This window comes from Diadema antillarum, unplaced genomic scaffold (genome assembly GCF_040938485.1).
Source record: "Diadema antillarum isolate AM-2024a unplaced genomic scaffold, OU_Dant_1.0 seq00002063_RagTag, whole genome shotgun sequence".
In the NCBI taxonomy this organism is placed as follows: Eukaryota; Metazoa; Echinodermata; class Echinoidea; order Diadematoida; family Diadematidae; genus Diadema; species Diadema antillarum.
In genome coordinates this window covers 24,598-96,686 of record NW_027272710.1, presented here as the reverse complement: position 1 = coordinate 96,686, position 72,089 = coordinate 24,598, and the positions used below count along the sequence as shown (strand labels likewise).

Sequence of the window (72,089 nt, the reverse complement as noted above, 5' to 3'; positions counted from 1 at the left end):
CGCACTGTCCACGAAAATACAGGGGAAGAAAATGAATAGGCAAAGAAAAATTACAAATGATAATGCTCTCACACAACTTTAATCAAAGAATTTACTAGCTCTTACATGCTTAAGTCTGAAGACGCAGTTAAATACAAATCAATAGTTATGTTTCGAATTGCATATTGGTCTGTCATCCACCAAATTCAAACAACAATCTAACCAACGGAAAAAAAAAAAACGAAAGAGAAACAAGCAACGAACGTATGAAATATCATTCTCCGAATAAAATGATGTATCAGATTTACAACTTAAAAAACAAAAGAAAAGAAAGTGAATCGAAAGGAGAAGTCTCACTTTTGTATACGGCAACTTTTCCAATTCCTCCGCATCTCTCGTTTGCGTACCCCGAGCAGGGATGCTGGCACCCCGAATCCCAGTGCTGACCGTAGCGCGCGTATTGCGAACCTGCGCGTCCGCAATAGCACTCCTCCCCGTATTCCAAGCCGGCGTAGGAGTACCCCCTCTCTCGGCAGTAGTTGAGACACACCACGACGGACATGTTGGTGCTGCTGATGTAGACAGCGTCGGGCAAGGCACGTGCATACGTCTGGTCTCCATAGCAACCAAGATAGCCGAGTTCTACGTCAAATGATGGAAATGATAAGCCTACAAACTCTGGTTGCAATACATATAAATACACATTCAAATCCAAAGCAAAGGACCTTTAACAAAAGACGTTAGATATTCCTTGGAGGTGACGGTATAGAGACCACTCTCATACCTCACCGTGCTTATATAAAAGGTTATAAAATCAAGGATAAATTGTTTTTCATATGAATAACATTTGAATATAACTTACCACTTCATCAAAGTTTATACACTGTGAAAAAAACACATTATGATGATTCGATCAAACCTTTTTGTAAAAAAAAAAAAAAAAAAAAATCAATCATTTCACTTTGCAACATTCGTTCGGACGCTACAATTTTGGCAGGGCTTGTTATGTTAAGTCTATAAAAAATGGTATCAAGGCAAACAAGTAGGTTAAAAAAACATTCAAAAGTTGACTTGCCGGAAATTACAACCAAAAACAACAAACAAACAAACAAATAAACAAACAAACAAACAAACAAACAAACGCCGTCATTTCTGACACATTCCTGATATTTGAAAGTGTGGGAAAACTGCTTCAAATTGAGACCTGCTGGTTAAAGCACATTCTGACCACAGTTATAGATCACTGCACTATATTACGCCAGTGGGTGTGTCACTTTTTTTTTTAACCATACGCTTATCAATTTTCGGCATAGAAAATTTGCTAATTGTCTGATTAGTTCCCTTTTTACCTTGTTATAACGCTTTTATATATGCCAGCATAATCAACCAGTCAGCATGTTGCTATTCCTTCTATCCTATTCTTTGTTCTAGATACATCGAGCTCCTATCATGTGGGACCAAGGTATATTTTGTTACTTTTCCTTTCAAATCAGGTCGGTAGAAATTGAAGAATGAAACGAGTTAACTCCATTTTTTTTTTTTTGGGGGGGGGGGGGTCAATTTTGAGAAATTCTGGATTTAACCTTGCTAGAAAATAATACGAAAATATGGGATATCTTTAGTTACAACACCAAGTCAAAAGAATATTTATTGTTATACAACAAGTGAGGGATCATCGGAAAGGTTTTTTTTTTTTTTTTTTTTGCTCTATCTGATACTGGACTTACTATAACATGTGTTCTTCATAAAGGCACATGACGTATTGTGTGAGCAAATTCTTGAATGATAAACTGTTTAAACCTGCCTTCCTTCAAATAGAAAGCAATGTTATGTGAAATCAAACCCGTAAGCGCATTCTTTTTTTTTTCAATGAACACTGCAAACACGTAGCAAATAAAAACATACAAAATAAGAGAGACAAAGAGAGAGATTAGATAAAATTCATATACGAGATGAGCCATTTCAACCACGGAAGCGCAAGCAAGCCTGCCGGAACACACCTGCTGGGATGCAAATAGCGCGGGAACTAGGAAATGACAACATTATGACGTCACAGTTAAAGGTAAATCCGCTTCATACGCGAGGGTAATCGCTGGTAATGGTTTTTTGGGCCCCGTAATGACAACAGTGGGTATGTATAACAGTACAATGCGTAAATTCGCATTGTTTGAACAGACACACATATACACACACAATGGCACTTTAAGATCGTGGATAATGTAATTATGGTCCGTAATGTGATTATACCTGATGTGTTCTACACGCGTCAATATTTAGCACACAGACAAAACGTGTCGGGCACTGTAACCCACGAGAGGTTAAGGGGCTGATCTACAAGTCATTTTGCGTTTCTCATCTTTATGTCGCAGCAGATGATGTCATGCTTCCGTTTCTGTCTGATGAGATAATTGGGAGCAAATTTGTATCTCTTTTCTTGGTTTCGCAGTTTTCTCTTATTTTAAGGCACACATTGCGAGCCTTCAAGAGTTAGCATGGACCTGGGTATATCAGAATGTAAGCCCCTTGAATTACAGATTGCGTATGCGGGCGTTGTATGTGTCTGAAATGAAATTGGTCTCAAGAAATTAATCGTAGAGCAAGAGCAATGGTAGCTGTCTAATTACTCATGCATTTCAATCTCGTATAATTATTGTACGTATAACCCTGCATCACACAACAGACAAAAAAATCGCCAGTCATGGATTTTTAGTTAAGAGTAGATTGTGAAAGAGCAGTCTTTATGCTTTAAAATGATGTATAAATTGATTAAAATGGACTCTCTTAAAGGGAAGATACAGTATTGGTGGAGATGAGAATTGGGCTTTTAACTCTTTGCGAGATACCAAGAAAACACTAATGATATAGTACAGAGCATAGCACTTTAAGAGGAATTCAAAGTTTATTTGATGAAAATCGTGTTTGGAATGGCTGAAACATCCAAAAACAAAGTAACACAAAGTGATCGTAATAAAGCGTGGGTCCCACACTTTATTAGAATCGCTCTTTTTGGATATCTCAGCCATTTCAAAACCAATTTTCATCAAATAAACGTTGAATTCCTCATAAAATAACATGCTCTTTAATATTTCACAAGAGGTTTCTCATTACTTCACAGAAAAAAGTTAGAAACCTGAAATTAGGTCTCAACCAAAACTGCACGATCCCTTTAACCTATCCAAATATTAGGAAGAAAGCACATATTCCGGAAAAGTGTGAACTGATCTGAAGTACAGTGTACATTTAATCTTTACCACGTCGGGCTAACAGTGACAATGCGATGAATGGGACAAAACACAGGATGTAAAACACCGGAGCAACAACAATGAATGCATTATCTGATTAAACTGGAATTGAGCATCTTCTATTAACACATTCTGTCCATAGTTAATGCCAACTTCAAAAGCAGCAGCACCATCCTTTCTATAGTTATCAGAGCCTGGTTTCTCAGAAATGAAAAAGGGACTCAATAAGCCACACCTAATCACAATATTATACAAAAATGTGTGAAAAAAACCCTGCTAAAATCACAATTCCTGTTCGCCTTGCGACCCCAAACTTAAGCATATTCTTATGTAGAAGAAGACCTCTTTCAGAAAACATGAAAAAACTCAAGATTGATCAGGTTGACCCATTTCACTTTTTTTTTCAGTCTTAACAGAAAATCAGTGCATGCGACTTGTTGTTGGTTTTGTAATGCACGGTCACATATATGTAAAGAGACATGGGTAATAAGAGTGTTCACGTTCACAAATATTGCGGGTTGACTCGTTACACCTAACGGCGGAAGGAGCTCATTCTTATATCTGATATCACCAGAATAACTAGAATGCAAATATTTTCTTGCAGGCGTTCACTTGGACCTGAGACTCAACAACCCCAAGAATGAAGTAACTTGAGTGATGGACGCGAAAATGCATAATACAGAGAAAAAGTTCAATCTGCTTTGGACACACTCATGATACTTAACAACCTTTGTCAGGGAACACTGCAGTGAAACTCGGAAATCATCTTTCCCGTTCTTACATGTTTTCCTTTTTTTCTCCCTTTTAGCTTACAAGTTTGTCTAAATTGTTACTTGTGGATCATGCGTTTCACCTGAAATTAAGGGGGGGGGGGTAGGTTACATTGTTCACTTCTATGAAGTGAAGGCATATTAGTCCTCAATTTGGACCAGGCAGTAATTGCATACAATCAAGCTTGCAACATTATGAATTCATCTATATGTCGCAATGGAACAGAGGCAGATCTTTTCCCCTTCCACGTCTTTCTTCTTTCTTTTTTTTTTCTTCATCTTCTTTTGAACATTAAGCGTTGTTCCTTCCTGATTGCAACACAAGTGACAATTAATTGCCGTTTCGAATTCTCTGCTTTCAATGATATTAGGCAAACCGATAGGCACTATCTATCTAGGAAGCGGAAGGTTCTGATCTCTATGGATTAAGAATTTCGAAAGGTTCCGTAAGAAGGCCGATGGATAGGGGGGGGGGGGGGGCTTCTTATACATTGTATCCTCTATAGGAAGATTCATGATCAAAATATAGTTCATACGCTATGCCTGGCTATGTGGTCATTCGCTTGAAATCTTAAGCCCATTAATTCTTGCGATTATAATTTTGGAGATTCAGTGTACGTGCATAATTAGAAGTTAATTATGGTCTTCTACCCTCATCGCGTAAACTGGAATGAGGCCCTTGCAAGCCCGGTTAATCAAATATGTTTCGGTATTCCTCGGTAAATGACTGCAAAATCAGGATTAAAAATAAATCACAAAACCGATTAAAGTCACTATTGACATTCTGATATCACAAGGAAAACACAAGCAAAAAATATCCAAGCCCATTTAAGGAAAGAGAGTGGAAAAAAGAAAGAAAATACCATTGCGTGAAACACTTATCTCAATCATTCTTAAACCAAGAAAAATGTTAAAATACCCTTACGGTTTTTTTTTTTCTCGTACACACGAACCTTCGGAATTCCGATTTTTTTTTTTACATTTCTTTTTCGGATTAACGAACCTTCGGAATAACGAGCTGTAACTCTTCAGATAGGCACATTATTGTCATAATTCAACAACCAAAAAGAAAACAGAATAAACTAATTCGTTGATGACGAATTGTCGTGATCACTTCTCGTTAAATGTTTGAAAATCTGATGCAAACTCCCTTTCATGATAATATAGGACTGTTCTAAAAGCCCATGATGATTTCGAGTGTAGTAAACGTTCTTGTTTTAAACTAGTAAAGAAAGCAAGACACAAAGCCAAATCCGGTGATGACGAATTGATGGTTTCCTTATACAGTCTACATCTCCGAAGCTTCTTTCCGAGTATATACCTTCTGTTCTAAACTCGTCAGGCGCATAATCCTCGAAAGATTTGGTATGGGGCTTCGTTGATTCCTTTCAATGCATTAATTTCCCTTCAAATACCCTTCCTCAGACGTGGAAGAGGAACGGAATTAACCATGTGATTGTGCAACCATCCTGTTTATGTACACATGAGGCCACAGTTTAGCAGTAATGTTAGTATGATAAAATGTGCGCCTGCGTATATATCTTCCGCTCTCTGTAGGAATGTTGAACGGCAGACTTATTTCTTTGTGGATATCATTTCATTCCTAAATATTTTCATCAAAAAAAAGAATACATTACCAGCGATGTTGGTGATGGTTTTTTTTCAATGAAAACAAAATCCAATATTTTAATACTTTCTTAACAATGGTTTCATTCCTACAAACCCCCTCATGACATGATTGCTCTAACTCTGTTCATTATGATTAACTTTTCACGTTTATAAACACTCACAAAGCAACCGATTCGCGCAGAGCATTTTTGGTGCAAGTACCGCCGTACATTGAGAGGAATTCTGTCTTCTCTCTGAATATCTCTCTCCACCTGCCCCCCCCCCCCACACACACACACCTTTCTCTTATACAACCTCAAAAGCCACAGGAAGGTAAACTCATCACCAAAAAGGAAAAGGAGAGGAGGAAAAATCGTGGAACATTACTTCTTGACTTCGGTATCTGTAACAGAAGGGTTGGAATATCATCGTCATCTTCCGTCCTCTTGTAAATTTTCCCCAAATATGTTGTAACGAGCGATATTCGGGGAATACACGGAAATATGATGATTTCATGTATTCCCATCCTTATCTTATCACCTTGACGGCAAGAAAGAGTTATACTGTTCTCGCCATAATTTTCGAAGTTTATTTTTGATAATGAATCTTAATTTCGCCATTTGAGGATTCTTTTTGCTCTAAATATAGCTATGATGAATATTTCTTATACTGATCCTTTGCGGTTTGTCATTCTCAGGAAGTATTTTACCCTTCATTCTACTAGTCTTCCACACCATCTCACATCGATTCAAACTGATGAAATGGGTCTCACTTCCAAGTCTCCTCTGTAGGAAGAACATTATTCGAAATTAGCTTTTACACCCTGTTGGAAAGAGCACAAGATCCACACTGTGAAACACAATGTGAAACACAATGTGAAACACACTGTGAAACACAGTGTGAAAACACAGTGTGAAATCTCATCACACTGCTAAATTCTAGCGTTTTAACATCGTGAACATGATAATCATTATGAATCACCAATTCACAGTGTAAAACAGAACATCACTATATAAACTGTGTGTGAAAAAAACAACAAGAAACAAACAAACAAACAAACAAACAAACAAACAAACAAAATACAACACAGTGTGAAATTAAATTCGAGCGTTTGCACATAGCGGACTGTGTGAACACATTGTGAACACACTGTGAAACGCTGTGTTCTTCCAGTAGGGGATTTAACAACAAAATGTTCGGAGGACTTTTCAAGAGTTTAATTACTCCGATATGTGTGTTGTATACAGAAGAAATCATCATCATTATTGTCATTCTTATTGTCATTACTTGCATCTTAGCTGACTCCTGCCTGATTGCTTCCTTTATTTTGTAATTACATGTATGTCTGTTCTCCTTATTGTATATGTCACTGTATACGACTTGGAAGAGGCCGATAAATTGTACTTGTCGGTTTGTTCAAGTGAGCCTGACAAAGATTGTTATACAACAGTCAAATTTAAGAGAGCTGACAATGGTTTCCTTTCGATAAAATGAGCGACCGGATGTTAAACCCTTTGTGTATACGCTCTTTGTGTTTGTTTGTTTGTTTGTTTGTTTTCGCATGTGTGTGTGTGTGTGTGTGTGTGTGTGTGTGTGTGAGGGATAGAAAGATAAAAAAGGAAGCCTCGATCCCCCCTCACACACACACAATCTGCAAGAACCGTAGTTCCAAATAATAGTACTACTACTACTACTACTACTAATGATAATAATGAAAATAATAATAATAATAATAATGATAACAATAATAACGATAATAATAATGATGATGACGATGATGATAATAATAATGATAATTAAAATAATAACAATAATAATAATAACAATAATATTAATAATAATAATAATATTAATAATAATAGGCTACATTAATATTAACCATCTTACCTTGACAGACAGCCCCTGCAGTGTATCCTTCCCGGCACACAAGCGACGTCGATCTCGAGCACGCATTCAAGCTTGGCTCGGCTGCGAAGTCAAAGACGTACGAGTTGACACGTTATTCAGCATAGCAGATAGACGCTGCCCTCCCATTAAACTATGACACGTGCTATAAGACGCATTAATTCGTGACAGTGTGTAAACCTAGGCAAAGGGATTAGCAATCTATGTGTCATGTAAAACGGGAAAGCAGGCATCTTCTTCGAGAATTTAATGAAACTTCATCGGCCCTTCTCTACATCATCCCCATATAGAATAAAAAAAAAACAACAACAATAGACATGCGCATAAACTACAACACTTTGAGATGAGAGTAAAGAAGTGATATTACCCCTTGATAATGCAACATCTCTTTAGCATGAAAAGTGTATACAGTCTATGTAAAATGATAGTCACGAAATGTCTTTATCACATTATTTTGATGTTTACATAATCTTGCACGTATTTCTTAAAAGTAAAACAAAAAAAGAGACACTGTATGTAACACTGTATACAGAACTGACTGATCAAAACCGGATTAAATCAGACATTTAATGTCAGAGAATGCGTAACGCATGTGGCCTTAAAGTCGTTGTTGAAGCTTTAACAAGTTTTTAGATCAAGTGAAATTTCACCAAATCTCAGGTAACATTAGGTAATGACAGCAAAATACAGCGACACCAATAATGACTAATTAGTGTGAATAATCACCTGAATTTCTAAACTCTGTGTTTAATCCCAAATCTCGACAGTATCCAGCAAAGGGAGGCTTTGCTATATCGGGTACTAATAGCCACACATTTCATGACCAGAAACATTTGCTTTGTGTGTCTGTGGTCTTGCATCTAATAGCACTCGACAGGTAGGACCTGCGGTCGCACACTCTTAGTAGCAATATATTGATTGTTTTGACAAGCTCTGTAATCCGCGATGTTCCTCCTCTCTCGTAAGGGAAACAGTAATATCTCAGAGGCGTTATGAATAATTCGCCTTTCCACCCCCTTTATCTTAGTACAATATCCCAAAATCTAAATGTTATTGACTGTATTTCCACGCAATTAGAAAACAAACACACACACACACACTAAACAAAACAAAACAAAATCCCAAAACTGCGCCTTATACTTTCCACTTGAGAATGATACCAAGGACTGTAACCATGAGGTGCTGATTCAGTTCCTTTAATTTCCGGATATGGGCCTACATTCTTCCTCATAAGGCGATTTCTTCTCAAAATTGTCCAAATTGAACACATAATGATGAACACCGAAATCAAGACGGAATATATTTCAGCGGTTATGATACCGCGTACCCTGTGGGGGGCGCGTGGGTGTAATGGATAGAATGGTTCTGCATTCTTGCACATGAGATCGAATCCTTCCTGAGGTGTACACTAGTGTTTCCTCTGAAGATGTTTTACACCTAACGCCACCCCCAATCCGATGATAAATAACCAATACTCGACAGTGCTCGGTTTTAATACCTTATCGGTAATTTCACACAGTGACCATGTTGACTTAAAGTCGATAAAGTAAATTCAGCCAGTTATTATGGCAGACGCTTTTGCAAAATCGAACATAACAAAGGAAAGTTATGGCATGTAAGGGCTTTCAAAGATTTTATACTATTTATTTTTTGTTATCTATCTATTTCATTTTTTTTAAGAGTGATGAAAAATCAGGCATGCAAATTAACAGAGCTGATGATGCTTTCAACTTACAGCTCTAACATTGATTATTTTCCCCCCACAAAACATACAAAATCATGTTTTTCGATTCCTTTCTCCTTCGTGTCATTATTGGTACAAAATTGCTACATAAATCAACATTTGATGCTCATTTGCTGATGAGGGTTGCTATCAATATCACTGTTATGCCAAAACATGTCAAATTATCAAAAATATATCCCTTTTTGTAACTACCAGGTATAAAGTCCGATCGCGATGAACCTCCAACATTCTATTCATTCAATTTAGCAATCTTTATCATAACCACCATAAACATGGCGGGAAATTTACTTAGACGTCGTGGTCTTCTACGAAGCGTATAAAACTTTAGGGTTTTAAATTCTGCAGTATATACCATATGTATATAGGCTCTGTGTCTGGAAATGTCTACATGGACGCAATTAAGTGCAATTAATTTGCAGCAGTGTATACGCTTTTGATTGCCGCATAACATGCTAGAGGACACAGCATAAATCCGTTGTGCTAAGATAAGCTACTTACCGCCCCTGCAGAAGAGCAGTGTCCTTGATATTGGTCCCGTGCCCCGCCCGAACTCCGATCTCTTGAGCGCCGCGTGGGCTCCGGGGAATCCCAGCTGACGGCACGTGACGATGACGTCAATAATGTCCCAGTAAGTGCCGCAAACTGTCGACCAATCAGAAGAGCCGTTGTGCCGGATCTCCACGCGGCCTTCGTTGGGCGTCGAGCCATTGACCAATCGCACGTCTGCAGAGACATTTCACATCATAAAGTCATGAAGAAACATTTCACACGATTGTTGTTTTCACTTTAGATAACAATACTTCAACTGTCCTTGTCATATAACATCAACAATGGACAAACAAAATCAGGAAAGATATTATTCTACGAAAAGTCAAGGACACAAGTGCTAAAAATGAAAACGAAAGAAAAAGCGCAACAACATAACATGAAAACTCCTCACTGGAAATATCATTCCCAAATGAGATACCCTTCTAGGTCATTTCACTATAACAACAAACACGACATCATTGAATTTGCCAATGATGTGAACGTGCATTACCGATTATTTTGTCGTACACAAAAGTTTGTAAGGGACAAAGGAGGATTTGTTCTTAAACGGACAGTTGATATCATTTCAAGTCAATGCAAATCAAATTCAGTTTCCTATATCACAGATTCTTTGAAATACAACAATTACTACAAATTGATGTAGTGCCAAATACATAAACATACACTTGACAGCTGAATAGAAAAATTAGCAAGTGCATAGATAATCTATATTAATTGAGTTGCTCAAAATCATCGTGTTATTGGAAAAGAGAGGCCCCTGCGTAAAAAGACAACATCGTAGAGATGTGGGCCACTTTAGGGCCGTACAAAAGCAAAGAGGTAAAGTAACGGACGCATGATACGGCACCCACCCACACACACGCACACACACACGCTCAGGAACATGGGGGCACAAGCGATAGAGAAGATAAAGACGTAGACAGGATAAAATAGCAAGAGACATCGGGCAAGGTGTTGTGAAGGGGCTGAAACGCAGTTCAAGAGAGAAGGAGGGACTATTGGAGAGGAAGCAGAGGTCCGCAGCACATATCCAGAACATTATTACCAAGACACAATCCACTGGCATGGGCACAGTAACGCCAAAACAACAACAACAACAACATCAACAACAACAACAACAGCAGAAAATAAATTAATAAGCTAATTAAAAACTAGATACATTGTTGTTGTTGTTTTATAGAAAGAAAGAAAAGAGAGAAAAATGGGGCCCTATACAAATAATTTTACCCAGACAGCACTTAACATAAAACAGACATTATAAATCTTAGAAAAATATAAACATGATTATTGAATATATAGGGCCTATGTAGCAAGTCTCCACGAGGGAGCTCATATCGTCTCCACGAGGGTTATTGTCTCCACAAAGGAGCTCATCAAGTCTCCACGGGGGAGCTCATATTGTCTCCACAAAGGAGCTAAATAGGTCTCGACGAGGGAGCTCATAATATGATATTTATGAATACCTCAAATTCTTTAGTTAAACAAACTCAAATTACTATACAATACACGCGCGCGTGTACCGCACATTAACTCACCCATGTGCTCATATACTGAAACACTTACACAGTAGATACATGTATACAGTAATTTACACACAAGATACATGTATACAGTAATTCATATACTATCGTTACACTTACCTGGAAATCATTTAGGTATGTAGCTGCGTGTTTGAGTATGGACTTGGCCGGGAAAGTACATAGGTCGAGATGTGGCACATTAGTAAAGTCTTTAATAATTCTAATTAACCCTCTGTGTGCAACATTTACTTCCTCTCTCTCTCTCTCTCTCTCTCTCTCTCTCTTTATGTGTGTGTGTGTGTGTGTGTGTGTGTGTGTGTGTGTGTGTGTGTGTGTGTGTGTGTGTTTGTGAATTTCGTGCATATTTGACTGCCGCTGAAGGGGTTAAATCTATCCACTCTATTGGCATTTTTCGTCGCTGTCTTTTCGTCACAGTGATCATAATGGAATCGTCACTAAACATGCTAAATGTGCTATACCATATTGCAAATGTTATCATGATTATATTTACCAACAATCATATCTATGTCTAGTTCTTCTTCTCCTTCTTCTTCTTTATATATTTTAGTCGTGTATGCTCATAATGCCGACAAACAAACAAATACCCATAATACAAATTAATGTGTATATTTCTACAATTGGAAACTACATTTGTACAGTTTCTTTTTTTCTGTTTCTGCCTCCCCCCTCTTTTCTCCTACGCGTACAAGTAATATTATAATGATGTATCTGCATGTCTCTGTAAGCGTGAACATATTTCAGGGAGTTTGCTTAGATCGCATCCCCCCCCCCCCCCCCCCCCGAAGAACATCAAAGAGAAGTGTATTGCCGAGGAATTACCGGTGAAGAATTCATAATTTTCGTGTGTCATCACTGATGACAGGCACCAACATCCGCTTTCCAGCAGTTTCTATGGCAACTGATCCATTACGTTTCCAGAGTGATAAAAGCAGAAGGTCAGTGCATCCCAGACAACTTCCTCCTATTGAAACTCACGAGGGAATTAAAAAAAAACCAACTCAAAACAAACAGCAACAGCAAAAACCGGGAAATTTATGTTAATTATCTGGTGAAATTTCTGCACATAAATTTGCCACGCGTCAACAATGTGTCAGAAAGGGGGAACATCTCGGGCCAGAATGAAAATAACCCGCGTGTGCCATTTTTAGCGTTTCCTTGGGACAACAACATTGCCGATAGCTTGTCTTGACACCTCTGCATGATTATTGTATACCGAGAGATACGGGGAGAAGAATAAGCTGAAGACTGGTGTCTCGTTACTGACCCACAGGGGTTAGCTAGCTAGCTGCCATGGCTATTTCAAACACCCCTATCAGTCGTCTCTGAAGGACGGGTGAAGGGAGGGACGCTAATCCGTCTCTTCCGTGAAGATATGATTGGACAGAGATGAACTTAACACCTTACATTGGGCCTGAGACACAGTGAAAGAATAATGGCTGGAGGTTACTATTTCTCTTTCTTATTTTTTTTTTATTTCCTTCTAGGTAATTTACATGTTTGTGTGTTGTTGTTGTTGTTTTTTACTTTTCCTGGTGCTTTTTTATTTTTCGTTCTTTTTGGTCAATTCATTGTACACAGTAATTGTCTTTCCCCCTATTTTCTACTTCATTTGTCTCCTTCATTGTTTTATCCTTCAAGTGGTGACTTTTGCAAGATTGATGAAATGAAAATCGTATCATCATCGTCCCCCTCCATATATATTTATGTTGAATAAATGAATAAACAAATACAGTATATATTATACACATAACTTTACGGACTGCTTTTGCAACGGAACCCCTTCTGGTACATCCGGCCAATAGCCGCTATAATTAATTGCATCGCTTTCAGCGAGGCCTTGGAAATAGGGCAACACCACTAGTCCAGTCACAAATGAATGTAGTTGTAACCCTCTTGACTCAACTGTATTTTAGTCCTAACTCTGGACGCGCTCCAAAATATAATCGTTTTCACATTATTGAACAGAATCCTTGGATCAACATTACAGGCGAGGTGAGTCACACAGTGTAAGCAGAGGTATTTTGATAACAATTAACACACGCAAAAAGGCTACATGCTGAAACTTTGACAAGCCCCATCCATAGGCGTCTATATTTCGTAGTCAAATTATAAACCAAAAACATTCCATCACAGTATGTCCATGGCTAACTACGGACAAACAATGAAAACAGCGTCCAGGGGTAATTATAATAGAGTCTGTCAGGGTGGTGGAAGGGGGAAGGGGAGGGGGATTTTTGGAACTATTTTTGTTTGTTATTAGGGCTGGTCGAATTTGAGATCACAACTTGACTCCCATATTTCTGTCCTCGAGATGCCCAACACTTTGAAATAAGCAACTTCTTGTTCAGACAAAACATGGCCACTCTCTTATTTTTGTTTTGAAATGATGAATGATTTAACTATAACTTAGATTTATCCTTCCTGTTTCGGACAAAGGTTAAGATTACCCATACCAAGAACTGAACAATTGAGGCAATTGTTTAGAAATAGATACGCCACAGAGTAGAATGACCTTCCTATGGAGATAAAGTCGTTCCCTATCAGTGTTGATCTATTCAAATGTAAAATAGGTATACTGTTAGGTCACTGACTACTGATTAAAAGTCTTTGGTCAATGAGAAATAGTTCTTTCATTTCAATTGTTACAGCTAATTTAAGCTATGAGTTGCTATAGTATCCTCCGTCTTTTCCCCTCGTTTCTTTTCTTTTCGTTTTGAATTTTGCGAATACCCATTGTAATATGCGATTATTCTTTCATTCTGTATACTAAATTCATTATTTCATGAACACGGTATGGACCCTATGGGAGACCTGCGATGTCACGTTGGCATCGCTAAATGTGGGCAATCCATCTTTCGTCTTTTATATGGAAAATACAATAAATAAATCAATCAATCAATCAACCAATCAATAACACTATGATTATTTTATCAATAATAGTCAATTGCTTGTAGAATTCTTCATGCTAAAGATGACACTACAATCATTTTTTTTTTGGTTCATCTTTTAAACTAAAAAAAAAAAATGATTTACTTACTGAAATCAAGCTTCAACAGCACGTCTTAACGCAGTCACTGTTGTTGCCGCTACTCTCCGTAAAGTGAAGTTGCATGTTCGATCTATATTGACTCTTTTCACATCCCTGGTAATGTACTGAATGTGAACAGCCTTAAACTGTAAACGGTTAAAGTCTGAACGTCAGAGCATGGCGTTTCTGTTGTAGCTCCATGGTCCGAGTAAGACAGGAAAACTAAATGTTAATAACGATGATGTTAATAATAATAATAACAATAATAGTAACAATAATAATAATTTCAGTAGTAGTATTAGTGCAGTAGTAGTAGTAGTAGCAGTAGTAATAATAGTAGTAGTATTGTAGTAGTAGTGGTAATAATAATAATAATAATGATACTAATATTGATAATAATAATAATAACATTAATAATAATACGCTTAGATAACGCATTTTCCGTAAACGTACATGTTCAAATGCGCTTTATTAGTGGATTATTAACATTAATGAAACAAGTGAGTTTTAAGATGTGTTTTAAAGGTGATGAGAGATTGCTGGTTGCGGAGGGTAAAGTTCAGTAAGTTTAAATGCGCATTCCATAGGTGTCGTTTTGCCCAGAAGTTATATAGTTTAAAGCAGTTTAGTCAGTGCATGTATATTACGGCCTTTGTGATAAAGCATAGGGGAGCTTACCATCTTCCCTATCGTGATTACTAAGCAGTGCTATTGCAAGGCACACACGAGCATTGCAAAATGCAAGACAGTACCGTCAATATTTCTATGGAGGATTAATGTATCTTGCGAACTAGACTGGCAGGCATTCTAATCAAGCTTTTCTTACAAAATTAGAAGAAGAATAAAACCAAGAGAAAATGACTTACAGTTCTTTTTCAGTGATTATTGAGAGGTAATTGAAAAATGCACCGAACGGATGTGGTATATTGCATTTGGAAACTAAGGAGGATTATTACGAGCTCGCCTTTGATTAGCTCGCCCTTTAAATTGCCCCGACACTTGTCGTGCTTGGCTCTTGATCTCACCTTTGAGGCAGGGGAGCTGGTGCTGGGAAGGGTTCCTGTCAAAAGACTCAAAAGATACCGTTAGCTACTACCGTGGCAGGCAGGGAGTTAGTCATCTCCGAGCCGTCCACTGTCTCCCGCCTTGCATCCCGCTCTAATCCCTGGCGAAGGCAGGTCAGCCGGTGAATCATGAGGAACAATACTATCATGTAGAGCTCTTTAAAGGGATGATCGTTGCCTTCTTCCTTTCTAGGCTGAATATTTTAGAGATTATTATCAGCATTACCTCTTTAAAGTTAGATGACAGATATTTTGAAGAAAATTGGTTTGAATACACGTAGCCTACATCATAGGACTCCTTGTCCAAAGCGGGAAGTTAAAATCACATCCGATTCGTAAGCCTTTGTGACTGTTGTCTCAAAACTTTAATACCTCTCGCACCGAATGAGTTAACCTGACGTGCTCTCCTATGAAGATTGCCACTTGCATGCCTTAGGAAATAGTTTTGTAGAATTTCCTGAAAAGTTCAGCATATGAAATGATTATTCTGGTAGGATGCTATGTGCAGGACAACAAACGTTGAGTTTAACTATAACCAGTGGGGTTTAACCAATATTGTACTATAGGATTTGGTTTGAGGTTGCACTCTATATGCGTCGTTTTGATATCAACTGTTGCGAAGGATAGTAAGATTAATTGCCCATTGTGAATCCACTGTAATATACTGAAGAAACTCCCAATTGAGTTAATCTGCATTTTTCTTTTCTCTTTTTTTTTTTTCGCTGAGGGCCCAGGTCCTGATTTAGACTTGAAGTTTGGAGATTTAATGGCAAAGGTAAAAAGGGCATGGCAGCGCACGTCGGCTGCTAAATAATCGACATCCTGCGGCGCTTAACAATTATATAATGCGGTTATATCAAGAGAGAACAGTGTATGACTGACATCGAGGATCGCGAACATGGTTCCCGCGTCTCTATTGGCTTTAACAATGAATTTAATATCTCTTCTATGGTAAACGCTCCCTTTTTTTGATGAAGAAATATAGGATGATGGTAAGGAAGGAAGACAAAGATTCAAGGTTCCAAAATCCGTACTGCGCGTCTATGGAAGGGGTAAGAAAAACTGCAGAGAACAGGTGGGGGAAGTGCAAATAAATATTGCATGTTTGTGGGCGTGTCTTTTTTTTTCAGTACTTTTGATAGGTAGAGCTCGAAATACCAACGCTGTGGTGCACAAGAAAGGAGGTGTTTGTGCTACACACCGTCCAACGACATCTTGAAAAATGGTTAATTAGAGTTGTAGCTCCATGGGCACATCATGTGTACAGTGGTACTCTAATGCAGCACGTACGTCAGTTGCTCGAGTTGAGTGGCTGCGACATTGTTTTTGACAACGCTGGTACCTTGTTTCATTTATTGCGCCTCACCGAGTTTCCTCTTTTTGGAACTATCTTTTTCCGGTGGACTTAAATCGAGAACTTGTCGCTGAAAAGGCGTTGACCTTGACGCCCTGGATATATTAACAATCCGGGCAAGGAACACAGAGGACAAAAACGGCTGCCATGTGTGACGTAACCTTTTGTCCCCATTTAACAATGTACAGATTTGCAGACTTCAATGATCTTCAGTCTTTTGATAGCTTCTCAGGACCGAGTTTTATTCACTCAATTTGACCGTGCATATTCTCTATTGTTACGCAGTTCATAAACAGTAAACGATCAACTTCACTCACATAATAACATATTATGTTATAGGAGTATGCCTCCATCCCATTTGGGGTTCTTCTGTGGTAGCTCACTTGCAACGTGAGTAGAAGAACATGGGCATGTTTCTTCTACATACACGAAGCAAATAATGCTTATCCTCGCCCCGGCTTTCAATAGTTGCACATGATTTGAATGACATTGACAAGCATGGGAAGTGTATTGCGACAAACAGAAAAATCGCCAATTTTACGACATGCACCGCAAGGCCAATTATCTTCAACAACGTCTCCACCTGTCTGTTCGTCTGCCAGGCTGCGTGCTGAACGTTAAGAAAGTGACCTACAGCTGTATTAATGGGCCGATGTATGTATGGGTCCTACAGAGTAGCAGTTAAAGAAATGATATAATTTCTGTTGAGATAGGGATTCAGATTTCAATCTTTTTGAGAGATAATTGGAAGCCACCTAAATAAGATATTAAAGAACATTAATAATTCTGAGAGGAATTTAAAATTTGTTTGATGAAAATCGGGTTTGAAATTAAAAAACAAACAAACAAACAAACAAACAAACAAACAAACAAACAAACCAAAGTAAAACAAAGTGGTCACATTTATACAAAGTGCAAGGGTCCCATTATCAGGACTTCTTTGCCTTTAGGGTATCTCAGCCATTTCAAAACCAATTTATATAAAGTAAACTGTGAATTCCTCTTGTTATAGGATATGGTCTTTCATATTCCGTAAGAGATTTCTCATTATTTCACAAGAAGTGTTGGAAATATGAATTAAAACCCATCTCAACCAGAAGTATAGCATCCCTTTAAAGTCTCTAAAGCATCTAACAACATTCTAACTCCATACGTGCAAGTGCAAGTGTGCCTCACAAATTTGCTGAATGCTGAATATCACGACCCTTCAAGTTCAGTGACTGTTGGAATACTGCTTCACATTTATGCATAATAGATTTTCCTTCTTTTCTTCTTCTTCTTCTTTCAATTAAGTACAGGCCACCTTGTGGTGTATCAGCGTACTGTGTAACTAGGGGACATAGATATTCCTCCACTAGATATTGAACACGAGCATGATACCGAATAGAAGCATGGCATAGAGATAGCAGATAGGTCCAATTGTGATTGTTCGTGTGAAGAACGGAAATGGGTTACGTTGCAGAATTCCCTGGCTTCGTTTCAAAACAGAACCTATACGCGACACTGATGGACTGTCCGTGTAATATACATAGATGTCAACACACATACTATGCACCTGTACATGCCAAGTCGATCCTAAACTGGACATCACTACTCTCTCTCACATCCTCTATCCTCCATCCCAACATCAACATTAACCAATTTGGGATATCATAGCACGGTGACAGCCTAGACTTTGTTCATTATTCAGTATAGGCTGGGGTAATTAAGCGGAGGGTAAAAGTGTATAATGCCTACGTTACAGTACTCACCAATGGCCTCGGCCAGAACTGATAATACACTGAGTATTCCAATCTGAAACAGCATCCCGGGAATTCGTGTAATGTGCACCAACAGTTGCATAGACAAAGAGAACCAGGAAACCAAACCATAGGCAAAGAAATTTAACGAGTTGCGCATGGAAATCGCCAACTTAGCGTAACATATCCATTCCAAAGCTGTTACAGATCACACTTATCGCATCACTCCACCGTCCTCACGTGCACGGGGCTGTGACGAGCGGGTGAGAGTGAGTCCCCGCAGCCCGGGTATTAGGGGGATAGTCGACACCGCCGAACCCCCTAAACAGAATCGCCACCTCCAAACAAACCTATCTCATAATCTCCACATTATGAATATAGCATGCACGCGGGTCGCTCTCATGTGGCCTGCTCAAGAGGGGAGAGAGAGGGAGAAGGAGCACTGCGAGAGAAAGCAATTATTATGGAAGACACACTCACGCTATTTTGGCCGAAATATCGCCTATGTTAGCCCGTTTAATGCCCTGCGATTTTTGTTATCGCTTATCTGAAGTTAGCACCGGTGCATTTCCGTAACAAGTCGTCCTTCGTCAAGGTCTGAAAAAAGGGTCGAGGTTTCAGCACTTTTGAACTTCTCTAATACGAGGACATGCTGGGGCGGGGGGGGGGGGAGAATAATACACTTGATTATGAGAAGCGGTCCATACTGTTTTTTTTTTTTTGCCTATTATTGATGTGTGGCTTTGAAAAAAAATGCTTGATGTCCAGTCTATTTTCCCTTTTCTTATCTTTTTTTCTTTTTTTTTTGCTTTCGCGGAAGGGGTGCTCTTGCATATCAAATACGAATACGACAATCAATCGTACTAGGTACTGAGTGTATATATATATATATATATATATATATATATATATATATGTGACCGTGCACCTCAAAACAAACAAAAAGTCGCCGTGCTGGCTGTGCGATGAATGGGACAAAAAACAGGAAGTAAACCACCAGAGTAAAAACAATGAAGGGATTATCAGATTAAACCTAAATTAAGCATGCCTCATTAACACATTCTGTCCATAATCAATGCCAACTTTCAAAGCAGTAGCCTTATCCTTTCAAAAGTTATTAGAGTTGAAAGTGAAGAGTTTTGACAAGGTTTTTCAGAAATGAAAAAGGGATTCTAAAGACACACCTAATCACACTATTTAACAAAAAATGTTCGAGATAAACTGCTAAAAAACACACTTTCCTGCCCGCTTTATGATACCAAATTTTAGCATAAAGTAAAAGAAGACCCGCTCTTTCAGAAAATATAAAAAAGTCAAGTTCGGCTAGGTTGACCCATTTCACTTATTTTCAGTCATCACGCAAAATCTGTGTGTGCGACTTTATGTTCGTTTTGAGGTGCACGGTCACATATATATAAATCTTCCGTCAGTTTGGATTTTCTCTTATGCTTTTCATATTCTTGCCTTAACATATATTAATCCCGAAAATTAACAAAAATAGATCAATGCAAAAATGGATAGACATACATGTATAAATCAACAGACAGATGAATAAAATAATGAAACACAACAATAATGATTGCATTGTATTCTGATTATTTGAATAGAGACAGAAGTGTGTATACATTTTCAAACGCACGCTTAAACACATTGTAACACACATGTTCCACAAATTGCCTTTGAGGTGTGTGCTTGTGTGTGTGTGTGTGTGGTTGTATGAATTGTAGAGTTGTAGTGTTGGTATGATCACTAAAATGATTTTAATCTTTTCAGTTTCAGTGCCACGTGGCAATGATCAAACAATGGTAAGTCATGGATTCTGTAATTTACAATCAATGTTCTAAATACTACAATACATTTACCGAAATAAAAGAAACATATTCTGGTATGTTTTAATATTCATATGCAAACTGAAGACTACAATCGATTCATAATTACTTGCTCTCTCAAAGAAGTGGAATTTTGGTCGTGCGCTTTAGATTAAGATATGCTCCACGGAGGCTTTGATAAAGGTCTTAAGTTGTTAAGGAAATAATTTTGAACCTGAAGAACATCGATATTAACTTGATGAAGTTCACTGTAGATTTGATAGTAGAATTAGATATATGTAAAATAATGTCATTTTTGTTGTTTTTAGTAGAAAAAAAAAACCCTCCTTCCTATTCAAGCTATGTTCATGAAGATGGTCTTCTGCATTAAATTTATAGTAAGTTTTGTAAACTTTAATCTTGAGTGTTCCATATCTCATTGTAAATTCTACATGGCATAGCTTTTATCTTTTATTTTTAACGTATTTTCATAAATAAAGAATAAATATGTGCGACATTGTGTATTAATTTTGTATACAATAATTCTGAGATTTTTTCATTTTTTTTAGATTCTTTGTCAGTGTATCGGCAATGAAATGCAGAAATATAACTAAACTGAACTGGACTGTGTGGAGACCCTCCTTCCGTATTGTTCTTTGTGCTTTGTTTTGATAATCAGCTCCAGTGATATATCTCTTCGAAAGAGACCAACCATGATAGAATCGGATTGCGTGCCTATTTCAGATACACTAGAATTTGCATTATGCTGACACATCAGGGGATATTTCGTTTGTTTCCCTCAAATGAATTTTGTTATCCAAATGGCCATGAATCAATCAAACCATGCAAGGTCTACAGACCCACGGCTCCGTATTATCATTTTGATTGTTGTCAGTTAATGCTATGAAATGCATTATTTCTGATCTAATATTACATTTCTAGCAAGTGCCTCGAGCATCACAGCTATAGGCCTATGATGTGAAATTTCAAAGAAATAGTGGCAAAACAATTGTGTCCTAAAATTTCACATACATACGTAGACGCATACAGACATTCATCCATTCCTCGAAAACCGACGTATTATAACAGCAAACAGCATGATTTTTGATTATCACTTTTGGATTCGTGGTAAACCTACAATGAATAAGAAGTGTAAATAAGCAAACAATAAAAGTAGACTTATATTGGGGGCGGTGACTACTAGCTTGATTTGGGGACGTGTTTTGTTCTCAGTTATATCTTTCACTTTCGGTTTGTGTTGCCGATAGCAGACTAAATCGTTTATGAGCTGTTTTGTTGGAAATACAGTAGACCGTCTATATCAAAAGCAATGACATTCTGCAACACTGTAAACCCCCGATGTTCTTGAGGTTACAGTTTTACAAGTACTGAGAAGAAGAATCTTAACATTGAATTGATTTGATTAGTTAAAGAGCTTTTACAATATTATTCTTAATTGTCATATCCATAATATTCGTAAATTTTTCAGACACTCACGTACCCACGAATGAGCGAAATCCACATGCACGTGTTGCAATTAACAATTCTAAATGGGTAAATTGGATAATTACATTGCATTGATTCTGTATTTACTATCCATCATAAAACAACTGATCCCTGTCCCGATGGTATTTGAATGGTGATCACTGGAACTTTGTCAGCCGATACTTCCTGTAAGTGGCTTTAACAGCAATGAATTCATCAAAGAGCGTTCCATGTGTTTCTATGTCGAATATTATTATTATCATTATTTTGTTTGTCAAGTTGTTATCATTGTTCGCATTCCAACTCCCCTCATTTCTTTTTCTCTCATTTTTTTAACAAATTCAGATCAAAATGATGTTAATTATAAGACTTCATCAAGATATTTGAACGTACGTGGATAGCCATTCCATGTCTCTCTAGTACGGTCTTCCTCATCGAAAAACCAGCCTGAAAGGCTTTATGCCCTACACAATGATTATCTGTAAAGATCAGAGTTTTGAAAATATAGAAGCGAAAATAAATTGGTTTGGTTTATTTCTGTATTTTCAGTAAAGAACAAGCCCAACACAAATAATCTTTTCCAAGATATAAAGTGCAGCAAGTGCAATGACTGAAATGATAAAACATTACACAAATAAGCAATTGTATTGTGCAATAACTTATACGAATCATATTTATACATAGTAGGTATTTTTTCCAGTAAATAAGAGAGATAATAATTGAACGCAGAAGACCGCCATCCTGAGCGGTTTAGCTGGAAATGGATAGGACTTCATAATGCTGGTAGCCTGATAAAAGCCCACAGCTTTTCGGGCAAAAATGTCTTCGCATTTTTATTATCAGATTATCACGGTAATATCTATATACGTATATTTACAAAGATTACCATCGGTGAACATACAGATAGCAGTCTACGAACGAAGCGTAATCGGTTTCACCACTATTCTTATCACCAGAACCACTGTTTTCATTTCTATCAATATCAGGTAGGCACATTAGAACGTAGACCTTTGCAGAGAACTATCAAATCCTGGAATTCTATTTGTGGTACACCTGGTTGCCGGGAGCGGAAAGGGCATATATGCCTCTTCAGGAGGAAGGCGCGAACACGGTCGAGCGGATATTGGTTTAATTGGCTCCCCGTCACAACATAATCGATCTGATCTTGGCTGTCGACGGGTTAAGACATTGGTATGACGTTGCAAGCTGACCCGACCCGAAACTCCCATATCGCATGAAGGTCGTATTGGATTTAAAGAGTGATTAACGCTAAGGATTTATTGATACGAGCAGTGACGAACGTTGAACTCTACAGTATGTGGATGACGGTCAACAGGTGGACAAGATGAAACAAAACAACAAAAACTAGACAATAGAAAGCAGAAAACGAGGAAATATAAGTATTATTTTTTGGGGGTGTATATATTTAGAAATCATTTCTGAAATGTTGAAGAGCATACCATACATTTTAAGAGGAATTCAAAGTTTAATTTATGATAATGGATTTCTAAATGGCTGAAATAAAAAAAAAAAGCAGAACAAAGCAATCATGATAAAAGGTGAGTCCCACCTTTCACTAGGATCGCTTTGTTCTGGATATCTCAAGTATTTCAAAAACAAATTGCGTAAAATACACTCTTAATTCTTCTTAGAATTATAATTATCTGAAAGAGCATATTACTGAAAATGTTCCATCCCTTTAAAGGTAGCGTACATTACACATGCGGGGTCAGAAAAGTGCGCGCAAACTTCAAGAAGAACACACAACACACACTCAGACACAGACAAACAGCCAGACAGACAGACAGACACAGACACACAGACACATAGAAACTTTACATAACCGAAGACGCAAATCATTTTGTTTTGTTTTTTTCCCAAATTTATTCTACTGGTAAGGTTTTTGTCTACAAAGCTTCAATTTGATATTACATAATATTTCATGATTTGTTTGCTTTTTTTTTTTGGTAATTTCTCATGAATAAATAGAAAGTAAAATTTGAATCATGTGTTACTCTTTGTATAATGGAATTACATTGCAGTGAATCATTGAATCATAGTTAACAGTGTTTGCAAATTTATACATCAAGTATACCTGTCGCAGTCGTGTGCATAGTGCAGAGTTTATAGGACGGCCGATGGTCGTATTTAGATAAAGACATTATGCTTAATAGAAATAAGCACATAAAATATGTGTATATATACACTTTATACAAAATAATCGCGGATATATAAATATAACAATAATATTATGCAATATGAATATCAGAAAATGATACAGAAACAACGGACAATATCCTTAAATTTGCCACATAGTGGTTACATTATCAGCTAGGGCACACTTGACGTGGATTAGTACACTCAACAACGAGTGATATTAATAGGTTTCATTTATACAGCAGCTTGTATCTCTTACGAGAGAAATAAAAAAAAGCTGCACTTCCATTTTCTTTACGTATATTCCAGGAAAAATAAAATAAACTGTCTACATGACAAGGCATCCTAGAAAGAAATGTTAACATTGTACAACGTACATGAACACTGATGAATAGTGAATACAAAGAAGACAGAATAAATGTGACCGTGCACCTCAAAACGAACATAAAGTCGAACACACTGATTTTGCGTGAGGACTGAAAATAAGTGAAATGCGTCAACCTAGCCGAACTTAACTTTTTTATATTTTCTGAAAGAGCGGGTCTCCTTTTACATTATGCTAAAATTTGGTATCATAAAACGGGCAGGAAAGTGTGTTTTTTAGCAGTTTATCTCAAACATTTTTGGTAGAATAGTGTGATTAGGTGTGTCTTTAGAATCCTTTTTTCATTTCTGAAAAACCTTGTCCACACTCTTCACTTTCAACTCTAATAACTTTTGAAAGGATGGTGCTACTGCTTTGAAAGTTGGCATTAATTATGGACAGAATGTGTTAATAAGGCATGCTTAATTTCAATTTAATCTGATAATCCCTTCATTGTTGTTACTCTGGTGGTTTACTTCCTGTTTTTTTGTCCCATTCATCGCACAGCCAGCACAGTTTGGTAAAGATTAAGCGCTTGAATAGACACTGTACTTCAGAGCCTCTTTTCTCAGTTCACACTTTTCCTGAGTTTGTGCTTTCTTTCCAATATTTAGATAGGTTAGGAGAGTCCATTTGATTTGAGTTATACATCATTCTAAAGCTTAAAGTCTGCTCTTTCAGAATATGGTCTTAACTAAAAATTCATAGCTGGCGACTTTTTGTTTGTTTTGACGTGCAGGGTCACAAATAATGATTACAAATAAGATGCCTCCAAGTCGCATAAAATCATGATAACTGGAAAAGAAAATCCAGGAATATTTTCAAATAATATAATAAACACATGAACTAAAAATGAGAATGGCAACTTCTCATTTTCTGTATTTTTTGCTTTATCAAACTTTTGTTTTTATATATAATTGTATGGGTTGTCAAGATTCATACAAACATCAAAACCATATTCATATAACGTGTAAAAACAAAGGAGAAAAACGTTTTTTCCCTTCTATTGCATTTTCTCCTTATGAATCCATGCTATAATCCACCTTCATATTCTACATCGAAGACGTGCTATGATGCTTATTTGTTTTATAACAATTGAGTACTATAAAATGGACACAACAAAACACGTGTAAATCCCCCAGAGGCAACAAAACACGTGTAAATCCCTCAGAGGAAACAAAAGCATAAACGAACAGTGAAAAAAATGAAACTGCCTCATATAATCCTTGAATCGATAACTACGAGCCACAATGGTTCGAAGAAAAATGCACTCCCAAAATTGTTTAAATGATTTAGAATGTGTATTCAAACCTGAAAAAAAAAATTCGAATCTTATAAGAATGATAGCATCATTACATGTAAAGCGTTATATTCTTCGATACTTTTTTTTATCCGATGTCAGCTGCAGTATAAGAGCATCGTTACAATATTATATCTTTATGATATATCATATCACCACTGTACAGTAGACACAAATTTTTGAAATTAGCACTAATGTTTATACTTTTTTTTCATTTGCCATAAAGTGGCTAACAAACATGAGAACGAAAATACTTGTCCCAATTCATCACACAAATATATATCAAAATTCTTTCCACTACTACTCCATTCCACTGAACTGCGATAAGATATTGCCACCCTCTCTCTCTCTCTCTCTCTCTCTCTCTTGACACGTGTATTTCAGGAAAAAAAAAAACTTTTAGCAGAATACTTCAGTCACCTTTCAAAGTTATTTCAAATATTGCACATTGTATTATCGTTTCATATGCTTTGAAATTCTAAGTCAATCAGGCAGGCACAGGCAAAAAAAAATCATATTCCTTGAAATGTTAAATCAATAATGCAGGTAATGGCAAGATAAACTTACAACGGACAGAGAAAAATGTTTTTCTAGAATCGCCTCATGCGCATACAGGCACATGACACGGGGACTTGAAGGGTCATCTGCTCGTACCGGAAGTGGCCATCCACACACTGGGTCTTCTGCAGGACTTTCATGTTGTACATCACAGGTTGACATCGAAGGTTAGGATCCACTTCGTGTGTGTAAGGATCCAGACATGCCGAACATTGGCACTGGGCCATAGTGATCGCCGTCGGGATACGGTCGGCATCAAAGCATTCCACGTAGGTCCACGGACACGAGCCGTCTTGGTTCGTGATCTCCGGACTTCCAGGGTTTGGTTGCGCTCCTACGGGGCAGTTCTGCGGGCTGGAGACGCCATCAAACGGACAGCTTGACTTATCGGCGAAGCCCATGTCACTGGTTGAGAGGTTGAAACTCTGTACAGCAAATGCCGGGGCCTTGGGGTAGAAGAGATTGGCGTTCATCTTCCTGCGGTGTGAATCTGCAGCGTCCAGGGGTAGACACGTCTGAGCGACAGTCTTGACTTGTGAAGAGTTGACTATTTGCAAGATCGTAGCCACCAGGGCGACTTTGATACATAGACCCTTTAAACAGAAAAAAAGACAATAAGCTCCAGTAAATTTCAAGATTTAAATTCACAATAGGGGGCCTAATGGTTCATATTTACTCCGTCACAGTACACAACAAAAGATTTGCATTGAACAAAACACTCTCGTTAACAGTATATCAAACGACAACTTACTTAGCAACAGTTGGAAAGATTAATTTTAGAGCATGACACTTAATGAAAGTTGAAAATGGAATAATATATAACATATACTAATATATGTATGTATTTATGTATATGTATATGTATATATATATATATATATATATATATATATATACCAATACATACATAGTGTATTATATACAAATAGTATGTACATAAGATTATATAATATATATAGGCCTATATAATGTATTTACATAGTGTACGTGCTGGTAATAAAGTTTGATATGAAAATAAAGTACACTATTTTCTCGAAGTGCGAAGCTTTTAACCTACACACCTATATATAAATCAATCAACTGATGATTAAAATCCACAAGGAATAATTGAATTGTAAAAAGACAACAAATTTGCCTCATCCTTAAGATTTTTGTTTTGTTTTAAAATTACGATTTGAATTCGTATACTTACTTTCATATTGTAGAGTGGTGACATCCAAGTATATCGTCAAGATGTGAAAATGTATCCTGTACGCGGTTTTGCCCCTTTTCCTTAAGCTATGATTTTCAACAGATAACGATGGAACTCTACTCTGATGACGATGGTACTCGTTAGGTAGTATATATACCATAATTTACCGGATGTGTCACCACTGTCAAACCAAGGACAGCCTGGGAAAATCAGACATCTAAACAATCAATCAATTGTGTTAGATCACGAGCTGAAATTTCTGTTTGTTTATCGTTTGCTTTTGGTCAATGGTATCCAGTACTCACTCAGAGAGATTCATGGACTGCTGTGTTCCAAAGTTCGTCGGATTCCAAAGTAGCGTTTCTAAAATTATCTGATTAAGGGTTTCCCCGTACGTTCGACCATTAGTGTGTTCCCATGTGTTCTCATGCTGCACTAGATGCGTAAGACGGAGTATCGGGACAAGCCCAAGTACCGAACAAACAACAAAATGTATCCTGTTATGCTAGCAGCTCAATGGATTATAAGAGAGATACTTATGGACGAATTTAGGAAGTTGTCATCAATCACTTGAACATCTCCTTTAGTATTATTGCGGCCTTGGAAAGAAATAGTCGAATGAAAATATGAAATGTGACCGTGCATCACAAAACCAACAAAAAGTCGCACGCACTTATTTTGTGTTAGGACTGAAAACAGGTGAAATGTGTCAACCTAGCTAATCTTGAAGTTTGCATATATTATATCATGAAAGAGCAAGTCTTCTTCTACATTTTATAAAAATTCGGGATCATAAAACGAACTGGAAATTGTGCTTTTTAGCAATTTTTTCTCGAACATTTTTTTTTTGGTAGAATAGTGTGATTACGTGTTTCCCATAGAGTCCTCTTTTCATTTCGTTAAAACCCTGACCATACTCTTCGCTCTCAATTCCAATAACTTTAGCAAGAATCATGCTACTGCTTTAAAAGTCGGCAATAATCATCTACATAATGTGAAAAGGGTCACAAAAGTGACCCTGCATACAAAACCGAGAAAAAAGTCGCCAAACATGTTTTTTTTTAAAATAATAAGAGCAGATTGTAAAAGAACAGACTTTAAGCTTTAAAATGATGTATAACTCGATTCAAATGGGCTCTTCCAACCTATCGAAATGTTGGAAAGAAAGCACACACTCTGGAAAAGTGTGAACTGATAAAAGAGGCTCTGAAGTACGGGGTCTATTCAGGTGCTTAAAGGCATCGTATAATTTTGGTTGAGACCTAAGTTCAGGTTTCTGACACTTTTTGGTGAGATAATGAGAAACCTTTTATGAAGTATGAAAGAGCATGTAATTCCATGAGGAATTCAACGTTTATTTGATGAAAATTGGTTTTGAAATGGCTGAGATATCCAAAACAGAGTGATTCAATAAAGTGTGGAACCCACTTTTCATTACGATCGCTTTGTTTTACTTTGTTTTTGGATGTTTCAGCCATTCCAAACCTGATTTTCATCAAACAAACTTTGAATTCCTCTTAAAATGGTATGCTCTGTACTATTTCATAAGTGTTTTCTTGGTATCACACAAAAAGTTCAAAGCCCAATTCTCATCTCCACCAATAATGGGACAAAAGACACAATGTAAACCACCAGAGCAACAACAATGAAGGAATTATCAGATTAAGGAGAAATTGAGCATGCTGTATTAACACATTCTGTCCATGATTAATACCAACTTTAAAAGCAGTAGCACTATCCTGTCAAAAATTACTAGAGTTGAAAGTGATTATAATATAATATAGCCCCCTTTTACATTTCTTGAAAATCCTTTGAGCACCTTTCACTTTCAAATAATGACAGAATAATCATAAAAAACATACTTAATCTCACTACTTTTACAAAAAAGGTTCTAGAAAAACTGCTGAAGACACACTTTCCCATTCATTTTATGATCCCCAAATCAAGAATGATAGAGAAGAAGGATAGCTCTTTCAGAAAATATGAAAACCCCAAGATTGACTTCGTTGACACGTTTCACGGTGTTTTTTTTTTTTTTTTTTTTTGAGTCCTCACGTAAAATCAAGGGATGCGACTTTTTGTTGGTTTTGTGATGCACGGTCACAAATTATATGTGAAAAACCATGAAAATCTTTAAATCAAGTTTTGGTGGCCCGAAATAAAAGCCATGAAAGCAATCCAGTTTGAATTTTGGTTGCCGATCGGGCCACCAAAATAGAAGTTTCATGACCCGACACCAAATTTTAGTGGTACCGGGCCACCGAGCCAACCCTAAATATGAAACCCAGTGTAGATTACATAAAAATGAAAGGAACAGTACACTGCAAACGCAATCCTTTCCAAATTTCAGTTTTATGAGATCTTGATTGGCAGTGTGTTTTCCATGTTCAGGCCTCTATTTGAATTTGTCCCTCTTTTTTCTAATGCTGATTTTTATTCAATCTGAAGACATTACTAAGTTGAAATTTTCTCTGTAAAAGTGACAGTGGGACATAATTATAAAAGAGTCAGCAACCGGAAGTATATACATGCCACTATCATTATGATGACATACAGTAAAGAAGCAGCTCACCTGGACACTTGTGAGATCTTTCATAATACCCTATGCAGTCACAACTAGATATGCCAAATGTTTGGCGAACTGTTTCCTCCGATAAAAAAAGTAAATATGAAAAAAAAACATGTATATCCATCAACGCAAACTTAACACAATCAGACAAATTTCCAGATGACTTATGATTAATTTTGACCGTCAATATGTTCGTATTACTCGGTTGCCTTTTCCACTATTAGCTTTCGTCTTTTTCCGTTTCTTTTTTTTTTTTTCATTTCTATTTTCAGCACCACAGCAGCTGCATGAAACACTTCTCTTCTGTAAGAGTTGAACAATTTGTGGTTTATTGATAAGTATAATTAGAAGTTCCATAATACATGTATATAATAAAATCGAGCTTACCCTTATTTGGCATCGTTGTGCGTGATATTTTCATAATGTGTCACGAGAGTTTAGTGACTCTCGTGTATTTTTATAGCACTTCTTCATGTGCAAGCTGCCATTAAAACAATGCTGCATTCTTATTCAAATGTCATCTTTACTTCGCAGTGGCAATCTAACTAATCAAAGATAATACCACAGTTGAGATCTTTGCTCTCCTTTATGAACAATGAACTGACCTCTTCTTTATAAAGACATTCATGTACCACAATGATCTAGATGTGTCTTGCGGAGGGTCAGACCAGATAAAATCAGCGGAAAACGGTACGATACGAACTGTTAAATCTCTCTGTTTTCCTCCAACACAAATCTAGAGTAACACAAGGAAGATACATCGCCTGCCTGGGATTGATTCTTATCCAATCAATAAAATATTGTCGTTATCGTGATTAATATCACAACCCGAAAGGGAAAAACGATTACATGGATAACATGGAATAACTGCACGTTTACAGTATAGGACGAGTAACGACGTCAATTTTGCACTGTCGTTGAGAATTCAGTCACATCCTGAAAAACAGAAATCACATTGGACTTCTCGCAAAGGCACAATTGTCATGAGAAATAGGGGGTCCACCTAATTATTTTACAATGATTAACATAGTTATGCAAATGTGTTTATCTGCACATTTTTCTGCCCAATTGTTAAAACATTTGGTAATGATATAGGTCGAGGGTGAAGGTAAAAAGGGATTCCCCCAAACGGGTTCTAACAACAACAACAACAACAACAACAATTGTGAAGAAAGGAAATGATATTTCGTGAAAAATCCAGTGAAATAAACAACAACGAAAACAAAACGGTAGAGAGATAGATACTCTTCTCTTAAATAGCCTATTATCCTCGCATTCACAAGGCTAGCTAAACAAGGGAGGCGCGCTGCTGGAAGGAAATGCCCTCTTGGACCAGAATAGTAGTTTCATATTTGAATAGGCGTGCACTCCGTGGCATAAACCCGGCGTGCGCCTGCAAACAAACTATAACGCTGAGGAAGACACGGCACGGCTCCGGGTAGCGGGGCAAGGAAGTGGAAAGCATGAAGACACGTTCCGAATTTGCAAACATGACGTAATATAGGTCCGGCAAGTCGAGGGTTTATATAGCTGCGATCAATTCGATGGGTCCTATCAACCACCATCCCTTCACAGCCAACATCAAACCCCAAGTGCTCTTTCGTCTAGCCACCTTCGGAAACAGACACTCAGCATTTCTGATTCCCAACCGGTCTTGAAGCACAGAACACGGTGACGATCGAATACAAGCAGGACATCATACGAAACGTCAATATGAATGTAAGTAATGTGAAGCTCGTCTTTGAGAAAGTAGGTTTACCTATTGAGAAGATTATCATGAGCGATCACATGATGAATAATACAACCAGTTTCATTCAGTGAAGCAACGAATATGTCTGTGGGCCTTTGAGATTTTAAAACCATTTTTTTTTCATAAGAATTAGAATGATATGTCTACAAGCATGATATAGAGTCAGCCATCGGAAACTGCTATTCCAAGGTGAAATAAAAGTATTTATTTGTTCCTCTTTTGTTTTGAATACAGAGCGCATATCTTATAGCATCATTAATTGCGACAATCTTCGGAGCTGTCATGTCTTCGCCGATCCCGAGCACCTCTCAGGCATGTCTCCCCACGGACGCTGCTGACGTCCACCGTCGAGAAGTGAGTGCGGAATTATTCTATCCTAACTCTGCGGCATTCGCCGTACAGAGTTTCAACCTGTCTGCCAGTGACATGGGCCTGCCCGATACGTCAAGCTGTCCGTTTAGTGGCGACTCCAGCCCGCAGGCCTGCCCTGTAGGAGAGAAACCAAACGCTGGAAGTCAGGAGAACCAAGACGCCTCGTGTCCATGGACCTACGTGGAATGCTTCGATGCTGACCGTATTCCAATGGCGATCACTATGGCCCAATGTCAGTGTTCGGCATGTCTGGATCCTTACACACACGAAGTGGATCCCAACCTTCGATGTCAACCTGTGATGTACAACATGAAAGTCCTTCAGAAGACTCAGTGTGTGGATGGCCACTTCCGGTACGAGCAGAGGACTCTTCAAGTCCCCGTGTCATGTGCCTGTATGAGACGAGCATAAGAGGCCAGCTGTTGGTGAAATATCCATGTCTTGAGTTCTTGCTCCAATGTATTCAGTATTGACTATTCAAATATTTTTAATGTATTCTTATAAGATGTGCTAAACTTCAGTATTGCCGTACACCTTGTCCTTATGAAAGATACGATTCTCCACTTCCATAGTAGGAAGCTATACAAATGCCATTATATCTAGTTCTATTACAACTGACTTGCTTTTATTATACTTCTTATCTTAGATTTATTTCTTATCTTACATTTGATAACTGATGTAATTTAGTCTTTGTTGAAAATGGGCATATAGTCGTCCAGTATGAATGACGCTTATCGACTTTCTTTATTTTTGACTTCGATTTGATCGCAAATCGAAGGAGAAAAGTCTAAACATATTATTGAATTCTGCGTTATAGTGGAAAGGTAGAAATGCAGAATATCCGAAAAGAGTGACGATTACATTCGAAAACCGACAGGGTAGAATTTTACTCAACTCAAATTACAGCCGCTGTCGCAGTATAGATGAATATACTTTCATAATTTCTTTATTATCAAGACGAGAGGGAGAGATATTCTGTACATCGTTTTGTTCAAGATAATTTGTGATCTAAAATTGCAGTGTATCTTCTGTGTTATAGTATTCTTCTTAAATATTTTCGGAGAATACTATGAGACGTGAGAGACCCAATACTAGTACCGTATACATATCATGGGTCAATCAGATATCTCTCTTTTTGAAACGCATAATATACAAATCTATATCTAATCATCATTCCAGTTTCTGACAATTTCCAACCTGCATTTATATGTGTCATGACGACGTGATCTCTGTGTGTGTTTGTTACTTCTTGAATTCTATGCATATTGTAATTCGCAAAGCCTGAAAAAGAAATGTAGGCTGTATTACTCAATGTTTGAGTATGGAAAAAAAAATGTCAAGTTTGACGTCATGCATTACAAGTATCCACTATGTGGCATAATGTTGTTACCTTCTGGAGGAAAAGATGTATTATTATTAAAGCGTGTATTTATACATATGTATATACTTATTTATACATATTACAGCCCACCTATTTATTTGTTAATTTATGCACTGTATTTATTAGCTTTTGTACAATAAGCTGACTGTAATATTATGTATTTAACTGTTAGGTATACTATAATGACTCATAAAGTACACATAGATGGGGTTTCGAAAGAGTAAATAATGTGGTTTTCTGTCGCATTTTAAGTTTGATTCATACTTCTGTAATATCAAACCAAAGCACTTAACCAAGATAATGACTATAAGGAGTGTTTAGACATGGCTAGATATTTAATTTCCTCATGGGGTGGGAAACGGTACTTCTCAAGTATATTCCGCGTAAATGCTTTGCATGCATGTACCTATTACAAAGGGCACTTTTTATTTATTGAATACAATAAAAAGCATGAATGATAATGTATCGTGTCTGAACACATTATTGACTTCCCAAAGAGTTTACAAATACTTAAATGACATAACGATATATATATATATACATATATATATATATATATATATATATATATATATATACATACATTGTATCGAATAAAGATTGACGTGTGGAATCTGTTCGCCGACTTGCTTAGCAACCCTGCTAACCACAAGTGACCGGTATCATTTTCTGTTTCCGCATTTGTACGTGTGCGTAAGAGTTTGAGTGTGGCCTTGTAGATCTGATGTTGATGTGCTTGATCGTGTGGTTGCAAGGGTGTGCATTTAGTTGTATGTATGCATGTATGTGTGTGTGTGTGTGTGTGTGTGTGTGTGTGTGTGTGTGTGGATATATCATTTCAGTGAATATGTGTAAGATTTAGGGAGTGCGCTCAGTGAGAAGAGAAGTGAGTCAACATTTTCTTATCTCTCAGACTGAGCAGATACATACATCATTCAACATAATTTTGATGTAATCATGTAGGCTTACTTGAAATAACACACACACACGCCCACACACACACACACACACACACACACACACACAAACAAACACACCAATGTAACGTGCGTATACACAGCCAAAGCCTGAAACAAGCACGCATCACAAAAAGGAAGGCAATTTCTACTCGTTAGGAAGAAATCGTGAAAGAAACATTAAAATGCCTAATCTTTACGCATTTTTACAATCTTTACAAATGACTTAAATAATCTATATCAAATATGATAGCTATAAAAACCCTCGAATAATATATATTTTACTCATTATTTATCTAGCGATCCACGTCCCACAAGCTTTGCTTTTTAGTGGATCACTATTTTCCATAATTGAATATATTTTCCGCACGCCCCCGAAGTAGAAATGTATTGTTCCTCGTAATTATTGTATATATACAGATGTATGTTGTTATATAATTTATCTCGGATACTACATGTCAACGTTTGAACAATATTATTTCATGACATGTAAACTTTATACCATGTTTTGATTTTCGTTGATTGGACATAACTATGATTGAATTAAATTGAATTGAATAATAGAATACGTTGTTTCCATTTAAAAGAAAAAAAATGAGGAGTATGAGTTGGATGATCATTTAAAGACTATTTTAGATATCACTGGACGAAAGTTTCGAAAAGTTGGTCTTACGTAGGGACGGAGTTTTTGATTTGGGTTGTGATTTCATTTCGAGACTTACAGGTACTATACTGTTTGTCTATGCCATTTACCGGTATAATGAGAATGAACGAATTGAATAGGGTTACTTCAGAAGTGAAGAATGCATTGATCCAAGATTTTGAAATATTCGCGATTTGTAAATCGGTGTTCCAAACACACAAGTATAGAATAATGTTGATTTTAATTTCCTCCCTTTTAAATAGGGGACTTATCGGAAAATGATCGTAATAGCTTTGCGTACAACGAGAACTGTGATTTCTTCTGTCAGAGTATTTTTGCTCTAATGCAGGGGTATTATAATAAGAAACTGCTACATTTTTCAAATGAATTTTAACCGTGAGTTTCTTTGTTTCCATCAATGCCCTTATATCTTAAAAAGACTCCCAACCGGAGTCACCACAGGCAGACCTTTGCTCTACTGACTTTTGTCTAGATTTCTGCTTAACTGCTTAACTTTGTACCTTACATTTCGTAGTTTCCAGTCCTTTTAAATCTTCTTTCGGGGGAGGGGGGGGGGGGGGTATATCAAAGACTCCTAACCGAGGCGCCACAACTAGATTTCTCCTCAACCGATACAACTTGAGAGAAGCCGTGTTATAACTTTCGTTCTTCTCTAATCAAATAGGTCTGTGCAAGTTATGGACACCTGACATTGCCTGACAGTGACGGGTATAAACTAGAATGAGAGGACCTTGTCGACGATCAGTTGAAACATCGAAGAGAACCTGAGCCATGCATACAGTGTGGGTGATTAGACAACTAAAGGTTTTGAATACAATCTTTTACATGCAAAGTTTCTTAAGGATCTTAAGTAACCTAAGGAAAAGCGATATGTTGGAAGAAGCATTGGAGAATCACAACATCTTAATTTGAAATTGATATGCAGTGCAGTGCACATTTACAATCTGGATATTTTGGGACCTTGACATTTTGTTGCAAACGGTGTAAAAAAAATGCATACGTGAAAGAGATCTCGAATTTGAGCCTCCTCTCGTCCTGGTATTGTAGGATGCCATTATTCACACGGAGGTGCGATAGAACAAGGTCCGCCGGATTTTCGTATTTCCGCCAAGTTCACTAGACTGTCATTTTCTCTTCCCCTGGCAAGATCAAAATAATGTAGACTGATCAAAAAAGTAATCAATAGTTATTTTTGGAGTTAATGATCCAAATGAGCTATTGTCCCGTTAGATCGACATCCTTCTTTCTCTTCGTTAATTGTCTTGTAGATAAACAAATATTTCTCCGCCGTGATCATACACCTGTCGAATAAGATTGTACACATTTTGACGCTCATGTTCACTCCAATCAGATATTGTTGCTGTACCGATCAGCAGGGATCCTGATCGATAATCATCTACACTGAATCTACATACTGTTTTGGTTGCTTAGTGGGATTACTTCTGAAAATGTGCATAAAAGGGGAGCTTCCAAGTGAACATTAGGAAACCTGTGATTGTTTTGATGGAGATTCGTTAGGTCCAATAGACTTTGCTACATCCAATAAACCAAACCTGAATAAATAGCGTAGAAAACATCGAACAAATGTGCATACCACACTGACTTTCATATGACCTTTTTTTATTATTATCTTCTAGACTATCAATGCTGATAAACTCTAAAGAGACAAGGAGAAGTAACAGCATCGAAACCAGAAAAACTAGAGTACAAGCACATACGGTTACTTCTCAAATAGAAAGGGATATATTTATAACTTCGGAATAAAATAACAACGATATGCGTGTAACAATGACATCAGACACTTCGGAGAATTCCGCATAGTTTGGATTTCACAGATGGGAACATACATTTCCGTCTACTCAAAGAGTACTAAGATTTCACAGATGGGAACTTACATTTCCGTCTACTCAAGGAGAACTAAACTATATAACAGAGGAAAAAACAGTCCACCACAACATCCGTCACGTTATGACAGTGCGGAATACATATGAAAGTACATTTCATCAGCACACACATATCCATACAGGGCAACTTGGTGGAAGGGCAAAATGGTACTGGCAAAGTATAAAAATTGTCAGGGTAAAAAAAAAAAAAATTAAGAGCGAAAAATATCAATTTAACAAGAACTGCATATCTTACAAAATAATATCAGGGATGAAATTCTACCTTAGTTGCAAAAGAAGTTGATATGAGTGTCTTTGCATTACATCAAAAGGTTTTGAATCAATTATACAGCTTGACGGACACGTCTGAGATAGGGAAACAATGCCGTGCCATACATATCTGTCCATCTTAAGAGTTTTCAAGTCGGATGTTTCATGCTCAATATATTGTGCAATGCAACCAGCGTAGGTCAAAGGTCTTGCCCCTCAGAATTTGCGGGAAAGTCTCAACAAAATTACATCAAATATTTATTCCTTTACACGGAAACAGGGACAATCGTGCTCTACGACTAGATAAAGTAAGAGGAATAATCATACAATTAGGCACTGTCTCCGCATAGACATGTAAAAAGTTACACAGCTGGCTATTAAAAACATCAAGAAATATTGAAAACCTTTCATTGCTCGATATTCGTGCGTGGTCCATTTATAGAATATGAGATGAACAAAATAATGTATTTATTCAATATTGATAAGCAAATTTCATGGTATGTATTATAAAACATTTGTTATGAAGATCAACGGTAGTTTGAATGAAGTTAGGTATATGGAGTAATACTATGTATCTGAATGATATCCCAACTAGGCTATTTGTTGTTGACAAAAGATTTCATAGGTATGACGGAGAAGAAGAAAGGTTTTTTGTTAATATTCTAAATGAAAGATCTGCGATATCAAGTATGTGGTTTTACCAATAACATAAAAGCATCTGATGTTTTGTTGATACCAACTATTACCGTTGGGCGAAAGCAAAAGCCCAAGGGTAATTTGTAAAGGCAACTTTTTTATTGCTTTTTTCACGAAAGAGAAATATGAAAGTTTATTGTATTGTGAAAAGATCACAAATTTGAATGTAATTTGGGAGGAAGTATTAAAAAATTAACATACATAGGAAAACGGAATAAAGCATTTTTTTTTTTCAAAGATATGCTGTAGTTTAAACAAAAACAGTTTGTTCGGCAATGTAATGACCCACATTTATATGATGTTTGTGATTGTAGGAAAGGCATCCAGCATCCATATGTGACCGTGCACCTCAAAACGAACATAAAGTCGCACACACTGATTTTGCGTGAGGACTGAAAATAAGTGAAATGGGTCAACCTACCCGAACTTGACTTTTTCACATTTTCTGAAAGAGCGGGTCTTCTTTTACATTATGCTAACATTTGGTATCACAAAACGGGCAGGAAAGTGTGTTTTTTTTAGCAGTTTATCTCGAACATTTTTGGTAGAATAGTGTGATTAGGTGTGTCTTTAGAATCCCTTTTTCATTTCTGAAAAACCTTGTCCACACTCTTCACTTTCAACTCTAATAACTTTTAAAAGGATAGTGCTACTGCTTTGAAAGTTGGCGTTAATTATGGACAGAATGTGTTAATGAGGCATGCTTAATTTCAGTTTAATCTGATAATCCCTTCATTGTTGTTACTCTGGTGGTTTACTTCCTGTTTTTTTATAACTTCCATCGCACAGCCAGCACGGTTTGGTAAAGATTAAGCGCTTGAATAGACACTGTACTTCAAAGCCTCTTTTCTCAATTCACACTTTTCCTGAGTTTGTGCTTTCTTTCCAATATCTAGATAGGTTAGGAGAATCCATTTGATGTGAGTTATACATCATTTTAAAGCTTAAAGTCTGCTCTTTCAGAATATGGTCTTAACTAAAAATTCAAGTCTGGCGACTTTTTGTTTGTTTTGAGGTGCAGGGTCACATATTATGTACTGTAAGATGAATCGTTCTTTTTTTTCAATTTAAGAAATAGGTAAAATGTGTTTTCTAGAGTCGATGCTTTTTTTATTATCATTGGAGCTAAGAAAATGAAAATGGGTGATATGGTAAATTTGGCATTTTGGAGTATTTATGAAGTGTTGATTATGAGAAAATTAAACAGGGAAGGACAAAAGGAACAGCTATTAATGATTTTGTGTTTGCTTGGTGTTTTTTTTTCCGGAGAATTAGTGTTTTCATAGATGCTGGAAAACGTGACTGTTACATGTATTCCAAGTTGGCGCTCTGGGAGTCATGAAGATGTTTATGAAGTCTTACCATGGTCTCATAAACGAGACCATGGAAATGCCCATTCTTTTCCACCTAAAAATACAATCACATTGGCGTAAGATGTACACCAAAATAAACAACTTTCTCATACTTCAAAACATCTTCCAGGCTTATTAAAAAATGACGACGATTTTAAGCAATAGAGATAAAAAAATATTTCCACAATTAGACACTTTTGCAGTGACTTTACACTGAAACATATCAACAAATTGTTTTTCTACAAGATGAAAAGTGGAAAAGGTAAAGATAAATGAATGAGGATTTTTTTCTTTTTTATTTACATTGTCAAATGACTTGGATTTAATCAATTTACAGGAGTAATTGTTTCACTTGATCATAGCATCAGAAGACTTGTGTTAGAAATTGAGGGAAGATATGCCGATGTATTTACCTCATTAGATGTTTAAGTTTATAAATTCATGTTCTAGGAAGAGAAATAGAGACAGAGTGAAGTAGACGTGTCGCTATTACATATGACAAGATATTTTCTTTTCGATGTTTTGGTTCAAGATGCCAGATAACACTTTGCCCTTCCTTGCTGGAAAGAACGTTGCAGTGTCTTCACATAGTCAACTATGAGAAAACGCTGGAGTTTAACAGTCTGAAGATTATTTCACACTGTGGTGTGGTTTTTCACAGAGTATTCATTATCAATGTATTGTTCCACACTGTGAATTAATGATTCATACCTATAAATTGATGATTCACTATTGTGTTCATACTGTTGATATGCTCGAATTTATCAGTGTGAAGAGATTTCACACTGTGTTTACAATGTTTTCACACTGTGTTTCACTTAGTGTTTCACATTGTGGGACACTGTGTTCTTTCCAGCAGGGGTATTTGCAGTATTTTGAATGCAATTGCGAACACATTTCAGGTCTCAAATATATGTGTGTAAAGCGTAGCAAGTATGGCGAAACCGGAAGGAGGGGGAGGGGCAGACTCTACCTTTCCTTTCCTTTTCTAGGGGGAGAACATCTGTACATTTTAGTCGACATACTTACATTTTAGTTGCCATTTATCATTCACTATACTTTTCACCCCCAAAAGTCGGATTCTGATATTTCCTTGTTTTCTTGATATAGCAATAAGTTATCAGTAAGATATCCGTCTTTGTATAAGCCGAATTGGCCTTGCTTCCGTTTGTACGGCTTTGGTTTTTTACCACTGCAAAACAAAAAATACTCCTACTGGTAAATTTTCTGGGACTCTTAATTTTCCTTTTGCATTAGTATCTTTACCTGTGTGTTTGAGTTTCTCTCATAAATGTTGTTTCAGGAAGATAAACTCTGTCGAGTGACAGATCCTTTAGAGTTACAAACTGTTTAACTCAGGGCTTCTCTCTATCTAAAACATTTCATCACATGATCTGTGTCACCAAATAGTGACTTCCGAAGTTTTCTTTAGTATTCTTGCAATGAGTACTTTTGTTAGATAGAACTTTGGTCAGTTCCAAGATAAAGATTAGATCATTAAAAAATCCAGTTTGCTATTTTTTTAAGTGGAACAATAAGTGTACTTTTAAGAAGGCTATTTTTGGATCTATATGTACATATTGTAATCTATTTCTGGCAACATCTCCAGGGAATTCCCTTGCCCTGGGAATAGTTTCATATTTGAACAGGGTGTACAGACGATGTGTCTTAGTTTAAACAGCGCAAAATTAGAGCTCGGGATGTCTATGATAGCGTGCGGGAAGGAACTAGGAAGTATGAAGACACGTTCCGTGTCAGGTGACATAATCTCCATCCGGTAAGCTGATGATATAAAACTCGTCAGTGTGGGGTTTTCTCCATCATATTAAGCCTGTATGCTAGAACATCCAGAATATCACTGAGCATTTCTTGCCTGGATGATACCTCGACGTCAACCTACTTCGTGGAGAGGACTCGTAAACGTCTCAATTGGAAAGGCACGTTGTTATACTGCAAGAAACAAGAGGACTTCAACACCACGCTCAAAATGAATGTGAGTCCTACCATCACTTTAGTTTGACATTCAAGAAGAGTCGTGCCATTATGATTATCTTACCAGCACACCTGACATTGACAGTTGCGATCGTTGCAATTACAATTCCGCATGGTATTTCAGTTGACTGCCTGCGCTCGTCTTTCATCTAGCAAACACTCGAAAATTTTGTCGCGGTGTACCCTATGTACTAGATTCAATTTATTTTGCATTTGTCAACTAATGCAGGTTAATGTATTTCTGCAAAAGTCGTGTGTAATTTGTCTATATCAAGAAACAAAAGGAAAATATTTATCGTAATTAAATATTCCATTTAAATGATTTCCCATTTGCATTGAAACTCCGTTACTAGTTGAAATGCGAATAGTATTCAAGCTGTTTTCCACTTATCATGTTTTCTGCATTGAAATTAGCAATTAGTTTGATATGATTTTATCCATATGGACGTATGGACGTATCATTTACCAATCTCTTATCATTTTGCCTCATCAGACCCTACTTCTACTTACGTCGATGGCAGCAGCAGCAGCAGCTATCATCCAGACCGTTACGTCGTCACCAGTCCCAAGCACCTCTCAGGCATGTCTGCCAATAGACGCAGCTGATTCCTATCGACGAGAAATGAACTCTAATCTGTTCTATCCCAAAGCGGCAGCATTCGCCGTACAAAGTTTCAACCTGTCGACCAGTGATATGGGCTTGGCCCACACGTCGAGCTGTCCATTTGATGGCGTCTCCAGCCCGCAGAACTGCCCCGTAGGAGCGAAACCAAACGCTGGAAGTCCGGAGATCGTGAACCAGGACGGCTCGTGTCCATGGACCTACGTGGAATGCTTCGATGCCGACCGTATCCCGATGGTGATCACTATGGCTCAGTGCCAGTGTTCTGCATGTCTGGATCCTTACACACACCAAGTGGATCCAAACCTTCGATGTCAACCTGTGATGTACAACATGAAAGTCCTTCAGAAGACCCAGTGTGTGGATGGCCACTTCCGGTACGAGCAGAGGACCCTTCAAGTCCCTGTGTCATGTGCCTGTATGCGCATGAGGCGAGCATAAGAGGCCAGCTGTTGGTGAAATATCCATGTCTTGAGTTCTTGCTCCAATGTATTCAGTATTGACTGTTCAAATATTTTTACTGTATTCTTGTAAGATGTGCTAAACTCCAGTCTTGCCTTACACCTTGTGCTCTACAAGAGCCATCTAGCTCTAACTAAAACTGAATTGTTGTTAAGACATTTCTTTCTAAAAATTATTTATTATTAGCTGATGTAATTAGGCTTTTATGTAAATGAGCAAGAAGTTTGTTTGTATAAATGACGCTGATCGACTTTCTCCGTTCATTTTTGACGATGATTACATAGCAAATCGATGAATATTTTTGATTTATACGTTATAACGGAAAGTGGAAATTCAGAAAATCTGAAATTAGTGACGATTACATTCGAAAAGGAAAAGGTAGAATTTAATTTGACTTAAAAACAATTACAGCTGCAGCGGTAGTTAGATAGATGATTCGAAGTTCATGATTTATTGTCTTTTTCATTAAAACGAGAGGTAGAAATTATATTGTAGATTGTTGTTGTTTTTTCAAGATGATTTGTTATGTAAAATTGCAATGTATCTCTTGTGTTATAGTATTTTTCTTAAACAACAAGTTCATCTTTATATACATGTGGATTAAGTAAATGCAGCAATATCATTAGAACACATTAGTGAAAGTTTGGGGAAAATCGTACGATCCGTTCAAAAGTTATGCATTTTTAAATCATCTGTGCAGTCACTGCTGGATAAGAAAGAAGTCTACTACTGTGTATGATGTCACAAGCATACATCGATATAAGGAAGATGTAAATAGAATTTCACAAAAACTTTTAGTTTTTTTGAATAAAGTGCACATTTCCTCAATCTGTCACTGATGTATATTAAGGGTAATATTATTCCCCCTGCCTTCTGACAGAGGCAAGTCAAGCGTTCTTATATCATTCGAGAAAGTGAAAATATGTTGAATTGTCTTTATATTTTATTTACATCGTTATAATTATACATGTGACATCACAAGCAGTAATCTTATCAAGCAGTGACTTAGCAAAAACTTCAAAAATTCAAAACTTTTGAACGGGTTGTCCAAATTGTCCTCAACCTCTCGCTGATGTGTTCTAATATTGCTGCATTCACTTTATCCACATGTCTAGGAAAGTGATCTTGTCCTTTCATCTTGTTAGGAGGATACTGTTAGACGCTTAAGACCCAATTCTACTACTGTGTATACATAATGGATCAATCAGTTCTCTTTCTCTTTAAACACATAATGTTCAAATTTCAATCTAATCATCATTCTAGTTTTTGACAGTTTCCAACCTGCATTTGTATGTGTCATTAGGACGTGATCTCTGTGTGTGTGTGTTACTTTTTGAGTTCTCTGTATATTGTAATTTGCGAAGCCTGTAACAGAAATGTAGGCTCTATTACTCAATGTTTGAGTACGGGAAAAAAAGTCAAGTGTGACGTCATGCATTACATGTATCCACTATGTGGCATAATGTTGTTACCTTCTGGAAGAAAAGCTGTATTCCTATTAAAGTGTGCAGTTATATATATTCATATATTTATTTATACGTATCATAACCCACCTATTTATGTGTTAATGTATGTATTAGCCTCTGTACAATAAACTGACTGTAATATTATGTATTTTACTGTTTTGTATATTGTAATGACTCAAAAAGTAGATGGAGTTTCGAAAAAGTAATATGTGTGTGTGTGTGTGTGTGTGTGTGTTTTGTGTCACATTTTAAGTCAGATGTAAACTTCTGGAATATGAAACCGTGGAAAAAAAAAAAACATTTAACCTATATAATGACTGTCAAGGGTGTTTAGATTGGTAAATTATCATTTGGGCTATTACCACTTGGTCTCATAACCAGGTGGGCTAACACCATTCGGGCTAAACCCAATTCGGCTACAACCACTTCGTCTATTTACCATTTCGTCTAATTTCCACTTGGTCTAATATCCAGTTCGGCTAATACCACTTAGTCTAATTCTCAGTTAGTCTAACACCACTTGGTCTAATTTCCACTCCGGCTAATTGCCACTACGTCTAATTTCCACTACGTCTAATTTCCACATGGTGTAATATTCACTTCGTCTACATGCCATTTAGTCTAATATTCATTTGGGCTACACCCATTTCGGCTATTACCACTTGGTCTACATATCACTTAGTCTAATTTCCATTTCGTCTAATTGTCATTTGGTCTAATTACCACTTAGTCTAATTAACACTTGGGCAAATCTTCTCTTGGTCTAATTTCCATTTCGTCTAATTCTCACTTAGTCTAATGCCACTTGGTCTAAAATAAGAAACATATGAACCATGGATTTAAAAAAGGAAGTGTTAACAACCGTTATACAAATGTATATCATACAACTCTATGATATACACACATGCGTGTGTTTTTATCTTTAATACAGCCATCTTGTGATACAGCAACCTAATACAAGACTGATCATTGCAGACTTGAGCGGGGGGAGGGTGCGGGAGCCCTCCCACACCAGGGATTTAAAAAAAAAATCTGTCTATAAAACTTGTATTTCAGAGCATCCAAATAATTGCGCTTTCTAAATTGTTTTCGACGGAACCACAGGCGTAGATATACAGTGCGTCCCAATAAAAAGGAAACCGGAATTGTCAGTTATATTGCTACCTCAAACAAGTGGGACCGTTTCAAGTCGACAATACGCGCAAAAACATGCATCAAATTGCACCATGTTCATCATCAAAATGCAAAAAATTCTCACCGTGGGAGGGGGGACATCTCCCTCCAACCCCCACCTCTCGTTCCCTCCGCTCGCTCGGGCTCGGTCGCGTTTATGATGTTCAGTGTAATATAATTAATACAAAACATTTATTCAAATGACACAATTTTATAGGCAAAATGTTCGCTAATAACCTACATCAAAATGTGCTGCTACCTTAAACATGTGGGATTGTTTAAAGTCGATAAAACACGCAAAAAATACATCAAATTGCACCATTTACAACATCAAAATGCAAAAAGTTCTCACCTTGGGAGGGGGAATTCCCCTCCCACACCTCCCCCCCCCCCCCCCCATCGCTTGCTTCGCTCCCTCGCATCTAACCGCTCCCCCTAAGATCAAATCCTTGCTACGCCGGTGATAGGCCCCACTGATTAGTAGGCCTTCACAGTAATGTCACACAGGCGGAGCAAGAGCTGAAATACCACGATTTAGTCATTCAATGATAAATTAAGTCATTCAATGATATATTAATATTTCATTTTCTTACTTATTTTTTTTTCAGGAAAAGAATCCAAAAGTTCACCAATAGTGTGCACCAGATCGCTGAATTTCAGGTCTGGAAATGCAAAATCTTCCTCGTGTGGGGGGATACCCCTCTCCCAAAATCTACCCCCGCTCGGTTGCTCCGCTCCCTCGCACAGATATTTCAAAAACAAAAGAAGGTCTTCATACTTTTAAGGTCTGATTTTCCACCGAAAGTCATCTGACAAGCAAAAAAACAAAACAAAACAAAACAAAACATATTTCATATTTTTGCTGCCACTTTCCTCCCACTTTACATTTCATGCAAAAGAGTGGGACATTCGATCCCTGTAAAGTGTGAGAGTGTGTGTGTGTGTGGGGGGGGGGGGGGCGGCACCAAGTTTTTCTTCCCCCCCCCCCCCCCCCCCAAGGCTCCGCCGGTTCAGTTATGCGCTTGTTATTGTGGTGATGGTGACTATCGCTGATCATCCCCCTCCCCTCACTCCTCAGTAAAGATTTGCTGTAGGGCTACTACTAAACATAAAAAAAAATGAATGAATAAAAGTAAGTAATTCAAGGCCAATTAATACACGCATTTAAATTATGGGCTTTCACCCGGACCCTTTCATGAAAAAAAGATGATTAACCATTCCACCTTCTTACGCAATATTGCCCTTAAAATTTAAATCTGTGTTTGAGCCAACTTAATTACCATATTAATCGACACCTAGACTCAGTAGCCTAGAGTCTGTGGTAGCCCAACTGGTCATTAGACCAACTGGTCATTAGCCAAAGTGGGAATTAGACCAAATGATGATTAGACGAACTGGCAATTAGACCAAGTGGCTATTAGACTAAATGAAAATAGACTAAGTTTGTTTGTTTGATAGATACTTTATTTTCTGCAAATCAATATACATAAGTTACATAATCATGAAAATGCAGGAAATATACAAAGTAAATTAAACGCAAAGTCGTTTGACTTGCATAAACCAAGATACATACTAAGTACATAATCATGAACACGTAGGACATATGTAAAGTAAATTTAACACAGTCTTTTGACTTGCATAAACAACGATATGAAAGAAATTTAATATACAGTATGCATGTCTATGCAGCAGTGATAAGAATAACATTTATAGTTAAGAAACGATTATGCAGAGGGCCGCCATTATAAGCATTGCTTGAAAAGATGGCCGGCCCGAGGAAAAGATAAGGACGTACTAAATTCGTAACAATATAAATTCTGTAAATTCTAAGTGTAAATTAGACCAAGTGAGAATTAGCCCAAGTGGATATTAGACCAAATGGTTATTAGACCAACTGGGAAATTACCAACAGGCAAGAGACCAAATGGTGTTAGACCAACTGAACATTAGACGAACTGATATTAGACCAAGTGCAATTGGACCTAGTGGCAAAAAAATACATTAGACCAAGTGGCAATTAGACGAAATGGGAATTAGACAAAGTGACAATTAGCCCTGGTGGTCAGTGGACCAACTGGTTATTAGACCATGTGGCAAGCAGACCAAGTGAGAAGTGGACCAAATGGGCTTAGCCCGAATGGTGTTAGCCCAACTGGTGATTAGACCAAGTGGAAATAGACCAAGTGGCAATAAACCGTTTAGATATGCTTAGACGTTTAATTTCCGTTTCCTCATAGGGCGGGAAACTGTACTTCTCAAGATTGTGCGCACATGTTGTGCTTGCATGTACCTACTAAAAAGGGCACTAATCTATTGAGCTCAATAAAACGCATAAAGAATCATGTATCGTGTCTGAGCACATTATTGACTTCCCAAAGAGTTTACAAATACTTAAATGACATATATATATATATATATATATATATATATATGTATATGTATGAAGAGTTTGTTCGCAAAAACGAATAAGTCCATATTTGCCAAATGGAGATATTTGCGATTAAAGGTCAAGAAAAATAAAGAGAATTATAAAAAGAATGTTTCTTTTGACCATAACTTCAAAAATGTACCTGTATATGTAGTGACTAATACATCATATAAAATGTATTATTTTGTACTTTATGACATAGACCGTAATTCAAAATCTTAAAAAAAGGACTTATCGGTTTTTGCGAACAAACTCCTCATGTATATAAATCATATGCATACATGCGTTTATCTATATTGTATCGAATACAGATTGACGTCTGTTCGCCGACTTGCTTATTAACCCGGCGCTTAACCACAAGTGACCGGTATCATTTTCTGTTTTCACATTTGTACGTGTGCGTAAGAGTTTGAGTGTGGCTACGTAGATCTGATGTGGATGTACTTGATCGTGTTGTTGCACGGGTGTGCATTAAGTTATATGAATGTATGTGTGAGTGTGTGTGGTTATATTATTTCAACGAATATGTGTAGGATTTAGGGTGTTGGCTCAGTGAGAAGAGAAGTGAGTCAACTGTTTTTCTTTTTCTTATCTCTCAGACCAAGCACATACAATTTTACATACATTATTCAACATAATTTTAATGTAATCAGTTAGGCATACTTGAAATAACACACACACACAGACACACACACAGACACACACACACCCAACATGTAACGCAAGTAACACACATGTAACGCAAGTAACACACACACATTCACAGAAAAAAGAATAATAACGTTACCTGCGTGTACACAGCCAGAGCCTGAAACAAACGCGCATCACAAAAAAAAAAGGAAGATAATTCCAACTCGTTAAGAAAAAATCGTGAAAGAAACATTAAAATGACGTAACAGAATACCTTGTTTCCATTAAAAAAAAAGAAAAAATTGAGCGGTATGAGCTGGGGGAATTTCATTAAGCGTTTTGGTCGGATATTTTTCTGACAAACTGTTACAAGCTACTGAAATCCTTACATCTGATTGGCTGAGAGCAAATTTGTCTGACAACTTTGTCGGACAAAATGTTTCATGAAATGCCCCCCTGGATGATCATTATTTAAAAAAAAAAAAACTATTCTCAAATATCACTGGACGAAAGTTTCGAAAAGTTGGTCCTTCGTAGGGACGGAGTATCTTATTTTGGTTGTGGTTTCATTTCAAGACTTACAGTTATTATATAGTACTGTTTATCTCTGCCATTTACTCGAAAATGAGAATTTAATAATTGAATAGGGCTACTTCCGAAGTGATGAATGCATTTGATCCAAGTTTTGATATATTCGCAATTTGTAAGTCGGTGTTCCAAACACACAAGTATGAAATAATGTTGACTTAAATCTTCTCCCTTATCAGAAATGATCGTAATACCTTGACGTCCAGTTTGTACTGTGGTTTCTTCCGCCATGGTGTTTTCGTTCTAATGCAGGGGAATAATAATACAAAAAATGCTACGTCTTAGAAATGAACTTTACACTTTGTGCTTACATTTAATCATTACTTCAATAGACTCCTAACTGAAGGCGCCACAGCTTGATTTCTGCTCAACTGCTACAACTTGAGAAAAGAAGTTTCATAACTTTTGCCCCTCGCTAATCAAATATTCCTGTGCAAATTATGGACACTTGACAGTGATGGGCAACTAGATTGAGAGGACCTTGTCGACAAGCAGTTGAAATATCGAAGAGAACGTGAGCCATACACTTATGAAACAAACACAGTACTACCACACTGTGTTCACATAGTTAACGATGTGCAAAATGTGTGAATACATTGTGTTCACAGTGTTGCCACAGTGTCAAATTGAAAACTACGTGGTTCACCACTTATAACTCACATAGATATACACAGTTACCACAGCTTACCACATGATGGTAACAGTGTGTCATATGCTGCAGTATGTGGGCATGGTGTGTTCATAGAGTTGTCATAGTATGAATTTTCAGACTACGTGGTTAACCACATACTTATCATATGTGACATGCAGTATGATAGTCACAGTGTGTCACATATTGCATTCTATGGGAATAACGCCTCCACAGTGATGTCACAGTGTGAAACGATATACTATGTGGTTTATCTCCTATATAGCCAGATAGTAGTATAGAGATGCTACAGCTACCACATGATAGTCACAGTGTGTTTCATATTTCAGTCTGTAGGAAAGATGTGTTAACGTAAGAGCACAGTGTGTTTTTAAACTATGTGACTTACCACATGCTAAATCTGATAGAAATCACAGTTACCACAGCTTACGATATAATAACCACATTGAGTCACATACTGTAGGCTTAACATGTAAAATTTGTGTGCCAACAGAGTTGCAACAGTGTGGAATTCTAGTGTATTAGGTTCTTTACCGAAAGTCACATAGTAATCACAGTTGCTACAGCGCTTGCAACACACACACACAAACACACACACACACACACACAAAACCGAATTGTGTGACACATTGCAGTATGTGGGAATATCATGTCCACCGAATTGACACCGTGTGAAATTCTAGATTATGTGGTTTGTCACCCAAAAGTCACACAGTGACTCATCATGAACTACAGTTTACCACAAACTAACCACTGAACGTGTGACATAATGTTGCAGCATGATTATAACAATGAATTTAAACAGTATTTAACCTAGTCTATGCTCCTACAGCATTGCCTTTTAAGTGGGAGTGATGAGGTACAGTATGTGACACTTCATGTGGTATTTCTGTGGTATTTCTATAGTATCCTGTGGTGCTCCTGTGGTAACACTGTGGCACAAATTGTTATAAAGCTCAATAATATTCATCAAATGCAATCAAAATGTTAGAAAATTTCTGATAAAAACTTTTAATTTCAGGGTATTTATGATAAGACTTTATTTTGAACTTCATCAAAGATTGTCTAATACTGTTATAATATTCCAAATGTCATAAATTTTGTTATGAAAGTGTAACTTCATTTCTTGATAGTAAAGTATTGTCTATTTAAGAACCATGCCTTAATGCATTACGAATAGATAGCATATTATATATATATATATATATATATATATATATATATACTGATACACCCTATGTCTAAGTTGGAATAGGATGACTATTATAGATTTATTTAGGACTACAATGGTAGTAGGCCGTATAAGTTGCTTGAGGTTACTATTAGGAGAAGGACAGGTTATATAAGAGGGAACATGTTGTCCTTAAATTCATCACTCGCCTGTTAGGTAAATTATGATACATTTCATTATGGCTATTGATTGTCTTAGATTTTTTTCGACTGTGTTTGCTAACACAGAGTGAAAGACTGTGGTAGATAACACAGTATGAGAGACTGGAAGATAACACAGTATGGGATGCCTCACTTTGACATACTGTGTTACCTACCACAGTATTCACCCTGTGATTTTCCACGGTGTGATAATAACACAGTATTACACTACGCCCTATTTCACAGGAAACCATAGTGTGAGATAACACACTGTGTTTCACACTGTGAATCACAGTGTGTGTTTAATATGTTGCAACGCTATGACTATTCCAAAAGAGGTAGATACAGTATGGATGATTAGACAGCAAGCAGCTGACAAAATGTTTTGAATGCGATTTTTCACATGAAAAGCTTCATAAGGAGTGACCTAAGGAAAAGCGATATGTTGGATGAATCATTGGAGAATGACAACACCTGAATTGCTGAGGTTGAACGGAGACGCTGTATGTGTATTGTTTGATTAATAAATTTTGTGTATAGTGCATTGTACATTTACAATCTAGATGTCTTCTGGGTGTGAGACCTTGGCATTTTGTTGTCACACGGAGGTACAATGGAACAAGGTCCGCCGGATTTTCGTATTTCCTCCAAGTTCACTAGACTGTCATTTTCTCCTCCTTTGGCAAGATCAAAATAATGTAGACTGATCCAAAAAAGTAATCAATAGTTATTTTTGGAATTAATAATCCAAAAGAGCTATTGTCCCATCATTTTGTTCAGAAGTGATATCCTTCTTTCTCTTCGTTAATTGTCTTGTCTATAAACAACTATTTCCCCGTCGTGATCATCCTCCTGTGGAATAAATTTGTAAAAACTTCGACTCTTCACTTCAGTCAGGTCAATTCGCTTTGCTGATCAGCAGTGATCCTGACCATTAATCATCTAAACTGAGCTTACATGCTGTTGTAATATTATGGTGATATTACTTTTAAAGATGTAAATACAAGGGAAGCCCCAAGTACAGCACCGTAAAATTGGGAAACCTGTTCATCATTATGATTAAATTTCGTCACATCGAATAAATTAGATTAATGGCGAAAAAAAAGCAACGAATGCAAAATAACGAAGTGACTTTCATATGGCTTTGTATGTCTTCTAGATTATCGTTACCGATAAATCCTAAACAGATAAGGAGTATTAACGATATTAAAATAAGGAAAACTATTGGGCAGGCACGTGGGTTACTACCAAAATAGAAAGGTATATACTTACAACTTCGGACTTCGGACAATTATATACGTCAGCGGTGTAACAATGACATCAAACACTTCTGAGAATTCCGCATAGTTTTGATTTCACAGAAGGGAACTAACATTTCCGTCTACTCAAAGATTACTAAACTACATTAACAAAGGAAGAACCAGCCGACCACAACATCCGTCATGTTATGATAGTGCGGAATGCATGTGAAAGTACACTTCATCAACACGCACATATTAATGCAAGCCAACTTGGTGTCAGGTAAAATATAACAGGTAAAATATCAAGAGTGAAAGTGTCAGGAGGGCCAAAATACTTATAATATTAAAAGAAATGCCAATTTTACGAAATATATTTTTTGGGGTAAAGTTTTACATTCATTGCAACATAATTAGATAGAGTGTTGTTGCATTGTATCAAACGGTTTTAAATCAGTAATTGTTTAAGACGAACGCATCGGAGATAGAGACACTATGCCGTGCCAAATATTTCAGTCAGTCATCAGAATTTGGAAGTCGGATATTTCATGCTCAATATCTCGTGTAATGCAATCAGTATAGTTCAGAGGTCTCCCTTGTCTGCATGGGCAGGATAATCTTTAAAAAATTACATCGGACATTTATTCCTTTACACGGAAACAGGGACAACCGTGTTCTACGACAATATTATTCAGTATGAGAAATCATTATTCAATTCGGCACTGTCTCCGAACAAAGATGTAAAAAGTAATAAAACACCCTAAAAAATCTTAGATCCTTTATAAGGACATTCAAATTGTGCGATATTTTATTTTGCGCGTGGTCAATTATTACATTGTCGGGATGAATAAAATGTTTTTTTTTTCTATTTGGTAAGGAGATTTCATGGTATGTATGATAATAAATACATTTGTTATGAAGCTCAAACGTAGTTTGAATGAAGATAGGTATATGGAGTGATTATTTTACGCATCTGAGTGATATCTGTACTGGGCTAAGTAATTTGTTGTCGACAGAAGATATCATAGATTATGATAAAGAATAGTCAATAAACAGGTTTTTGAATATTTTGAATTGAAATAAAATCTGCGATACCAAAATGTGTATCTTTTGTAGTCCCAACTATAACTGTAAGACGAAAGCAAAAGCCCATGATTGAAAGTTTGTCAGGGAAGCATTTTAATTGAATTCTTCTTGACAGAGGTGTATTGTGAAAAGATCATAAAATTTGAATGTAAACTGGAAGTATTTTGAAAAGAGTAACACAGACAAATCAGAACGCATTAAAGGGATCTCTTTATGTTATAATACTTTATCGGTTAAACACAAACCATTTGTCTGGAAATTTAGTGACAGAGATTTATGAAATATTTGTGGTTGCAGGAAAGACTTCCAACATGTTCTCTTGTACTGTAAGATGAATAGATATATATTATGTCTTTTCCCAAAACACCCCCCCCAAAAAAAAACAAAAAAAAAAACAAAAAACAAAAAACAAGAGGTTAATGGAAGGTTAATGCAGAGACTCTTTCTTCAATGAAAGCTGATTCATTTGGTAAATTTTGAATTTTGAACTATCTATAAAGTGTTAATTCTGGGGAATAAAACAGGGAGGAAAAAAGGAACAAATATCTGTTGTTGTTTTTTGCGGGCAGTCTGGAGTGTTTTAAAAATTGAAATAGATGCTGGAAAACGTGGGAAAAACTAAAATGCATATTTTCTTCCGTTATTAACATCCTATGTATAAAAAATATGTTTTTTAAAGACCGATTGTAATACATAATTAACATTGATATTTTTTTTTTCCCGGAAACATCATAATGTTGAAATTAATGTCTTTAAAAGCGGATGATGAGAGAGAAAAAAAAAAACAAATTAAATATCTCAATGGATTTCTTTGCTTGTTTTGTGCTCTCCCCAACTGATATCATGCACTCTCATAAAAAGTCGGCTGTATGTGTCATCAAGCCGGTCCTGCAGGGCCTTTTTCATGGTCCATGTCTCGGATCTGTATCAAGGTATGCTGACAAAACAAGCTGTTAAAAAAAAAAGTAGGTTTGTTGTCCTTCCAATCTTTGACTGCTATGCAGTCTGTTACATGTTTTTCAAGTTGGCGCTCTGGGAGTCAAGAAGATATTCATGAAGTCTTTCCATGGTATCATAAACGAGACCACGGAATTGTTAATGCCCATTCTTTTCCACCTATATACAATAACATTGGCGTAAGATGTACACCAAAATAAACAACTTGGTTATAATTCAAAGCAACTTGCGTGCTTAATAAAAATGCCGAAGATTTCAAGCAATGGAGATAAACGATATTTGCACAACTATACACTTTTGCAGTGACTTTATACTGAAGCATATCAATAGATTATTTTCTTTAAGAAGATATTAAACAAAATATTTCTTTTTGAAAAGTGGAAAAGGTCAAGATCAATGAAGGAGGATTTTTCTCCTTTTTCTTTACATTGAAAAAATGACTTGCACTTAATGGCTTTACATTACAGGAGTAATTGTTCTATCGCAGCGACTTTCCCTAGATCATAGCATAAAAAGACTTGTGTCAGAAATTGAAGGAAGACATACCGATGTATTTACCTCATTTGATGTTTCAGCTTATATGCATGTTCTCGGTAGAGAAATAGAGACAGAGTGAAGTAGATATGTCGCTATTAAATATGACACGACATTATCCTTTCGATGGTTTGGTTGAAGATGGCAGATAACACTTTGTCCTTCCCTACTGAAAAGAACGCAGTGTCCCACAGTGCGTTCACACTGTGTTCACAAAGTCTACTATGAGAAAACGCTCGAATTTAACAGTCTGGAGATTATTTCACACTGTGGTGTGTTTTTTTTCACAGGGGTATTCATTATTAATGTTTTGTTCTACACTGTGAATTAATGATTCATACCTATAAATTGATGATTCACAATGTGAAGAGTTTGTTCGCAAGAACCGATAAGTCCATTTTTGAAGATTTTGAAGTACGGTCTCTGTCATAAAGTAAAAATAATACCTTTTAAATGATACATTGGTCACTACATATAAAGGTATATTTTTGAAGTTATGGTCAAAAGAAGCAAAACATTTCGTATTATTCTCCTCATTTTTCTTGACCTTTAATTGCAAATACCTCCATTTGGCAAATATTGACTTATCGGTTTTTGCAAACAAACTCTTCATGTGTTCATACTGTTGATATGCTCGAATCTATCAGTGTGAAGAGATTTCACACTGTGTTTACAATGTTTTCACACTGTGTTTCACATAGTGTTGTACATTGTGGGACACTGTGTTCTTTCCATGTGTTGCAGTGTGTTGAATGCAGTTGCGAACACCTTTCAGGTCTCAAATATAATGTGTGTAAAGCGTAGCAAGGGTGGCAAAACCGGATGGAGGGGGAGGGACAGACGCTACCTTACATTTCCTTTTCTAGGGGAGAACATCTTTATATTTTAGTCGACATCTTTATGTTATAATTGCTATTTATCATTCACTATACATTTCACCTCAAAAAGTCCGATTCTGATATTTCCTTGTTTTCTTGATATAGTTATCACTAAGATATCCGTCTTTGCATAAGCCAAATTGGCGTTGCTTCCGTTCGTACGGCTTCGGTTTTTTCCCACTGCAAAACAGAAAATGTTCCCGCTGGTAAATTTTCTGGGACTCTTAATTTCCCGTTTGCATCAGTATCTTTACCTGTGTGTTTGAGTTTCTCTCATGAATATTGTTTCAGGAACATAAACTCTGTCGAGTTACAGATCCTTTAGAGTTACAATCTGTTTAATTCAGGGTTTATCTCTATCTAAAACATTTCATCAGAGATCTGCGTCACCAAATAATGACTTCCGAAGTTTTCTTGAGTATTCTTGCAAAGAGTACTTTTGTTTAACAGTGCTTTGGTCAGTTACACGATATTAAAGGATTAGATCATTAGAAAGAAAATTCCAATTTGTTATTCTATTTAAGTGGAACAGTAAGTGTATTTTTAAGAAGGCTATTTTTGGATGTATTATGTACATAATGTAATTAAAGCGGCATCTCCTGGGAATTCCCTTGCCTGTGGAGAGGTTTCATATTTGACCAGGGTATACAGACGATAGGCCTTAGCTTAAACGGCACAAATAATAGTCTCGGGATGTCTATGATAGCGGGAAGGAACTAGGAAGTATATGAAGACATGTTCCGTGTCCGTACAGGTATCATATAATCTCCATCCGGCAAGCTCATGGTATAAAACTCGTCAGTGTGGAGTTGTCTCCGTCATCTTAAGCTTGTATGCTAGGGAATCCAGAATATCACCGAGCATTTCTTGCCTGGAAGATACCTCGACGTCAACTTACTAGAGAGGACTCGTAAACGTCTCAATTGGGAAGGCACATTATACTGCAAGAAACAAGAGGACTTCAACACCACGCTCAAAATGAATGTGAGTCCCACCACCACTTTAGTTTGACATTCAAAAAGAGTCGTGCCATTATGATTATCTTACCGTCACACCTGACATTATTTGACAGTTAGTATCGTTGCAATTACAATAATTCCGAGTGGTATTTCAGTTGACTGCATGCGCTCGTCTTTCATTTAAAAAACACTCGAAAATTGTGTCGCCATGAACTTTATGTATTAGATTCAATTTATCATGTATTTGTCGATTAATTCAGGTTAATTTTGCAAAGGCCGTGTGTGATTAGTCTAAGACAAGAATCAGAAGGGCAAGATTTACCATCATTACGTATTCCATTTAAATGATTCCCCATTTGCATTGAAACTCCGTTACTAGTCGAAATGCGAATAGCATTCAACTTGTTTTCCACTTATTATATTTTCTGCATTGAGATAAGCAATTAGTTTGATATAATTTCATCCATATGGACGTATGGACGTATCATTTACCAATCTCTTATCGTTTTGCTTCATCAGACCATACTTCTACTTACGTCGATGGCAGCAGCCATCTTCCAGACCGTTACATCGTCACCAGTCCCGAGCACCTCTCAGACATGTCTGCCAATAGACGCAGCTGATTCCCATCGACGAGAACTGAACTCTAATCTCTTCTATCCTAAAGCGGCAGCATTCGCCGTACAAAGTTTCAACCTGTCGACCAGTGACATGGGCTTGGCCGATACATCAAGCTGTCCGTTTGATGGCGTCTCCAGCCCGCAGGACTGCCCCGTAGGAGCGAAACCAAACCCTGGAAGTCCGGAGATTGTCAACCAAGACGGCTCGTGTCCATGGACCTACGTGGAATGCTTCGATGCCGACCGTATTCCAATGGCGATCACTATGGCCCAGTGCCAGTGTTCGGCATGTCTGGATCCTTACACACACCAAGTGGATCCAAACCTTCGATGTCAACCTGTGATGTACAACATGAAAGTCCTGCAGAAGACCCAGTGTGTGGATGGCCACTTCCGGTACGAGCAGAAGACCCTTCAAGTCCCCGTGTCATGTGCCTGTATGCGCATGAGGCGAGCATAAGAGGCCAGCTGTTGGTGAAATATCCATGTCTTGAGTTCTTGCTCCAATGTATTCAGTATTGACTGTTCAAATATTTTTACTTATTCTTGTAAGATGTGCTAAACTCCTGTCTTGCCTTACACATTGTCATCCACAAGAGCCATCTAGCTCTTACTAAAACTGAATTGTTGTTAAGATATTTCTTCTCTTAAGAATATTTGTTATCTTATTTTTGATTACTGATGTAATTAGCCCTTTATATAAATGGATAAGACGTCTTGTTGTATAAATGACGCTTATCGACTTTCTCTGTTCAGTTTTGACGATGATTTCAAAGAAAATTGATAGATATTATTGATTTATACGTTATAGCGGAAGAATGGAAATTCGGAAAATCAGAAATTAGTGACGATTACATTCGAAAAGGAAAAGGTAGAATTTAAGTTGATTTAATAACAACTACAGCCGCTGCTGTAGTGAGATAGATGAGTCGAAGTTCATGATTTTCATTAAGACGAGAGGTAGAAATTATTCTGTAGTTTTTTTTTTAAGATGGTATGTAATGTAAAATTGCAATGTATCTCCTGTGTAATAGTATTTTTCTTAAAGGACAAGTTCACCTTCCTATACACATGGATGAAATAAATGCAGCAATATCATTAGAACACATTAGTGAAAGTTTGGAAAAATCGTATAATCTGTTCAAAAGTTGTGCATTTTTAAATTATCTGTGCAGTCACTGCTGGATGAGAAGACTACTTAGGTGCCTGATATCACATTTCACTTTTTTTTTTTTTTGGGAGGGGGGGGGGGGTATAAAGTGCACATTTCCTCAACCTGTCACTGAAGTATGTTAAGGCTAATATTATTCCCCCTGCCTTCTGAAAGAGGCAAGACAAGCGTTCTAATATCATGCGAAAAAAGTTAAAATATGTTGACTTTTCTTTATGTTTTCTTTATTTCGTTGTACACAAGTTAAATCACGAGCTATAGTAGTCGTCTCATTAAGTAGCGACTGAGCAAAAACTCCAAAAATTCACAACTTTTGAACGGATTGTCCAATTTTCCTCAAACTCTCACTGATGTTGTTTACTAATATTGCTGCATTCACTCCATCCACATGTCTATGAAGGTGAACTTGTCATTTCAACTTGTTAGGAATACTGTAAGACGCTTAAACCCAATTCTACTACTGTGTACCCTCACATATGGATCAATCATTTCTCTCTATTTTTTAAACACATAATGTACACATTCAAATCTAATCATCATTCCAGCCTCTGACAATTTCTAACTCGCATTTCTTTGATATATCACGAGGATGTAATCTCTGTGTGTGTTTGTTACTTTTTTAGTTCTGTGTATATCGTAATTCGCGAAGCCTGTAAATGAAATATACAAGTTGTAGGCTGTATTACTCAATGTTTGAGTACGGTAAAAATCAAGTTTGACGTCATGCATTACAAGTATCCACTATGTGGCATAATGTTGTTACCTTCTCGAAGAAAAGCTGTATTCCTAAGTGTGCAGTTATATATTCATGTATTTATTTATACGTATTATAACTGACCTATTTATTTGTTCATTTATACATTATATTTATTAGCCTCTGTGCAATGAACTGACTGTAATGTTATTTATTTAACTGTTATGTATACTATAAGGTTTCGAAAGAGTAATGTGGATTTTTGTCGCATTTTAAGTCTGATGCATACTTCTATATTATACCAAACCGTTAAAAAACATTTAACCAGGATAATCATAGTAAGGAGTGTTTAGACATGGTTAGATGTTTAATTTCCGTTTCCTCATAGGGTGAGAAGCTGCACCTCTCAAGTATATTCTGCGTACATGCTGTGCATGCATGCACCTACTACAAAGGGCACTTATCTATTGAACACAATAAACAAATAAAATATAATGTATCGTGTCTGAGCACATTATTGACTTCCCAAAGAGTTTACAAATACTTAAATGACATAATGATATATATATGTATATATATATATATATATATATATATATATATATATATATATATATATATATATATATCATATATATATTACATACATACATGCATACATTTATATTGTATCGAATACAGATTGACGTTTGGCGTCTGTTCCTCTACTTGCTTAGTAACCCCCGACGCTTAATCACAAGAGACCGGTATCATTTTCTGTTTCCACATTTGTACGTGCGTAAGAGTTTGAGTGTGGCTATGTAGATCTGATGTGGATGTGCTTGATCGTATGGTTGCAAGGGTGTTCATTAGTTGGTTGTATGTATGTGTGTGTGTGTGTGTGTGTGTGTGTGTGTGTGTGTGTATGTGGATATATCATTTCAGTGAATATGTGTAAGATTTAGGGTGTGTGCTCAGTGAGAAGAGAAGTGAGTCAACATCGGTCAACTCGGTCTTATCTCTCAGACCGAGTAGATACATACATCATTCAACATAATTTTGATGTAATCATGTAGGCCTACTTGAAATAACACAAACACAAACACACACACACCCAAACAACATACACATGTAACGCAAGTAACACACACACACACACACACAAACGTAACGTGCGTATACACAGCCAGAGCCAGAAACAAGCACGCATCACAAAAAAGGAAGAAAATTTCTACTCGTTAAGAAGAAATCGTGAAAGAAACAATATAATGACGTAATAGAATACCGTGTTTTCATTTAAAAAATGAGCGGTTTGAGGTAAATGATTATTTGAAAACAATTTCTAGATATCACTTGACAAAAGTTTAAAAAAGTTGGTCCTACGTAGGGACGGAGTTTTTAATTTGGGTTGTGAATTCATTTCAAGATTTACAGGTATTATAATCATTGTTTATCTATACCATTTACCCGAATATGAGAATTAAAGTGAAGAATGCATTCGATCCAAGATTTGAAATATTCGCGATTTGTAACTCGGAGTTCTAAACACACAAGTATGAAATAATGTTGACTTGAATCTTCTCCCTTGGGGGATTTATCAAAAATGATCGTAACAGCTTGACGTCCAGTGTGTACTGTAATTTCTTCTGTCAAGGTGTTTTCGTTCTAATGCAGGGGCATAATAATAAGAAACTGCTACGTCTTACAAGTGAACTGTGTACCTTGCCCTTATATTCAAATATTAATTTAATAGACTACTAACAGGAGGCGCCACAGGAAGATTTTAGCTCTACTGATTTTTTTTCAAGATTTCTTCACAACTGCTCAACTTTGTACCTTACAACGTACGTTTCTTAGTTTTCATTGATGTCCTTATACTCTTCTTTCGGGAGGGGGCGGTATTATATCTAAGACTCCTAACCGGAGGCGCCAGAAGTAGATTTCTGCTGAGCTGAAACAATAATATTTGAGAGAAGACGTTTCATAACTTTTGTTCCTCGCTAATCAAATAGGCCTGTGCAAATTATGGACACCTGGCAGTGATGGGTAACTAGATTTAGAGGACCTTGTCGACGAGCAGTTGAAATATCGAAGAGAACATGAGCCATGCCCTTATGGAACAAACACAGTGTTACCACTGTCAATGTATTCACATATTTAACTATGTGTAAAATGTGTGAATATAGTGTGTTCACAGTTTTGACACAGTGTGAAATTACCAACTATGTGGTTCACCACATACAACTCACGTAGTCATACAGTTACCACAGCTTACCACGTAATGGTCACAGTGTGTACTATGGTATAGTATGTGGGCATGGTGTGTTCAAAGAGTTGTCATAGTTTGAATTTTCCGACTATGTGGTAAACCACATACTTATCATATGGTGACATGCAGTTAACTCATAATAGTCACAGTGTGTCACATATTGCAGTCTATGGGAATAGTGCCTCCACAGAGATGTCACAGTGTGAAACGATAAACTATGTGGTTTATCTCCTACTAGCCACATAGAGGTATACAGTTACCACAGCTATCACACAATAGCCACAGTGTGTTACATAGTCTGTGGGAAAGATGTGTTCACTTATACACAAATATTGTGTATTTAAAACTATGTGACTTACCACATGCTAAATCTGAAAGAAATCACAGTTACCACAGCTTACCATTGGCCAACGTGTGTCACATACTGTAATTTGTGAAATTTTGTGTGCCCACAGAGTTGCCACAGTGTGGAATTCTAGTCTATGTGGTTCTTCCCCAAAAGTCACAAACTAATCACAGTATCGCAGGACTATCACAAGACAATACAATATGCCACACAGCAGTACCTCACATGAGTAACACACAGCAGTAGGTCCTACTGGAATAAACTAACAAACTAACATACTACACACATATTCCAAAATGTAATTGATAAATAAGTAATGCTGTGAATCATAACAATTGATTTAAACAGTATTTAACCTGACATATGCTCCTGCAGTATTACCCATTTAGTTGGAGTGCTGAGGTACAGTATGTGATACTTCATGTGGTATTTCTGTGGTATTCCTATGGTATTCCTGTGGTACTCTTGTGGTAACACTGTATCACAAATCTTTACACAGGTTATGAATACTCATTAAAAGCAATCAAAATTTAAGAAAATACATAAAAGACTTTTAATTTCAGAGTATTTATGATGCGATTTACTTTGAACTTTATCATACATTGTCTAATAATATCATAATATTCCCAATGTCATAGATTTTGTTATGAAAATGTAATTTCATATGTTGATGGTAAAGTATTGTCAAGTTAGTAACCATACCTTAATGCATTACGAATAGATGGTCTATACATGTATATTATCATATTGAAGAGTTTGTTCGCAAAAACCGATAAGTCCATATTTGCCAAGTGGAGATATTTGTGATTAAAGATCAAGAAAAACAAAGAGAATAATAAGAAAAATTTTGCTTCTTTTGACCATAACTTCAAAAATATATCTTTATATGTATGAACAATATATCATTTAAAAAGGTATTATTTTGTACTTTATGACAGAGACCGTACTTCAAAATCTTCAAAAATGGACTTTACATACATATATATATATACTTTTTTTGCAAATAAACTCTTGATATAAATAAATATATATATATATATATATATATATGAAGAGTTTATTTGCAAACACCGATAAGTATATATATATATATATATATATATATATGTATGTATATTCTAAATCATGTTTCTAAATCATGCGCTTTCCTCGCCAGGATAAAGCGTTTTTAGATCTATTGCCATTTTAGGTTTTTTATCACATTCACTTCTGTTCGTTTTTGATCAGTGACTACCAGGAAAGGCTGGTTGACTATCAGGTAAAGTCTGATTGACTATCAGGAAAAGTCTGATTGACTACGGGAAAGACCGTTGACTATCAGGAAAGTCTGATACAGTATTCCATCACTGACAAGGCACAACTACTGGCTGGGATGTCTCTTTGGGGCCGGAGGTGTGAGGTTGCGTCAGTGAAAGACGAGATGAGGTGGGTCTCTGAACCGTTTATCTTCGTGATAGTAAATCGGAGCAATGACATTGGCAATGTAAGTCCATTGAAAAGCTATCAGGGATTCATTTTGTCATGTTTTTTTTTTTAACACTGAATTCATCCTTTCATCTTTGGCTCTTCATGGAGGGAACCAGTCCATGGATGCGTCGTTGCTACGCCTAACGCGCACAGACACACTGCGCGGTTACCATGCACTGTGGCACCAACCTCTTCTTCTTCTTCTCGAGTCACTACGCAGAAAGGAACGTTAGATTCGTCCAGTCCAATGTTGGATGCACTGCCTGGCACAGGGCGTTAGAGCTGCCAGATCCTCCTGTGTGCAAGGCTCTGGTAGAAGTGGACAGACCAGGAGATGTTGCATAGTCTGCTCCTCTCCACACAGGCAGGTGGTGTCATCATTCTCACTATACCCCCACTTTGCTAGGTTAGATTTGCAGCGGCCGACAGCACTTCTTAGGCGATTGCAGCAGGACCAGAAAGGCCATGCCTCACTGGCACCTGATGGTGTAGTTTCCTTAGGGCCGGTAGTAGACACTGTATGCGGTGTATGGGTAAGACGTTCAATCCACATGGATACACGCTGCTTGTCAGGGCTTTTGTTCAGGGCCTTTACAGAATGCATGAAGCTGCGCCTGGATTTTAGCCTCTTTCTTGAATGATCATGATTGAAGAGAGGGTGGCGAGGGTCATTTTCTTGCTTCAGCTTTTCCTTCTGGGATGCAACGGTCCTACGGATGCTTGGAGGAGCAATCCCACTCAGTAGGTAGAGGTCTTCAACCTTTGTGGGCTTTAGGCAACCAGTAATAGCACGACATGAAGAGTTTAGAACAGTGTCAATCTTAGTGGCATGAGCTGATCTACTCCAGACAGGTGACGCATACTCAGCTGTAGGGTAGCATAAAGCCAGTGCTGTTGTACGTACCGTCTTCGCATCAGCACCCCACTTCGTATAAGTGAGCTTTCGGAGGATACTTTTCCTTGATGCCACCTTTGCCTTGTTCTTAATGATGTGATCCTTGAAAGTGAGGGACCTGTCAAGTGTCACCCCCAGGTAGACTGGCTTGGATACATGTTGCAGGCGTTTCCCATACCAACTAATCCGTAGTTGACGGCTGGCTTCCCTATTCTTAAGATGAAACACACTGATTTGTGTTTTGTCTGGGTTAGCTCTTAGATGGTTGTTGGCATAGTAGGGAATGAGTAAGTCCAGTGCACTGGAGAGGGAGTCCTCTACTTCTTCGAAGGTGTCCTTTTGAGATGCAATGCAAAGGTCATCAGCATAGAGGAAGCGTCTAGTGTCTGGTTGAGTAGGTTGATCGTTTGTGTAGATGTTAAACAACAAAGGGGCAAGCACACTCCCTTAAGGAAGTCCGTTCTTCTGTGTCCTCCATCTACTCTTTCTACCACCGAGGTCTACGAAGAATCTGCGGTTTGATAGCATGTTGCAGATCAACTTTGTGAGTCTAACATCTGAGGTCATCTCATACAGTTTCTTGGCAAGGATACGGTGATTGACTGTGTCGTATGCTGCAGAAAGATCGACAAAGGCAGCACCAGTGATTTTTCTGTTCTCAAAACCATCCTCGATGTACTGCGTGAGGTTCAGTAGTTGTCCTGTACATGATTTTCCCGGTCTGAAACCCGCCTGCTCCGGAATAAGGTGATCATCAACGAACAATGCTATGCGGTTCAGGAGTTAATGGAGGCGTTCAAACAGCTTGTACATGTGGCAGAGTAGGGATATCGGCCTATAGCTCTTAGGGATGGCAGGGTCTTTACCAGGTTTCAGTAGAGCAATGACTTTTGCTTTCCTCCACATCTTTGGGATCTTGTTGGACTTAACACATTCGTTGACCATATCAAGAAGCCATCTGCGTGCACCTGGCCCGAAGTGTTTGATCTGTTCCACTAGGACATCATCAAGACCTGCAGCCTTGTTGTTTTTCATAGACTTCATTGCAGATTCCAGTTCACTCATTGTGAATGGCCTTGTGAAACTTGTGGCGTCTTGTGAGGATGCATTAGCAGCTCTGGGAAGTTTAGCCCTCTGAGGACGGCAACTACCAGACTAGACGCATTCCATCACCGGCAGGTTAGTTTTGAAATCCGTCCGACCAGGAGCAGACATATATCCTTGTGTGTATGTCTGCTTCAGAAACGGATTTTAATCTTACATCACATCGAATCCTGGTCGCTGATGAAGAATGTGATTACTAACCTGTTTGGTGTCTTGTTTCTAAATCATGCGCTTTCCTCGCCAGGAGAAAGCGTTTTTAGATCTATTGCCATTTTAGGTTTTTTTATCACATATACTGATACTCCCGATGACTAAGAATAGGAAGACTATTCTAGATCTATTTAGGACTACAATGGTAGAAGGCCGTATGAGTTGTTTGATGTTATACATTAGGAGAAGGACAGATTATAAAGGTAGGGAAATGTTTGTACCGAAATTCATACTCGCCTATTAGGTAAATTATGATACATTTCATTATGGCTATTGATTGTCCCAGATTTTTTTCCCGACTATGTTCGATAACACCGAGTGAAAGACTGTGGTAGATACCACAGTATGAGAGACTGTGGAAGATAACACCGTATGGGATGCCTCACTTTGACATACTGTGTTACCTACCACAGTATTCACCCTGTGATTTTCCACAGTGTGACAATAACACAGTATTACCCTACGCCCCATTTCACAGGAAACCATAGTGTGAGATAAAACACTGTGTTTCACACTGTGAATCACAATGTGTGTTTAATATGTTGCAACGCTATGACTATTCCAAAAGAGATAGATACAGTATGGATGATTAGACAGCAAACAGCTGACAAAAGGTTTTGAATACGATTTTTCACATGAAAAGCTTCATAAGGAGTGACTTAAGGAAAAGCGATATGTTGGATGAATCATTGGAGAATGACAACACCTGAATTGCTGAGGTTGAACGGAGACGCTGTATGTGTATTGTTTGATTAATAAATTTTATGTATAGTGCATTGTACATTTACAATCTAGATGTCTTCTGGGTGTGAGACCTTGACATTTTGTTGCAAACGGTGTACAAAATGCATAGGCGAGAGAGATCTCGAATCTGAACCTTCCCTCGCCCTGGTATTGCAGAATGCCATCATTCACACGGAGGTGCGATAGAACAAGGTCCGCCGGATTTTCGTATTTCCGCCAAGTTCACTGGACTGTCATTTTCTCCTCCTGTGGCAAGATCAAAATATTGTAAACTGATCCAAAAATGTAATCAATAGTTATTTTTGGAGTTAATGATCCAAATGAGCTATTGTCCCATCTATGTTCAGAAGTGATATCCTTCTTTACAAACAACTATTTCCCCGTCGTGATCATCCACCTGTCGAATATAATATTTGTAAAAAACTTCGACTCTTCACTTCAGTCAGGTCAATTCGCTTTGCTGATCAGCAGTGATCCTGGCCATTAATCATCTAAACAGAGTCTACATGCTGTTGTGTTGTGATAGTGATATAACTTTTAAAGATGTGAATACAAGGGAAGCCCCAAATACAGCACCGCAAAAATTGGGAAACCTGCTCATCGTTATGATCTAATATCGTCTCATCGAATAAATTAAAGCTAAGTGAATGGTGAAAAAAACGCCAACGAATTCAAATGACGGAGTGACTTTCATACGGCTTTGTATGCCTTCTAGACTACGTTACCGATAAATTTTAAACAGATACGGAGTAGTAACTGCATCAAAAAAAAAAAAAAAAACAGAGGGCAAGCACATGGGTTACTAACAAAATAGAAATGGATATACTTACAACTTCAGACTTCGGACAACTATAATATACGTCAGCAGTGTAACAATGACATCAGACACTTCGGAGAATCCCGCAGAATTTTGATTTCGCAGAAGGGAAGTTCCATTTCCGTCTACTCAAAGAATACTTAACAATACAACAAACGAAGAGGAAATCTACCACAACATCCGTAATTTATAATAGTGCGGAATGCATGTGAAAGTACAGGTCATCAACGCACACGTATTCATGCAATCCAACTTGGTGTCAGGTAAAAAAATAACTGGTAAAATATCAAGCGCGAAAGTGACAGGGGTAGAGAGAAGAAATACTAATGTTATTAAAAGAAATGCCATTTTCGTTGGTAAAGCTTTACGTCTATTGCAAGTGTTGTTTCATTGTATCAAACAGTTTTGAATCAGGTTTTGTTTAAGAGGAAGTGAATACCATTAAATTGATGTTACACATAACTTTCAAACTTCTGTATTTATGTTTAAGTAGACGCACAATTTGTCACTACAGTCCTTTCAAAACTTTTTTTTTATTACAATGCTTACATTCATTCGTACAATACAAGACGCTCAACAGATTTTCGTCTACATAATCCAAAATCTCTTATAGCTCACAGGTCAGTGAGGCGTCACGGACCTGATACATGGAATGCTTTACCCGACTCCCTAAAGTCACGAACATCTCTGTTTTCTTTTAAAGCTACTTTAAAGAAATATATTTCAACTCAATATATTTCGTGAAAATAAAGTATAATGATTGATATGATTTTGTTCGTGTTTGTGTTTTGGTTTGAAATTGTTATTATCATTATATTGATATAATGAAGAACAATTTTTATGATTAGAAATGGCCAATCTCATAAACGAGACAACGGAATTGTTAATGTTCATTCTTTTTCACCTAAATACAGAATAATATTGGCGTGAGATGTATACCAAAATAAACAACTTTGTTATAATTCAAAATGCCGAAGATTTCAAGCAATAGAGATAAAAGATATTTGCACAATTATACACTTTTGCAGTGACGTTATACTGAAGCATATCAATAGATTATTTTCTTTAAGAAGATATTAAACAAAATATTATTTCTTTTTGAAAAGTGGAAAAGGTTAAGATCAATGAAGGAGGCTTTTTCTCCTTTTTCTTTACATTGGAAAATGACTTGCACGTAATGGCTTTACATTACAGAAGTAATTGTTCTATCGCAGCGACTTTCCCTTGATCATAGTATCAGAAAACTTGTGTCAGAAATTGAAGGAAGATATGCCGATGTATTTACCTCATTTGATGTTAAGGTTTATATGCATGTTCTCGGTAGAGAATAGAAACAGAGTGAAGTAGATATGTCGCTATTGAATATGACTCGATATTATCCTTTCGATGTCTTGGTTAAAGATGGCAGATAACACGTTGTCCTTCCCTACTGAAAAGAACGTAGTGTCCCACAGTGCGTTCACACTGTCCACAAAGTCTATTTTAATGTAACAGTCTGGAGATTATTTCACACTGTGGTGTGGTTTTTCAAAGGGTACTCACTATTAATGTTTTGTTCCACACCGTCAATTAATGATTCGCACCTATGAATTGATGATTCACAATGTGTTCAAACTGTTGATATGCTTGAATTTATCAGTGCGAACACCTTTCAGGTGTCAAATATGTGTGTCAAGCGTAGCAATTCTCAAAAAGGGTGGCGAAACCGGAAAGAGGGGGAGGGCCAGACTCTACCTTACATGTCCTTTTCTAGGGGGAGAGGGCTATGTCGACTTCTTCACATCTTAGTTGCTATTCATCATTCACTATGCTTTTCTCCACAAAAAGTCAGATTCTCATATTTCCTTGTTTTCTTGATATATTAATAAGTTATCAATAAGATATCCGTCTTTGTATAAACCAAATTGGCCTTGCTTCCGTTTGTACGGCTTTGGTTTTCCTACTGCAAAACAGAAAATATTCCCGCTGATAAATTTTCCTGGACTCTTAATTTCCCTTTTGCATCAGTATCTTTAACCGTGAGTTTGGGTTTCTCTCATAAATGTTGTTTCAGAAACATAACCCTGTCGAGTGACAGGTCATTTAGAGTTACAAACTGTTTAAATTATGTCAGGGATTCTCTCTATCTAAAAAATTTCACCAGAGATCTGCGTCATCAAATAATGACTTCAGAATTTGTATTCAGCATTCTTGCAATGAATATTTTTGTTTGATAGTACTTTGGTCAGTTCCAAGGCAAGGAGTAGATCATTAGAAAAATATCCAATTTGTTATTTTTTTTTAAGTGGAACAGTAAGTGTATTTAAGAAGGCTATTTCTGGCTCTATAATTTCATGTACAAAATGTAATTATAGCGCCATCTCCAGGGAATTCCCTTGTCCATGGAGAGGTCTCATATTTGAACAGGTTGTACAGACGATAGGCCTTTGTTTAAACAGCACAAATGATTGTCTAAGATAGCAGGAAAAAAGTGGGAAGTACTGTAAAGATACCTTCCGTGTTCATAAAGGTGACACAATCTCTATCCGGTAAGCTGATGGTATAAAACTGGTCAGTGTGGTGTTTTCTCCATCATCTTAATCCTGTATGCTAGAGCATCCAGTGAACATCACCGAGCATTTCTTGCCTGGAAGATACCTCAACGTCAACTTGCTGCGTGGAGAGGACTCGTGTAAAACGGCTCAATTGGAAAAGCACGTTACACTGCAAGAAACAAGAGGACTTCAACACCACGCTCAGAATGAATGTGAGTCCTACCACCACTTTAGTTTGACATTCAAGAAGAGTCGTGCCATTATGACTATCTTACCATCACACCTGACATTGACAGTTGGTATCGTTGCAATTACAATTCCGCATGGTATTTCAGTTGACTGCCTGCGCTCGTCTTTCATCTAGCAAACACTCGAAAATTTTGTCGCGGTGTACCCTATGTACTAGATTCAATTTATTTTGCATTTGTCAACTAATGCAGGTTAATGTATTTCTGCAAAAGTCGTGTGTAATTTGTCTATATCAAGAAACAAAAGGACAAGATTTATCGTAATTAAGTATTCCATTTAAATGATTACCTATTTGCATTGAAACTCCGTTACTAGTTGAAATGCGAATAGTATTGAAGCTGTTTTCCACTTATCATGTTTTCTGCATTGAAATTAGCAATTATTTTGACAAAATTTTATCCATATGGCCGTATGGACGTAGCATTTACCTATTTCTTATCATTTTGCCTCATCAGACCCTACTTCTTTTTACGTCGATGGCAGCAGCAGCAGCTATCATCCAGACCGTCACATCGTCACCAGTCCCAAGCACCTCTCAGGCATGTCTGCCAATAGACGCAGCTGATTCCCATCGACGAGAACTGAACTCTAATCTTTTCTATCCCAAAGCGGCAGCATTCGCCGTACAAAGTTTCAACCTGTCGACCAGTGATATGGGCTTGGCCCACACGTCGAGCTGTCCATTTGATGGCGTCTCCAGCCCGCAGAACTGCCCCGTAGGAGCGAAACCAAACGCTGGAAGTCCGGAGATCGTGAACCAGGACGGCTCGTGTCCATGGACCTACGTGGAATGCTTCGATGCCGACCGTATCCCGATGGTGATCACTATGGCTCAGTGCCAGTGTTCTGCATGTCTGGATCCTTACACACACCAAGTGGATCCAAACCTTCGATGTCAACCTGTGATGTACAACATGAAAGTCCTTCAGAAGACCCAGTGTGTGGATGGCCACTTCCGGTACGAGCAGAGGACCCTTCAAGTCCCTGTGTCATGTGCCTGTATGCGCATGAGGCGAGCATAAGAGGCCAGCTGTTGGTGAAATATCCATGTCTTGAGTTCTTGCTCCAATGTATTCAGTATTGACTGTTCAAATATTTTTACTGTATTCTTGTAAGATGTGCTAAACTCCAGTCTTGCCTTACACCTTGTGCTCTACAAGAGCCATCTAGCTCTAACTAAAACTGAATTGTTGTTAAGATATTTCTTTCTAAAAATTATTTATTATTAACTTATGTAATTAGGCTTTTATGTAAATGAGCAAGAAGTTTGTTTGTATAAATGACGCTGATCGACTTTCTCCGTTCATTTTTGACGATGATTACATAGCAAATCGATGAATATTTTTGATTTATACGTTATAACGGAAAGTGGAAATTCAGAAAATCTGAAATTAGCGACGATTACATTCGAAAAGGAAAAGGTAGAATTTAATTTGACTTAAAAACAATTACAGCTGCAGCGGTAGTTAGATAGATGATTCGAAGTTCATGATTAATTGTCTTTTTCATTAAAACGAGAGGTAGAAATTATATTGTAGATTGTTGTTGTTTTTTCAAGATGATTTGTTATGTAAAATTGCAATGTATCTCTTGTGTTATAGTATTTTTTTCTTAAACAACAAGTTCACCTTTATATACATGTGGATTAAGTAAATGCAGCAATATCATTAGAACACATTAGTGAAAGTTTGGGGAAAATCGTACGATCCGTTCAAAAGTTATGCATTTTTAAATCATCTGTGCAGTCACTGCCGGATAAGAAAGAAGTCTACTACTGTGTATGATGTCACAAGCATACATCGATATAAGGAAGATGTAAATGGAATTTCACAAAAACTTTGAGTTTTTTTGAATAAAGTGCACATTTCCTCAATCTGTCACTGATGTATGTTAAGGGTAATATTATTCCCCCTGCCTTTTGACAGAGGCAAGTCAAGCGTTCTTATATCATTCGAGAAAGTGAAAATATGTTGAATTGTCTTTATATTTTATTTACATCGTTATAATTATACATGTGACATCACAAGCAGTAATCTTATCAAGCAGTGACTTAGCAAAAACTTCAAAAATTCAAAACTTTTGAACGGGTTGTCCAAATTGTCCTCAACCTCTCGCTGATGTGTTCTAATATTGCTGCATTCACTTTATCCACATGTCTAGGAAAGTGATCTTGTCCTTTCAACTTGTTAGGAGGATACTGTTAGACGCTTAAGACCCACTTCTACTACTGTGTTAGCATAATGGATCAATCAGTTCTCTTTCTCTTTAAACACATAATGTTCAAATTTCAATCTAATCATCATTCTAGTTTTTGACAGTTTCCAACCTGCATTTGTATGTGTCATTAGGACGTGATCTCTGTGTGTGTTTGTTACTTTTTGAGTTCTCTGTATATTGTAATTTGCGAAGCCTGTAACAGAAATGTAGGCTCTATTACTCAATGTTTGAGTACGGGAAAACAAGTCAAGTGTGACGTCATGCATTACATGTATCCACTATGTGGCATAATGTTGTTACCTTCTGGAAGAAAAGCTGTATTCCTATTAAAGTGTGCAGTTATATATATTCATATATTTATTTATACGTATCATAACCCACCTATTTATGTGTTAATGTATGTATTAGCCTCTGTACAATAAACTGACTGTAATATTATGTATTTTACTGTTTTGTATAT

The 72,089-nt window shown here is 37.1% G+C and overlaps 7 protein-coding genes across 7 annotated transcripts in view; 4 read left to right on the top strand and 3 right to left on the bottom strand.

Moving 5' to 3' along the window:
* The window catches only part of LOC139713782 (uncharacterized), a 3,463-nt gene extending 2,922 nt beyond the window's left edge, over nt 1-541 (bottom strand). Inside the window, exon 1 of the mRNA XM_071625485.1 lies at nt 337-541. Coding sequence (XP_071481586.1) covers nt 337-541 — 205 coding nt within the window. The remainder of the gene's footprint in view (nt 1-336) is intronic.
* A 25,686-nt stretch (nt 542-26,227) lies between these two features.
* Nucleotides 26,228-27,393, bottom strand: LOC139713781 (interleukin-17C-like). Its single transcript, XM_071625484.1, has 2 exons — nt 27,388-27,393; nt 26,228-26,788 (listed from the first exon to the last, which is right to left on the bottom strand). Exons 1-2 carry the CDS (start codon nt 27,391-27,393, stop codon nt 26,228-26,230), a joined length of 567 nt encoding a protein of 188 aa, XP_071481585.1.
* Nucleotides 27,394-27,495: 102 nt separating this feature from the next.
* LOC139713780 (uncharacterized) lies at nt 27,496-32,489 on the top strand. Its single transcript, XM_071625483.1, has 3 exons — nt 27,496-27,520; nt 31,617-31,705; nt 31,941-32,489. The coding sequence occupies exons 1-3, from the start codon at nt 27,496-27,498 to the stop codon at nt 32,487-32,489; spliced, it is 663 nt and encodes a 220-aa protein (XP_071481584.1).
* Nucleotides 32,490-41,786: 9,297 nt separating this feature from the next.
* LOC139713779 (interleukin 17-like protein) lies at nt 41,787-42,335 on the top strand. The gene has a single exon (XM_071625482.1). It carries the CDS (start codon nt 41,787-41,789, stop codon nt 42,333-42,335), a length of 549 nt encoding a protein of 182 aa, XP_071481583.1.
* Nucleotides 42,336-56,853: 14,518 nt separating this feature from the next.
* On the top strand, nt 56,854-57,393 carry LOC139713778 (interleukin 17-like protein). The gene has a single exon (XM_071625480.1). The coding sequence runs from the start codon at nt 56,854-56,856 to the stop codon at nt 57,391-57,393; it is 540 nt and encodes a 179-aa protein (XP_071481581.1).
* A 6,808-nt stretch (nt 57,394-64,201) lies between these two features.
* LOC139713777 (uncharacterized) lies at nt 64,202-64,819 on the bottom strand. The gene is made up of 2 exons (XM_071625479.1): nt 64,621-64,819; nt 64,202-64,521 (listed from the first exon to the last, which is right to left on the bottom strand). The coding sequence occupies exons 1-2, from the start codon at nt 64,817-64,819 to the stop codon at nt 64,202-64,204; spliced, it is 519 nt and encodes a 172-aa protein (XP_071481580.1).
* A 5,069-nt stretch (nt 64,820-69,888) lies between these two features.
* Nucleotides 69,889-70,434, top strand: LOC139713776 (interleukin 17-like protein). The gene has a single exon (XM_071625478.1). It carries the CDS (start codon nt 69,889-69,891, stop codon nt 70,432-70,434), a length of 546 nt encoding a protein of 181 aa, XP_071481579.1.
* The last annotated feature ends 1,655 nt before the right edge of the window (nt 70,435-72,089 follow it).

Bases quoted from the DNA above. Each gene is read 5' to 3' on its own strand.
- LOC139713780 (XM_071625483.1), top strand. From the start codon at position 27,496: ATGGAACTCTACTCTGATGACGATG. The intron at 27,521-31,616 runs GTACTCGTTAGG...CCGGTCTTGAAG, and splicing joins ACTCTACTCTGATGACGATG to CACAGAACACGGTGACGATC. The intron at 31,706-31,940 runs GTAGGTTTACCT...TTTTGAATACAG, and splicing joins TGAAGCTCGTCTTTGAGAAA to AGCGCATATCTTATAGCATC.
- LOC139713779 (XM_071625482.1), top strand. From the start codon at position 41,787: ATGGCAGCAGCAGCAGCAGCTATCATCCAGACCGTTACGTCGTCACCA.
- LOC139713778 (XM_071625480.1), top strand. From the start codon at position 56,854: ATGGCAGCAGCCATCTTCCAGACCGTTACATCGTCACCAGTCCCGAGC.
- LOC139713777 (XM_071625479.1), bottom strand. From the start codon at position 64,819: ATGAGTGAACTGGAATCTGCAATGAAGTCTATGAAAAACAACAAGGCT. The intron at 64,522-64,620 runs GTAAAGACCCTG...TGAACCGCATAG, and splicing joins CATTGCTCTACTGAAACCTG to CATTGTTCGTTGATGATCAC.
- LOC139713776 (XM_071625478.1), top strand. From the start codon at position 69,889: ATGGCAGCAGCAGCAGCTATCATCCAGACCGTCACATCGTCACCAGTC.